This window comes from Xenopus laevis, chromosome 9_10L, assembly GCF_017654675.1.
Source record: "Xenopus laevis strain J_2021 chromosome 9_10L, Xenopus_laevis_v10.1, whole genome shotgun sequence".
Taxonomy (NCBI): domain Eukaryota; kingdom Metazoa; phylum Chordata; class Amphibia; order Anura; family Pipidae; genus Xenopus; species Xenopus laevis.
In genome coordinates this window covers 52,497,788-52,559,808 of record NC_054387.1, presented here as the reverse complement: position 1 = coordinate 52,559,808, position 62,021 = coordinate 52,497,788, and the positions used below count along the sequence as shown (strand labels likewise).

The following is a 62,021-nucleotide window of genomic DNA, read 5'->3' as shown; positions in this document are numbered from 1 at the left end:
GTATGTTATAGCATGGTCAATTCTCAGCAACTTTTCAATTGGCCTTCAATTATTTATTTTTTATACGTTTTTAATTATTTGCTTTCTTCTTATGACTCTTTCCAGCTTTCAAATAGGGGTCACTGACCCCATCTTAAACAATGTATTGTTATTGCTAGGGATGCACCGAATCCACTTTTTTGGATTCGGCCGAACCTCCGAATCCTTTGTGAAAGATTTGGCCCAATACTGAATCCTAATTTGCATATGCAAATTAGGGGTGGGAAGGGGAAAACATTTTTTACTTGTTTTGAGACAAAAAGTAATGCAATTTCCCTCCCTGCCCCTAATTTGCATATGCTAATTCAGATACGACTCCTGCTGAAAAAGGCTGAATCCCGAACCGAATCCTGGATTCAGTGCATCCCTAGTTATTGCTACTTTTTATTACTCCTCTTCCTTTTCAGGCCTCTCCTATTCAAAGTCCAGTCTCTTATTTGTATTAATGCGTGGTTGCTAGGGTAATTCAAACCTTAGCTGAAATTACAAACGGAAGTGCTGCTTAATAAAAAGCTAAATAACTTTAAAAAAAAAACACAAATAAAAATCAATTGCAAACTGTCTCAGAATATCTCTCTCCACATGATATAAAAAGTTAACAAAAAGGTGAACAATCCTTTTAAAGGGGCAGGGGCCACTGTGCCAAAATGTGAGTTTTCTTGGAGGGCAGAAAACGGCTTTGAATAACAGTAACTGCTAGATATGAGTTAAGTCAATGGCAGACAGACAGAAGGGTTTGGGTGGTGTCATTATCATTATTTAACCCAGTACAGGAAACAAAGGCAGCTTCTTCTAGGGGAGATTAACCTGCTTATTTGCTGCTTCTTTCCATACAATAAGCGACAGACTAGGCCATACACTGGCAGATTTAAGATGATGATTTGGTCCCTTCAGATTCAGTCAGCAGTTTATCTGCCAGTCTCCCACAGGCCTACCCAACCAAGATCTGGCAGGTTTGATTTTGCAGGTGCATCGAGGACTAGATCAATCCTCATCCTGATGGCCTGCATAGTGACAATTATGAACCAATCACTGGCCAGAGGCTCAAACAATTGGGTTAGCCCAATAGTGTCCATCCCAAGGATATTAAAGATACATCTGTTTAGTGACCTTTACATGTAGGGCCAGCTTTATACAGGGAACTCTTGGCATCACTCATGTATTATAAGGGATAATGTACCCCCTACTGTATATTATAAGGATATTAGAAGTCACTGAGTTCTGTGACCATATAAAGACACAAGGCTGCAGGCTGAGTTATACAGGGAACTTTGAGTATCACTCATGTATTATAAGGGATAATGTACCCCTACTGTAAATTATAATGATATTAGAAGTCACTGAGGGGTTCTGTGACCATATAAAGGTACAAGGCTGCAGGCTGAGTTATACAGGGAACTCTGAGTATCACTCATGTATTATAAGGGATGATGTACCCCTACTGTAAATTATAAGGATATTAGAAGTCACTGAGGGGTTCTGTGACCATATAAAGGCACAAGGCTGCAGGCTGAGTTATACAGGGAACTCTGAGTATCACTTATGTATTATAAGAGATAATGTACCCCCTACTGTAAATTATAAGGATATTAGAAGTCACTGGGGGTTCTATGACCATATAAAGACACAAGGCTGCAGGCTGAGTTATACAGGGAACTCTGAGTATCACTCGTGTTATAAGGGATAATTTAACCCCTACTGTAAATTATAAGGATATCAGAAGTCAATGAGGGGTTCTGTGACCATATAAAGGCACAAGGCTACAGGCTGAGTTATACAGGGAGCTCTGAGTATTACTCCTGTATTATAAGGGATAATGTACCCCCTACTGTCAACTTTACAGTGAGTGATATCCAGAGAAGATAAAGGATTGTATGGTGCTGGCAGACAGAGGAATAGGGGTATGAAGGAGGCTTTCATTTCAGTACAGCTGCTCTTTTCAAGGCTTTTCAGCTGCAGTCCTATCAACTCTCCTCCAGAGAATGGGCAGTAGATGTAGACGTCCAGTATCCTTCTCTATACAGGCAGCAATAGTCACAAAGCATTAAATATAAATAAAGCTGCAGTGTTTCTCCCCCTAAGCTGATAACTTCTTTGTCATGTGCTGGAGCCACTGCATCAGCCTGAGTGCAGACACATGGAGCGCATTTCAGCATCAGAAGCGCTTGTGGATGTGTTTTTGCTTTGAAATCTGCTGTTTGTGGGCCGATGCAGTGGCTCAAGCACACGACAAAGCAGTTAGGAGCAGATTTTTATTCACAGGCTGAGAATGTGACACTAGCGTAAGCCTTATCATTACACAATTTTGCCACCAGCTAAAAACTGCACCAGAAACATGACTGACACCTTGCAGTGAAACAAAACCCAAATCACTATTATACTCTATCCTTACACAAGATCCTATATTCAGTTCATACCTGACTTGATGGTATTCAGCCCTGCCCTCTAGTGGTCACATACTGTAATTACTCGTCTTTCCATCATTACTAATCGACCATGTCAATTCTTTTTTAAAGGGGTGCTTCACCTTTAAGTTAACTTTTATTATTTTATAAAATGCAACTTTTCAGTAGTCGTCTTTTTTTTTTCGTTTTTGAATTATTTCCCTTTTTCTGACTCTTTCAAGCTTCCAGTTGGGGGTCACTGACCCCATCTAAAAAACAAATGTAATGTAAGCCTGTTATTGCTACTTTTTATTACACCTCTTTCTAGTCAGGCCCCCTATTTATAATCTAGTCATTCCAATGTGTGGTTGCTAGGGTAAATTGGACCCTAGCAACCAGATTGCTGGAGAGCTGCTGAATAAAAATAAGCAATTGCAGATTGTCTCAGAATATCACACTCTACATCCTACTAAAAGTTAACTCAAAGGTGAACAACCCCTTTAAACACATTGCCTCCCTTTAGATTGTTGAGTAGAGACTAGGCTCAAGGCCCAGGCACCAGTCACACCACAGGTAGGTCAAAAGAAGGCAAATAATTCAAAAACTATTAAAAGAAAAAATGAAGACCAATTGAATTAGTCGCCAGGCGACAAAATCTCCCCGAATCTCCTCGTGTGGACTAGCCCCTAAAAGTTAACAGAAAGGGGAACCACCCCTTAAAGGTTATTTGCCTTTTTTCCCGACTCTTTGCCGCTTTCAAATGGGCGTCACTGACCCCATCTAAATAACAAATGCTCTGTAAGACTACAAATGTATTGTTATTGTTACTTTTTATTACTCATCTTTCTATTCAGTCCTCTCCTATTCATATTCCAGTCTCTTATTGAAATCAATGCATGGTTGCTAGGGTAATTTGGACCCTAGCCACCAGATTGCTTAAAATGCAAATTGAAGAGCTGCTGAATAAAAAGCGAAATAACTGAAAAACCTTAAATAATAAAAACCAATTGCGAATTGTGTCAGAATATCAGTCTCAACATCATACTAACAGTTATCTCAAAGGTGAACCACCCCTTATGTATGGTGCCCCTATGGTTAGCACTAGGGATGCATCGATTTCAGGAATCGGTTTGGAATCCGGCCTTTTTCAGCAGGATTCAGCCAAATCCTTGTGCCTGGCCAAACTGAATCATTGCATATGTAAATTGGGGGGAAGGAAGAGAAATCACATGACTTTTCGTCACAAAAGAATAATTTTTTAGAATTTTTCCTTTCCTAATTTTGCATATACAAGTTAGGATTCGGCCTACTCTTTCACCAAGGATTCAGGGAATCCCAAATAGTGGATAGTTAGCACTGCTGTTCACATACAGCCTTGCTGCAGACATTTTTGTACTGTCTATTAGTGATGTGCGGGCCGACCCGATACCCGCGGTTTTACCCGCGGGCGGGTTTGGGTCGACCTCACAGTGCTCGTCGCGGGTTGAGCTCTTCTCCTGCTCTCCCCGCCCGCCACCTTCAAATGCCGGCATCCAACTTCCAGATATCCTAATATCCTTATAATTTACAGTAGGGGGGTACATTATCCCTTATAATACATGAGTGATACTCAGAGTTCCCTGTATAACTCAGACTGCAGCCTTGTGTCTTTATATGGTCACAGAACCCCTCAGTGACTTCTGATATCCTCATACATGAAATTAAACCGTGACACCACATCCTGGAACACCAGCTAAGAGTGATGAGGACAATCCCTTTAATCCAGACACAGATATTTTCTGGCCGGCGCTGGTGACCGTTTACACTGAATGGGAGAAAAAGTTGCAGAAGTCCGGTTTGATTTTCATGACAAAACCCTTTTCCTAGGAGCTCGTCCGTCCCTCTGTCCTTCCCTTTGTGCGGCGCACAGCAGCTTCTTCCAATAAGACAGGCAGACCCCTGTGGTATTCTATAATGAATACGTTTATTGTCTTACAAAATTCTTTGTCTAGAAATATGGGCTATACAGAGGGGAGGGGCGGAGGCGGGTTTAGCAGAAAGGGAGGAGTCTGCAGCTGTTATGTGTTAAAATAAAAAATAATATATATGATAATGAATGCAGACAAATGCGCACACAGAGCTACTGTGATCTGCGCTGAACCCTGTGGGGCCACAAATGCTTACTAAAGGATTTAAGCTAAACAATGAACAATACAAATAAAGTGATATGTCCAGCACATGACTGAGGCTTCTGGGTAATACTGATTGATCTGTTCATATAATAACAAAGCGCAAAGGACGACTGGATTGGTCGGTGGCAGGAGGATATGTCATTTTTTTGAATGATCTCAGATTCTAAGTGTCTAAGGCACCATTTGTCTTATGTTTGAATATAAAAGGGTACAGAGTTTTTGGCTGACTCTGGGGGCAGGTTAAATGTATTATAACCTGGTTATTTCACACCCTGTGTATACAAGCCTGAGCCCAAGTGTCATATTCTCTAAATGCCAGCCTGAGGGTGTCACACCCTGCCAACACAGGCCAGGGTGTGGGTATAACATTCCACCAATAGAAGCCTGGGAATGAGTGCCCACCCCCCAAATACAGGCTGATGGGTGGAGTCACATTCTGCCTATCATTGGAGTCACATTCTGCCTTTTGTTTCTGGAACCAATGGCCCCCTTCTACCCTTCCAGAAAAGGAGGGGGGAGGAGCAATGAAAGGAAAGGGCTTCACAGTTGAGTTCTTCTGCTGTCAATAGAACAAGGGTGGGTGGGGGAATGTACCAGCTGCAAGAAGCAAGGGGTGAGAAATTAAATCACATACCCGCCACCCTCACCCCACGTGGGATGGGGCCACAGACGCAGTGTTCAGGTTCTTCGCATGATGCCAGAAGATGGAGAGAAAAGTCTAAATGGAGATCTGAAGAGCTGGGTGTGTAGCCCCTCGGGGGCAGATCTGGGGCTTTTGTGGGGAGTTCAGCAGAACAAGTTCAATGAATCTGTATTTTGGAATTAAAAAACAAAAACAAAGCACTTTTTGCCAGTGAGGGGGATCGGCCGCTTCAATGCTCAGGTTGTCCTGACTAAGAGCTGCGGGGCCCCTGGACCCGGAGCGTCTCACTCAGCTGCTACTGGGACATCGTTGACTTCCGGGTTTTTAGTTTCCATTTCATCATCGGAGATATCCAGGGACGCTCCCTCTATCTGCAGCTGCCGCCGGCCTGAGCGACTGGAGGAGGAAGAAAAGGACACTGGGCCGCCCCTTCTGTGGGAAAGAGGGGGAAAGTTTATTGGTACACCGGGAGGGCCCATACTTTACTAATACAGGGTCTTACTTTAGTGATGTTGTCTACTTATGATCTACATCCATAATATCACTGTTAGCATTCTGTTCCATGGAAAATATTACTTAAAGGAGTTCATGGGCGCCATCTTCTTCTCTTTGGAATGAAACCGGCGTGTTGGCACATACACAGTTGGAGCAACAACTGCGCATGTGCCGAAACTCATGAAAATTGCAGAAGCGCCGGTCTCATTATGAAGATTACTGAAGCAGCTGAAGATGGCGCCCGTGAACTCCCATGCCTGAATCGCCACTGAGGGGGTAAGTAAAACATTAGGGGCGTTTGGCTGGGGTAACACTTAGGCTGGGGGGGGGTCTATGTAAGGTAGGGTTTTTTTTTAAGTTTAGGGTTGTATTCTCCTTTAAATATTATATTGATTTTATTGAAGAGAATTTATATTACTGTATTTAAAAAAAACTACTATTTCTTATATAACCTTAAAGAGATACGGACACCAGAAAATAACCTTTTTTTTAATATCTATCATAACATTATCTTTGAATGCTATTTATATGATGCTTTTACATTACATCTCTTACCCCATGTTTCTCTATGAGTGGGCTGCCATATTAGTGCAGCGGTAGTCTGTGAGCGTAAGAAACTCTAACTGACAGGTTAAGAAGGGACCGTCAGGTTGGCAAAACAGTCAGGTTTAGGAACTTCAAGTGACAATTACTTACAAAAGCAGAACTATCAGTGAAAAAAACGATCAACATGACCTATAGATAACTTTTAATGTAGATTAATATTTTGAATAATAATTTTTTAGTGTCAGTATCACCTTAACATACTAAATATGTGAATGAAAAGAATAAAACAGGAGGGTGATTTAGTCAAGCTGCTTGTTGACTGTCTCTTGAGATCTACTGATCACCAGCTAAAGGTCTACTGGTAGATCCCGATCGACCTTTTGGGCACCCCTGTGATACATTAATATACAGTAGGCAGGGCAGTGAAGCAGTTGGGGGAATCATGTGACTTCTGATCTCACCTCAGCCTGTTCTTCAGGGTGGACACTTCCCGGCTCAGCACTTCATTGGCCTCTGTCGCATCATCAAGTTCCCGCTGGAGTTTGCGCCGTGATGCGTTGGCCCGAGTGGCTTCCTCTTCGGCCTCCTCCAGTTGTCTCTTCAGCTGTTTCATGCGGGTATTGGCCTTTTCCATCTGTCACAGGAATAGATGTTAATCGTACTGACCTTGGCACTGAGCCATTAGAGTCTTATCTGTGCCCCTTGGTACCTGCTCTTTGTACTGGTCCGCGTGCCTGCGCTCATCCTCCACTTGCATGAACACCTCTTTCAATTTCTTCTCAGTCCTGCGCACCAGTTTGTTAGAGGCAGCTCGTTCCCTAGGGGATAAACAGCAGTCTCTCGTTCATAATCAATTCCTCCACTAGAGGGAGCTGTCATATCCTAAATATGTACCATAATTCCTGCAGATGTGCTCCAGAGGGCAGTTTGCTTAAAGGGATTCTTATGGTTTCGTTTTAATCTCTAAATTACACAGTTTACACTGCAAATAATTCACTCTATCATATAAAATTTCATTCCTGAACCGTGTTTTTTTTTTTTTGCTGTAATATTGGTGTGTAGGCAGCCATTGCAGGTCATTTTGCCTGGTCATGTGCTTTCAGAAAGAGCCAGCACTTTAGGATGGAACTGCTTTCTGGCAGGCTGTTGTTTCTCCTACTCAATGCAACTGAAGGAGTTGCAGTGGGACTTGGATTTGTACTATTGAATACTATCATATCTACCAGGGAGCTGTTATCTGTTTAACCTCCCATTGTTCTGCTGATGGGCTGCTGGGGGGAAAGGGAGGGGGTGACAGTGTCGGACTCGCCCACCTGGATACCAGGAAAATTGACAGGGGGGGGCCAAGGTGTCAGTGGGCCTCTTGCTTCTAACCATTTGGCTGATTTCATGGTCATTCCCTATTTCTTTATGGGAACAAAGAGGTTTAATAATGGAAGAATAAAGTATAGTATGTAGAGAAAAGAGGTTGATGTGAGGAGAAGTTTGGAAAGTGGGCCCTTAGCCTAAGGTTTTCCCATGACAGTATCCCTTTAAGTGACTTGGAAGCAGGTCTGGACTGGGATTTAAAATAGGCCCTGACATTTCAAGTAGACAGAAACCCAAACAGTCCCCTAAAGCCCAACAAAAAGTGACTGTCTATGGCATCTTACAGCAGCCCCTTTGGCATTTGCCAGAATCCACAGATTGCCAGTCACATGAGGAGGTGGAACAATTTGCTCAATGTTATAACAGGCTTCCCTGACACAAAGAACTTACTTAGCCTCCTGTTCCAGCTGCTCTTCCAGTTGTGCAATCTTAGACTCTAGAGTGGCAATAGTGGCTTTAAATTTGGACTTGACTGAACCCTCCAGTTCCTGTAGTTTGGCCTTCAGTTCCTTGTTCTGCCGTTCCAGCTGCTGACGTGCATTCTCGCTTTTCTGAGCTGAACTGCGCTCTGCAGCTAACTCAGAGTTCAGAGTGTCCACCTAATGGGAGAAGATGTAAAGTTTGTGATGACTGCATGGATAAAATGCGGCGATACAGGGAGGAGGAGGAAGAGCTGGAAGAATAAGAGCGTGGATAAAGGAAAGAGAGGAGGAAGAAGAATGGGAGAGACATGGAGGTAAAACAGCAAGAGGAAGATATGACTCAAGAAAGACAAGAATGGAAGAAGACATACAGAAAGAAGAGAGTGAAGAAGCTGAGCTGGGTTGAAGGCAAATAAACTTATTCTGAACAAAGGACTATACTCACAGTAGTCAGTAGATCAGTATGTGAGAAGTGAGATAGGGAGGCACAAGATTTGTCTGCTTTACCTGCAGGGTGGTCTTTCGGAACCGATCATTGAGCAACTCCATGTTGCTTTGCTCTTCCTCCAGCTCTTCTTCCAACTGAGCGATCTTTGCCTCCAGGCGTCGCTTCTCGTCCAGCAGGGCCGACCTATCAATGAAATAAGCAGTCAGTGTAAAGTTCAGCAAGGTCAAAACAGGTCCCCATAGGACCTCAATGGTCAGCCCACGGCTTGAGCCCTGGCCAGTATAACCAACATGAACATGGCGGCCACTCACTTTCCAGATGTACTGTTGGAAATCTCGTCTGCGAGTTCGTCCCGTTCTTGCTCTGCATGGCGCCTTGACCGCTCTGAAGCTGCCAGTTCCTGAGGGGGACATGCACTTTAGTGTAAGTATAAGGAAGGGTCCCGACCCAGTAAGCTCCACTCCCTTTGGTTCCAATGTCCAGACCATGTCTCACCTCCTGCAGCTGAAGAATTTCAGCCTCTAGGCCCTTCAGCTTCTTCTCATTCTCCTTGGACTGAGCAAAGATGTCGTCTCGTGATGCCCGCGCCTCCTCCAATTCCCGCTGATAATCCTTCATCTGGGCCTAAAAACAGGGGAAAGTTATTAACCAGAAATACAGTTGCAAATAGCTAGAAAGATCATGTCATGCTTCCAGAAAAAAAGTCAAAATGGAGTCACTTAGGCTTTTATAAACAGGATGGGAAGATATCACACAATGAGAAGGCAACTGCAACCCAATTAAATCTACATTGCTCTAGTGGACTTGTGATGTGATGTCTGGGATCACTCCCAAAGACACACATATATGGACGTCCAACTCCTCGTACCTGAAGCTTGCGGAGCTGTTTGATTGCATCTTCCCTGCCTTTATTTGCTGCTTCGATCTGGGATTCCAAGTCCTTCATATCCATCTCCAGCTTCTTCTTGATGGCCACAGCCATAGCTCTCTGCTTGCGCTCATCCTCCAACTCAGCTTCCAGCTCCCGTACCTGGAAAACACAAAGAGGTGCTAATATTACTTAGGCCTTGTGCCATTACAGCCTGGAGAGGATGGATTAAAATCTGGGCTAACTATATATATATATATATATATATATATATATATATATATATATATATATATATATATATATATATATATATATATATATACACACACACACACACACTACACTCCTATTGCCAACACTGTGCTTCCCTAGGTTTCAATCTCCATATGCCCTACCAACACTGCTCACCTGTTTCACCAGTGCCCGTTTTTTCTCTTCGTTCTGCTCATCCCGGGTCTGCAGGTCCCGTTCAAACTGAGCTTTCATGGCCTGCATGTTCACTTCCAGTCGCAGCTTGGCATCCTCCGTGCCTTGCAGTTCATCCTCCAGCTCCTCCAGTTGAGTGCGCATCTCCTCCATCTGCTGCTCGAGCACACGTTTTGACTTCTCCAGCTCGTGCACCTGTCAGATACATAGAGGCTCATTCTCTCAGCTGTCAGCTGAAGGGCATGGTGGGAGGGCATTGGCAGGGAAAGAGGTACAAAAATTATGTATAATGACTAGAACTGCACAGTCGTAATCTGATCCTGCATGGAACTTGGAGATTATGGAGAGATGAGGAGACATTCTTCCTATTCTGATGGTGGAACTTACGTTCTTCCCCACATCATCCTTGGAACTCATTAGATCCTCCATCTCTGCTCGGAGCTGTTTGTTCAGCCTTTCAAACTCATCTCGAGCTTCCAGAGCTTCATCCAAGGCTCGGGCCAATGATAGGGCCTTGGTTTCCTTCTCACGGGCATCAGCCTCAGCTCGGTCACGCTCCTCTGCATGTCGAGCAGAGATGTTCTTCTCCTCTGCCAAGAGCTAATGATAATGTCAGATAAAAATAACATTAAATAATAATAATAATAAAGAGTGTGCCACCAGGCCTGTTGAAGTGTTATGGCTACTAACAACCTTCTCATTTCTTAGTCAAAATAAAGGGTCACCTGATCAAACTTCTTCTGCTTCTTCTCCAGGTTGGACACAATCTGCCTTTGATGATCCAGATCCACCATCAGATCATCTAATTCCTGCTGGAGCCGGTTTTTGGTTTTCTCTAGTTTCTCATTGGCAATGCATTTCTCTTCCAACCTCTGTCCCAGACCCTCCATGTCCTTCAGGAGCTTCTTCTTTACTTCCTCCAGGCCCTCGATGGTGCCAACATCATCATCCACTTTCTTTTTAGTCTCTGTCAGCTAGATATGGGGTGAGAGGTTGAAACCAGTCATTCATTTTGCAGTACAGATTATAGTGATGTTGTAACTGCCTCCCTATGCCAACTACCGACAACACCATTTACTTTCACTTGAGCAGAACATTATTGTTATTGCTACAGTTTCGATCACTCGAAACATATGCCCAATTCTCTCATTCATCACAAAGGAGCCATTTGCCATTCTTCTCTCTTCCAGTATATCTTTATTACTGCGTGCTCTTATCAGCCACTGCTGCAGGCTCATAGGCTGCCTACTGGCACAAATAACACACTATATGTGTAAAACTGTCAGTGCTATGTACCTGAGACTGCAGGCTGAGGATCTGTTTTTCGAGGGCTTTCCGAGCCTCCTCTTCCTCTTCTTGCTGTTCCTGCAGATTGTTCTTTTCCTCCTCTAGTTGTCTGATGCGGCTGCTCAGGTTTAACTTCTGCCGGGTTTCCTCTTGGAGCAATTCCTGCAAGGGGAGAGGAATTACAATTACAGGACACCAACCTAAAGGTGACCACTCTTTCTGCATTTCTCACATTGTATGCCTCCCAGCATGGACTCATTGACTCCTAAAATAGTTCACCTGTGTGTCCTGTAGCTGAGACTCCAGGCTTGCTGCATCCTTCGCCAGCTTGATCCCTTTCTTTTCGGCTTCTTCAAGCAGAGAGGAAACATTTTCCAGTTCGTTCTATGTAGAGAGAGAAGACATAGTCAATACAGTTATGCCACTCTGCCTCTCTGTCGCTCACAGGTTGTCTTACATGGTGGAAGTTCTACCTGCAGCTTGCTGCTCTTCTCCACCATATCTGCCCGCAGACGGTCTCCTTCCAACACCTTAACATGTAACTCCTGCACCTGCCCTTCCTGCTTCTTCCTCTTATATTCAGACTCAACCTTTATCTGTTGCAGAGATTTCACCTCGGTGGCCAGCTCTTTATTGTCCGACTCCAGGCTCTGCTTGTTCTTTTCTAGGTTTACCTTGAACTGCACAGAGCACAAAGAGCCGTGAGTTAATGCTTTGGAGCCTCTGGCTGAGACAGAGTGCAGTCAGCAAGCTAGAGAGTCCCCACTTACCCTCTTGGCCTGTTCCAGCTGCTCAGAGAGCTCCTCGAGGGCTGTCGTCTGCCTCTGCCTCATCTCCTGGATCTGAGCTTCATGGTTTCTTGTCTCCTCTTCAATACTCTTTTTCAGTTCTGCCACTTCCTGCTCTCTTTTAGTCCTTAAGACACATGAATGGGTGAGAATTAGGCAGGGGGTGGGATAGAGACTGGAGAGCATTAATGACAAATACTGTTTGTTATAGGTACCTAAGTTCTTGCTGGGCTGCAGTGGTGTCTAGTGTATCCTCTAACTCGGTCTTTAGAGCCTCCAGCTCCTCACTCAGGTCTCTCTTTTGCTTCTCTGCTTTGTTGCGGGATGCCTTTTCTGATTCAAGGTCTTCTTGCAACTCAGCGATCTGTGCCTGCAATTCCCTCACCACCTTCAGCATATTGTTTTTCTGCAGAACCTCCTCATCTCCCCTAAAAATTGCAAAAGCAGAAGAAACTCAATACCATAAAAATTCCTGGAGCTTCATCACCAATCCCAGGTCAGTGTAGCCTTCTTTTTCTTCTATCCCACTAACTTGTGAGCACAGCATATAGCTTCCCTCACCTCCTTGCTCCTCCCATGAGGAGCACAGCCAGCACCTTGCATTACCATGTACCCTCTTACCGGGCAAGTGCAGCCTGTAGCTCCTCCTCTTTCTTGGCAAGCTGCAGCTTGAGCTCTTCAATTTGAGCCTGCAACTCAGCAATTTGGTCCTGGAGATCAGTAGTCTCCCCATCGAGCTTTCTCTTAGCTTTCTCCAGCTCCTGCCTCGTCTTCTCCTCCTTCTTTAGCCTCTCTGGAATACAGGCAAAGGAATATGAAGGAGTGATAACACAAAAGCAAGAAGGGGAGAAAAATGGGTGGGAACAGATTATTGGGGGTTCTCATTTTAAACTATTATATAATTTATTAAAATTAAGCTTGACACACCTTCAAGGTCTGTGATCATCATCTCTTGCTTGTTCTTCAGCTTGGCCAGATTTTTGGCTTTCTCTTCTTCCTCAGCCAGCTGAGATGTTGACTCTGCAATACGTTCCTCCAGTAGCTTCTTCTCCTAAGAAACCAGAGCAGGACAATACAATCAACACATTCAAATTCTGCTGGGTGTGGGATTAAGAACACTTTTCCTCCCTGTTGATTTGTTCCTTATACAGGTTTAACCATAAACATAAGCCTATGAGGGGGATCCTGACCTTGCTAATTGATGGCGAACCTTAAAAAATTGTTGGCAAAAGAGGGGACAGTTTATCCCAGAGCCATCACCCACCTTTATGAACTTAGAATTCTGGTCCTCAAGCACCAGGATATCTTCCTCCATCTTCTTGATCTTGGCTTCTGTGGTCACTTTTTCCAACTGCAGCTTCTGTCTGGCGGCTTCTTCCTCATCTAGCTGCTCCTCCAGGTCCTGCAAGGGATAGGGGAAGGGTCAGATATACAGCAGCAATTTACTTTACAAAGCCATTTGACCGCATGTCATGAGAGTATCCCTTTAAAAGGAGAGTGAACCTGTGCAGGGGGAACTAACCTGAACGTGTGTCTGCATCTTCTTCTTTTCGTTCTGCAACACCTGATTTCGCTCTTCCTCTTCCTCCATGCGGATCTCCAGATCTCTCAGAATCTCTTCCAGCTCCTGCTTCTTGATGGCCAGACGGGCTCGCATCTCCTCAGCTTCCGCAAACAGCTCCGTCTCTGCTTGAAGCTGCTCTGCAAGGATGTTCTTCTCTTCCACCAGCTGTGGGAATGACACAATAAGGGGGTTGGGCAGCAATGGTCTCCAGCAGGTCTGACTTCAAAAAGGATCTACAAAGCTCTGAGGGTCTTTAGGGTCAGAACAGAGGGAGAATGGGTCATGTCTAATAGCTTTCATGTCTCTTAAAAGAGGAGCGATTATTTCGTGTACCCAAACTATTGTGTGCAAACTTTTTTTTCCTTTCTCAAATGGACCGGATTATTTCTGGGAACCTGAATAAGATGTAATACAGATTTTCACCTGCTGTTGCTTTTGCTCCATTTCTACGAGTTCTCCTTCTACTTTGGACTGTTTTTCCTTGACCTTCAAAAGTTCTTCATCTTTGGAGAGCAGTTCTTCCTCCTGCCGAGTGACCTGGAGCAGCGGTTTCACCTGCAAAGAAAGACAACAGGAAATAAGTGCCATGCACTGTATATAACGTTATATGGGACAGCAGGAGAGACTAACACTTGTCTCTCTAAGTGTATTTCAAATACAATTGGAGGGATGCGCCCCACTGCACTTACCTTGGTGAAGAGGCGCCACCATTGCCAATGCCGCAGCTTAAGGTATGCAGCACAGTTTCTCTGCAGCACTTTTAGGGCGATTAGCTGCTGTTGTTTTTTGGCAAAGGCCCTGCAGGGAATTAGACAAGTTGAGGCGGGGCAGCACTGACCAACAAATGCAGCCAAAGTTTGTCAGTTCCAAAGTGTCAAAAAATGACCAAATGTTTACTTAAAGTAGGTGTTCTGTAGTGTAAATGAAACCTGCAATCTGGAACATATATAATCTACCTCAAAAGAGGTTGTACCAACAAAATCTAGGGCGAATGGCTTAATAATACTCTAAACATTGTCTCTCTTTCATGTGTACTACCAATGTTATGCATAAAATGTACAAAACGTGTCAAGTTATGATGCAAGATCTGCTCAATAAATTCTACCTGAATTTAAAAAAAAAAAAAAGTAGGTGTTCTGGTGTTTCATACCCAGGGCATTCACACCATAACCATACATTGCCCTATCATATGACTGATGTGCTGCAGAACCCAGGAGAATAATATAAACTCACTTGCGAGCTAGGTATCCCCTACAGACGGCCTGGAAGAGTATGATAATATCAGTGATCTTTAGGTCCCTTTCCTCCTCCAGATGAGCCAGGACACCAGCACGGAAGAAGATCTTACTCTGCCCAATCCTGTAAAGGTTTGGATCCAATTCCAGAGCCCGGATCTGTGGGTGGGAGGAATCAGGGTTTAATAAGGGGGCACTGTGGCCCAAGGCTCTCAAGTGAGTTTCCCACACCTCATGCCTACAAATTTCTCACACTATAAACATCCCATAACCCCCTGCTTACCATTCGCTCGCATGCCTGCTTCCCATCCATGAAGCCTTTAGGGATGGAGTTGGGTGTCAGGATCTCATATCTGGAATGGAATAACAATGCTAAGTTGCAGTTAATCAACATGCAGCAGTGAATTGGTCTCAGACACGGCATTACTAATATTCACCACTAGATGTCAGTGTGTTCCCATATGATGTTTACAGCCACACCAGATAGGCACTAAAATATTTTTCTTTATTCTTATATTAAACAGCTGATCATACTCAGTGTTGTATGCAGTTACCAAAGCAACACAAGTTGCCATAGAACTTACAATTTAAGTTATATGGCTGGAATATTTAATGACTGTGCAGGAGGCTCCTTCCTTCCTTTCATGGTTCTTAAACAGAGATGTAACTACATGGAAAGCAGACCCTATACTCCGAATGTACTAGGAGTCTGACGGGGCACGGATAAACATTTTCAGTAAACGTTTATGAAAAAGTGCTTTTTTTTTTTTTACTATGGACCTAAATTAATATTGCTGTGGGCCCACATCTCTGAAGAGAGCATTATATAAAGGTAAGAAGCTCCTCGAGCTTTATAGAATAGACTAATTGCTTGGTACCTTTGACGGAATTCCTGGAATACAATCCGGTTAGGGAATCCCTGCCGGCAGATTCGGATCCCTTCCAAGACACCATTACACCTCAGCTGGTCCAGCACTAAATGTGGGTCGAGTTTCCCTGCCTGTTAAATAAATGTGTGTTGTCAGCGCATTATTCAGAACATTTTTTCTTAAATGCATGCTCTTTAAGTTAAAAATGTTGTTTATTAGATCATATTAAAAAATCAAAAACACCCCACATGGAGCCTAACGTGTTTCATGCTTACCTAGCACTTAGTCAAAGGCAATAAATTAGATTATCAATTTTTTTTTTAATAATAATATGTTATACCTCGCTTTGTTCACTAGAGGTTTCTAGCATGCCAATAATGGTGATTTATTCTACTTATAGCTCTATAATACACATTTATATCATAAATGGTGACTTGCGATGTCATCAGTTATAAACGGTGAGTTCTGATGTCATTTCTGTCACACGACTCATTGAAATTTGTGTATTATAATAAATAAATTATGCAAAATATGAGGATATTAGAAGTTACCTCGGAGTTCCATGACCTGTATAAAAACACTCGGCTTCGGCCTCGTGCTTTTATTTGGTCATGAAACTCCTCGGTAATTTATAATATCCTTATAATTTAAAGAAGGGGGTACTTTATTCACTATATATCCTAGAATTTAGCTATAGTTATCTGCGCATTAGTCTTACAGAGTGCTCTGCAACTGCTAATGAACTGCAACAGATTTCAGCTGAGGATGCTTGGGGTTATAGTCTACCCTCCGCCCACATTTCATGAACAAGATGGTCTGTACCGGAAAAAGCACTTGGCCCACGATTCTCCTTAATGCTCACCCGCTTTTCATGATTGGGGATGATGCATCGCACAAAGTTGGGGTTGGTGTTGCGCAGAGTTGCCATCAGCTTTGTCAGGGACTCCTTGTACAGCTGCCCCACTGTGCGGAACATGCCCTTCTTGGTTTTGTATGCTGCTCCGAAAGCAGTCTCTGCCATTCCTGCTACCTGGTCTAAACCCACGATGCGATCCACTGTAGAGAAGGGGGGGCAGTTCTGTTAGAGTAGGCTTGAGAAGGCTTGATGGGTATACAAATATGGATGGCTACACCAAGCTAGGCATAGACAATAAGATCAGCTTGCTTGGCAAGTTGGCACACTAATGGGTCTTTATCCGACACACTGGGTCAAATCAGAATCATATCGTGGGCATAGTGAATCTACTCGCACAATCTAAATCTTCTTCTTGCTAGAGATTCACCTCCACATGCACAATCATAAAAAGAGACTTTCTGGTCTGTAGGTCTGGGCACAGGGTGTTCCAATATGGTACAGGTAAAGATTTTAAGGCAGTGGAATTACAGTAGGGACTCCGTGAGGGCACAATTCTGTGTAGGGATTAGTGACAATGCAATTGGGGAGTTTATCTGATTTTGCCCAAAGTGTCCCACCAGCCGCCAGACCCCTAGTCAGATGATGTTGGAAGGTGTCATTTTTAAAAAAAAAGAGCTGGAGGGCTAAAACTGGGCATTTTGAAAGAATAAGAAGTATTTGTGATTACTCCATACCATCTTTCCATAGCTCGCTCACAAACTTGTCAGAGGACTGATGAAGCAGCGTGGCAACATTGTCATTCAGAGGATCCATGTTCTTCATCAGCCATTCGTCTGCCTTATAATCCACCTGAGGAAGAAGACAGTCGAATCAGTGCTGGGGGCTCATGGATCAGTCTACATTTTTTTGCAGCAGAGAGAGTGGACCGAAGATCCTGTGGAGGTCCTGGCACTTACCCTTCCTGCGTAGTGGATGATGCAGAAATCCGCCTTGTCCTTGAGTTGGCGAGGCCTCTGGAACTTGGAGTGGGTTCCCTGCTCCTGAACTAGTTTGTCCACAAAGGATTTGTCTGTGGCTTTAGGGAACCAGCACTCTTCGTCCAGCAAAGCAAGGACCCCAGGGGGGTTGGCCTACGGAGACAACATATGGAATGGATTAGAACAGAAGGCAGTGACTTACAGAACCATGTCTCTTCTCAGATTTAATCATCTATCCAATCCCAGTGAAGTATGAGTGACGACTTACCGGCCTCTCAATGAGGTCAATACAGGGCTGCAAGTCAAGGCCAAAATCAATGAAATTCCATTCGATGCCCTCCCGCTGGTATTCCTCCTGCTCCAGTATGAACATAGTATGATTGAAGAGTTGCTGCAGCTTCTCATTGGTGTAGTTGATGCAGAGTTGCTCGAAGGAGTTCAACTGCAAAAAGTTAAATGTGAGAACTGTACTGTAATTAAATTGCAAGCTTTTAGGGCTACTTTTGGGAAAGGGTAACAGGGAAAAGGAGACACCAAACAGAAGAATGAGTTAGACTCTAATTCAAGATGAAACAAATGGAGATTCAATTTGACCCAGTGTCTAATGACAAACCTCGAAGATCTCAAATCCGGCGATGTCAAGAATTCCAATGAATGAAGCTCCTTGTCGCTTGGTGCGATCCAGTGCTTTATTGATCCGGTGGACCAGCCAGCGGAACAATCTCTCGTAGGTGGCCTTCGCCAGGGCTTCCACCGCAAAGTCAGCCTGAAACACAAACATACGGTGATGTGACCCTCTGCCCCATCCAACACGGCCGCTATCATATTCCATTTTCACAACATTCAGATCTGGCATAACATACATGAGCCCTCCTGCAACAGTCTTGTATATTTAAAAGCCACTTACCTGCTCTTTAGTCTGTGCCTTCTGCACATAGTCCCTGCCCACCTTGATGCGTGGAGTGAGTATGGCTCGGGTGAACTCCATGATGTTGAGGCCCAGCAGGTGGCAGAGTTTCTGTGCGGCTGCGAGAGTGAGGGAAATCATTATTTAGCTATACCCTCATACTGCACTAAGAGGGAAACAATATGGCACCTCCTTCTCAATACAAATATATAGAGAAGGAATGTTCTGGGCACACAATAAGCTGTACCCTCATACTGTACTGTCTAAGGGAAACAATTTGGCACCTCCTACCCATATATATATAAATACAAATATACAGAGAAGTAATGTTCTGGGCACAAAATAAGCTATACCCTCATACTGTACTGTCTAAGGGGAACAATATGACGGCTCTTACCCATATGTATAAATACAAATATACAGAGAAGGAATATTCTGGGCACAAAATAAGCTATACCCTCATACTGTACTGTCTAAGGAAAACAATATGGCTCCTCTTTCCCATGTGTAGAAATACAAATATATAGAGAAGGAATGTTCTGGGCACAAAATAAGCTATACCTTCAGGTGCCACACAGAGGTCTGTGTATATTGTATGTATATTTTGCAGGGAGCAGATCAGTTCTGAGGAGTCCTGGCAGCGCAGCCAGAGTGTGATGTGCATCTTGAAAGGCTCTGTCTCTGGGGGAATCTTGCATAGCACAGGAATGAAGTAACTGATATTAAATTACTGGCTAAACTAGCAAGAAATGAGGGGGGTGCAGACCTCGCAGATCCATTATGAAGGATAAGGACAGATTGTACCAAAAAAAGGAGAAAGCAGAGACAAACTTTATGGCACCATAACCCCCTATGAGCAAGTGCCCCAATAGGCACGAAACGCGTTAGGTATCATGTCCTAATACATTTTCTACTTTTTTACATTTGTTTTCGTATTTTTGGAGACCCTCACATTCCGTTTGGACACCATAACCCCCTTCCCCAAAGTTTAATCCTAGCAGTGATAGGGTTAAAATGGACTGAATCAAGTTTCATTCAGCAGTGTTCTGCATAGGAAGGCACCCTGATCAGATTCCCATTAGACCCTCACAGCCTCTCTGTACCCCTGGAACTATAGCAGGGTGACTGTTACCCCAATGTTTCTATATATCTGTAACCTTGTTATGAGCAAAGGGGGGCCCAGCCTGAAGGCCAGTTAGGGTGAAATTTAGGGTGAGTGTTTATTTGTGCCATGGGTACCCCTGGAACTATAGCAGGGGGACTGTTACCTTAATGTTTCTATATATCTGAAAGCTAAGGGAAGTCCTGACCAAATGATAGACCACGACGATTTAAACAAAAAATATAAGGGTGGGGCCCCACTGGCGCTGGAAATCTACATGATACAAAGCACACTCAGCAGGCGCAGGGTTAACCACAGAAATGTGTCTGATTGGGGAAACGGATCCCTTACAAAGTACAGAGTAGAGTCTTGGCGCAGACACATCCCTTGGGAGTTAAATATGTTTGGCTTTGAATTCTTGGCCTCCACTCGGCTCTCCACAGCCCGGACTCAATAAAAATAAACACGTTCCTAACGCGCTAAGCATATACGATATCCCCCCCACCCCCCGGCTCTGGGAGCCTAATTAGTAGCAAATAATGTGCAGTGACTGGGGGCCACACTCAGCGCTGACTTTGAGGTGCTTCTACTTGACATGAAACTGCAATTAGTGCAGAGACTGACTCCAACCAGTCCACTGGCTACATATGGTCATATTTGCTGGCAGTTTTAAGGTCAAAGTCTGTTGGAGTCTACATAGCCTGTTCCCCTTTCACTCTTGCTCAGTGACAACTCCCAGCATCCCTGCGCTACAGTAGCCTGAAGGTGGCACTGTAGGACTCACCTGTGTTCTCGGGCATGGAAGCCTGGTCTGTATTTCGCTCTTTCTTGAAAACAATGTTCCCAAATTGTAGCACAGCAGATACCACTTTGAGCATGGCTGAAGGGGGTAAAGATTGGACATATTTCAAGACAGTTTAATGGTCCTTGGCTGTATAACAGGCAAAAATGGATCAGTCTTGGGGTTAGATTCCCCTGCCTTCACCATACATAGATTCAGGCACTAAACTCTAGGGGTAATGAATAATTTCTGGCCCAGTTGGTGCCATTTCTAATGTAGCCCAGTACCCCAGTGACACGCAATGCTACTCACACAGTATCTCTTCATGTGAGAAGCCCATGATGTGCATGGCTTCCATTGTCTCCTGGAAGTTATCTTTGTCCTGTTGTCCTGGGATGGGGATGTAGCCATTGGAAACAAACCTGTAGTTGTTAAATCCATCTAGCAGCAAATCAGCTGTGCGGGAATGTAAAGGGGAACAGTAAGTTAGCACATCAGGTATATATGAACATTCAAATCAGCACCTCCTCCATTTGGCCACAGTGCCGTCTACAGCCTTAAAAAAATAAAAAAAAAAATAAAAAAAGCCACAGGGACAGAGCAAAATATCTGCAAAAACTCTCTCCAGCTAGTTCCCTAAAACAGCATCCCCTCTTGGCACATTTCTTTGCAGCAGCACCCTTTCCCAAGCTTGGTTCCCCACAATGATTTTCCCCACAATGATTTTCCTTACAATCAGAACCCCCTGCCAATTGGTTCCCTTGCAGACTTTATATTCCATTATTTGTGGGATAAAGCTCTTACATTTGAGGTGTTCCCCAGAGCCAGCAAGCAGCTGATAAAAGATATGAAAGGTCCTTTCATCCTTGGCTTGGCGTACAGCACGAGACTTTTCCAGCAGATCTGAAGGCTTCCGTTAAGGGTCTTGCATTGTACTAGGACAAGGATAGCCCACCCATAATACAGGCATACGTGTTGCCCCGGGGTAAATGAGTCTTTCCTAGCATTATGGGATATCCTGCTGATGTGTCACTCACAGAACAGGGCATGCTGGTACCCACAGTATAATAAGGAGTTATTAGAAACCGGTGCAGAACCTGTGTGTGTTTCTAATTACAGATATCTGTGTTTCATCTCCACGTCGGTGCGACTGGAATGCAAAGTATGAGATTCAATTTCCCCACCGTTTTCACAGAAAATCCCCAGATCAGGCTGGAGACATATAGGAAGCATATAGCAGTCTGTGACTAATAAGGGCCCTCCGCAACAATGGCTGCCATTACGATTACCCCTATACAACATTCTTCAATGCCGCCCCACCCCAGTTTAGCCAGAGAGAGAGAGAGAGGCCAGGATGCTGGGAAACGTCTGTCTTGTGCAGTCCTGGAATATTCTACCAGTCTGCAAACCACAGGATTCTTACTGGACGCCAGGGTGTCCTAAAATATCTGCCCTGGGAAGGGAGGGCGGTGGAACTGAAATCCAATCCACGAGGCGGCCATAATGCCACTTACTGCCTGCCAGGGAGATTACAGAATAAATAAGACATTTCTACACCGTTAGCATATAGTCTTCTCCCAATTCTCTAATTTTGCATAGGGTGGTAATTAGCACAGGGGGTGCACACAAGGATACAGGTCTCTATATTGGCCCCGACAATATAACCAGTCACATCAAAATTGATTCGGATGAATTTGCCCTAAAAGATAGGAAGAAACGGAAAAACCATGAGCATATGAGTGGTGGAAATGGTGAGAGGCAAATGAATACACATATACAATGCAATATCTGGCTTTTATGGAAGCTCATTTCTACCAAGCTGGCACTGCATATTGGCATACTTAGTCTCGTTACCACCGGTAACTGCCAACAATTGGGCACTCTGGCTCTGAGAAATGCCAGCCTTAGACAGATAGGGCCAATTGGGCCCTGCAACAGGGCAACACTGATAAGCATTCCCACAGTCACACAAGCTTTTCTCTTCATCTTCATTGTGAAATCTACTTTCCTCCTCATTGCCCTCATGGCTGTGCTATAAACCCCTAAGAACCTTGTCTCTTGGGGAGGTTTCAAATAGGTAAAAATTATGGTTGATGTTATTAATAGGGAAAAAAGATAAACATATTGGTATTTTTTTCCAGAAAAGGTGGCAACCCTAGTTCCAAATGTTAGTGGTGCCAACCAGGGCAGCCATCAGGGGGGAGAGTTGTAGGGGGCCCCCGAGGGTAAGGGGGGCCCTGCCACACTACACTTACTTGATTAGCCGGGCCCCCCATCTTTCTGAGAGTTGCTGACTTTGGGAAGGCATGGACGTTTAAGGGGCCCTGGCCACCAATTTTTTTAATGGGGGGCCCTGGCCACAAATTTTTTGGCCCTCACCACCAATATCTTTTTATTTTTCATTAACATGTGGGAATCCTAGCCACCAATATTTTTTTGTTTTTTTACTGTGTGGTGGGGGGTGAACCTGTGGGGTGGGGAGGGAGGACCTGTAGGTGGGGGAGCGGTGGGCGCAGCCCAGGGGGCCCAGGAAATTTTGTTGTATGGGGCCCTGTGATTTCTGATGGCGGTCCTGGTGCCAACACCCACTGCCTCTCATTGTATACAATGTACATGTACATTGGCTTTCACTGTATATAATGTGCTCACACTGTAAAAAATGTTTGGTGTGTCAGTGCCCAGTGCTTGGGGGCCACATTGTGCCATGAAATGCTGGGGGCCAAGGGAACAATAGATTGAGTTGAAAAGGCAGGTTACATCAGTAGTCACATGGAGAGGGGAAGAGGAAGGCACTATTGTGAATGTTCCAGAAAGCAACACTCCATCTAGAGGGCCCAGCAGTGGATAAGACCAGCCCTAAATTCCAGTAGGTGCCACAGCATATTAGCTCACGCATTCAGCCATCCCAGAGAACTATCATACCCCCATGCAATGCTAGTGAACCACACAAAACCTCAGGCACACTCATACAACCCAGCCTGCATTCACAGAACACAAGATCAACACAATGCTGCCTTCTTACACTCGTACACCCATTGTATTTAAACCCTTCAGCAGAGGCAGTTCTTTACCCTGACTGTCCAAGTGGTATCTTCTGATCTTATGGTAGGGGCACACACATACCATCCATAGCTGCTATTTCGGGCCTGGAATTCAGGAGCCCATTTATCTAATCAGGGGATGTCAGGACACGCCAATCAGACTGTGCAGAGAGGATTACCTGAAATAAACCAGCTGCCTCTGACCTCAATAGGAAAGCACAGATTTACAGACACTGGGGGGCAGTGCCAATGACAATATAGAAGGACTGGCTCAGTGAGAAAAACATTTGCCTGGAATTCTGGCAACCAATCAGCAGTGAGGACACTAAAATCACTCATCTTATTGGGTTACTTACAAAGCGAGAGGAGTTGTCATTTTTTACAGTCTTGGCATTTCCAAAGGACTCCAGGATGGGGTTGGCTTGGAGCAGTTGGCGCTCTAGTTCGCCCTGGAAGGAAGATACAAAACACAGAAATGCAAGATTGGAGATGCCCCCTGAAGGTAGGGCACAAGAGACAGAAGAGGGGCAGGCAGGCTTGGAAATGAGGTTTAAAAAGTAGAAGATCTGAGCCCTGGGTCCCCTACTCACCCAAAGCTTTGGGCATTCCTTGGAATAACTCAGTCATAAAGTTCCATCGAGTGACTTGATTACTCTACAGGCAAGTACCAACATAAAGGAGACACTGCCACAATGTGCCTTAAAGCACTGCCCGCCAAACAGCACCCAGTCTGCCAGCCACCCAAAGAGAACAGTCATTATCAAGGTTGAAGAGTATGTAATTAGCCCACTAATGTCATTTAATAGGATATTAACTACTTAAAGGAACACCAAAAAAGAAAACTGTTTTAAAGTAATTAAAATTGAATGTACTGTTGCTCTGCACTAGTAAAACGGAAGTGTTTGCTTTAGAAGGCCTACAATAGTTTAGAAAAACAAGCTGCTGTGTAGCTATGGGGACAGCCATTTAAAGGACCAGTAACATAAAAATATTTTTTAAATAAAGTTTCTTTCTAACGAAAAAAAAACACCAAGACAGCGCTCCTCTTCAGAAACGGCAACGATCCATCGTGCGGCCGCACAATGGATCCTAGCCCTGTCGCCGTTTCTGAAGAGGAGCACATGCAGAGAATCGGAAAGTAGTTTCTTAATAAAAGCTTTGCAATTTAAAAGTTAAAACTGTCTTGGTGTTTTTTTTTCTCGTAAAAAAGAAACACATTTTTTAAAAAAAAATGTTTATGTTACTGGTCCTTTAAGCTGAGAAAAGGCACAGGAAACCCTGCCCTGCCCCTTTTGTACTGTCATCGTCAGCGTGGATCTATAAAAGGAACTCAGAAGTCAGATGCCGGCGGGCGGGGGTTGTAGGAGGGTCTAGGTCACAACACTATAGTGCAGGTCGACAGTACATTATATTTTTATTACTTTTATACACTTTAATTTTTTGGTCTTACTGCTCCTTTAATTAACAAGATAACCTCACATTTGCAGCAGCCCCTTCTATATACACCTTATATTCCAGTGTTTCCTTTATATTGGGAGTCACTTGTAGATGCCAGCACAAGCAAGCGACCATCTTGGGCTAATGGACTCGTATTAATTGCCCAAAGGAGAAGGGGGGGGGTGTTAAGGATTGTTGTTTGGCTCCTAGTGAATAATAATATAAATACTGCTCATGAGCCAGAATTAGCCACATACAGGCCCAAGGACTGCCAATAATCTTAAAGTCTGAAGCAAAAAATGTCTAACTATCGAAATCTTTCCGTTTATAAATGGGGGACAAAACGATGTTGAGAGAATTCCAGGAATATTAATCTTAGATAAATCTCAACACCAGCAATGAAAAAAGTAAACTCTGCAAAATCCTGTTTAACTCCAAGATAAACACAAAAACTGCCTTGTGTTAACATTATGGGCAGGGTATAAAATTAAAGGGGAACACTGCTTTTTTTCCCTCAACTACTAACCAGCAGCGCTTGCATCATTTGACTTCTGGTTACCGCCAGGAAAGAGAATCTGCAGAGGATTATGGGTAACCATGGCCTGGTAGTACAGCTGTAAATGGGGCATGAGCAAAAGACAGCACAGGGTGCATTAATAGGGATAATGTCTATATATGTTATTAGGAGCACTATTTAGCAAACAAGGCCCTGCCCCACAAGCCCTAATTATTTGCGGTCGGAGGAAAGCAAGAGACTGATTGCATGAAGAGGCGGGAGGGAGCATGCAAAGGCGCAACAGATGGGGTTCACGTTTCCAACATGGAGGGACACAGGTGAGGCATGTGCGTGGTAAAGCAGGCGTGAAAAAGACAAAATTAAACCAGGAGGTGGGTGGGGTGCACTTGTAAGGTGGGGGGGCTGTATACTACTCACATACAACAACGATCCACTCTGTAAATTACAAAATGACAGTGGGGGAAAAGAAAAATAAGTTAATGGTCATGAAATACTTGGCACACTCCACAACAAATTCTACATCCCGTGGCCAAAGGGACAGGTAAACTCCGCGCCCCAAAAAAAACATATCTTGCTTAATTAAAAGGAAACTAATTCTAATTCCAATGCCCATTCATTGCACATTTTCACTGGATTTATGTGGAAATGGAATTACTAATTTAAAGTGGTGTCTGCCTTTCCCTCTCTGGGTCTGAAACAGTTACGTTCTTGTTTGCTAATCAGCTGACTTCTGCAACATTCAAGAGTCAGAGCCAGCAGTGTTTTCAAAATGTTTTATGAATGTATACTGGAAAACTGCTTATAATGCTTGCGACTAATCGCCTCTTCTTCTGGGCGACAATCTCCCCAAACTGCCTTTGCGTGTCTTCCCATAATGAAAAGTCGCCTGCGCTTAATTTTCTGAAGTCGCCCAAAGTTTCCTCGTGTGTGCTTTAGCGCAGGCAACTTTTCATTATAGCGGATGGGAAGACACGCAAAGGCAGTCTGGGGAGATTGTCGCCCAGAAGAAGAGGCGATTAGTTGCCAGACGACTAAATTCCCCCGAATCTCCTCGTGTGAACTAACCCTAAAGTGATACATATTAGATATGGAACAACTGAAGGATCGGCCCCTAACCAATGACTAGCCTATATACATGAATGGGTTAACGGAACTGGGGTAATTTTACAGTGTGTGTGACCTTATGAACAAAGCACCAAACCAGGTGCTTCCCCAAAGATAATGGAAAGGGGTCTGAGAATAAAGCAGAGGGGGAAAGGAACAATAAAGCTGCTTTCTTTGGTTTATTCTGTATAACTGTACTGAGAGACAAAAGTACGGAATAGGGAGAAGTGTAAGAAATCCACTTGCCTGGTGCTTCACGGCCTTAGGAGATTCAGTCTGTTTGCAGCAAACAAATAAACAGGCGTTAGTAGGATGCAGTTAGCAAACACCAGGAGACTGAGCACAGACGGGCAGATTTCCTTCTGCCCATGTGTACGCAGCCAACACTAACAGTTACCATCTCCAGGATTAGACTTGTATTAATGGCAAAACCAAGTCAGCTACAGCGGGGGTGTATGGGCAGGTGGAGGACCCTAGTGTCAAGTTTAATACTCTACTACTAGTTTCATCCAAATGAATATTATAGTACTGTAGATAAATGTGTACAGGGTAGGGTAGGTGTCATTAACCCTAGATCAGTATCACAGGGGCATATTGTGGATGCGGGAAAAAATAAAAAACACAAATTATCTTACATATATTCAGTGCATACATCTGGGATGACAGCCATATGCTTCCAGAAGTTGTAGTTCAACTACAGCTGTTGGGCAGTAAGCTGGAACTCTCAGATTAATACAGGTGTTTATACCGGATTTTGCCATAAAATGTAGAAACTTACGGGAATAGTGTGGTCCTTTTTCCCCTTATGGGAGGATGCGACATGAGCCAAATACTGAATGACCTTCTTCGTGTTTTCGGTCTTCCCGGCTCCAGATTCACCTCTGGGAGAAAAAGAAAGAGGTTTACTTAGTACATGGGCTGTGTGCCCATGAATGGAGTTGATTGAGAATATGCTACCACTTTTTTTTTAAATGATATTTCCTTTAATATATTACTTTGATCCAAACATTGAACGTATATCTATTAAAGGAATTGTTCAGTGTCAAAATAAAAACTGGGTAAATAGATAGGCTGTGCCAAATAAAAAAAATGTGACTAATATAGTTAGTTAGTCAAAAATGTAATGTATAAAGGCTGGAGTGACTGGATGTCTAACATAATAGCCAGAACACTATTTCCTGCTTTGCAGCTCTCTTGGTTTCCATTGATTGGTTACCAGGCAGTAACCAATCAGAGACTTGAGGGGGGCACATGGGTCATATCTGTTGCTTTTGAATCTGAGCTGAATGCAGAGGATCAATTGTAAACTCACTGAACAGATATGTACCATGTGGCCTGCCTTCAAGTTGCTGACTAACTCAGAGTTAGAGAGCTGCAAAGCAGGAAGTAGAGTTCTGGCTATTATGTTACACATCCAGTCACTCCAGTCTTTATACATTACATTTTCAGCCAACTAACTATATTAGAAATATTTTTTATTATTCACAGCCTATCTATTTACGCAGTTTTTATTTTCACACTGAACTGTTCCTTTAAAATAAATAGGTTCTGTATTCTGCCACTAGGGGGAGCATCGTTGGAAAATGGCACTGCTGCAAAAGCTCCAGAAAACTGAAATAAGCTCTTCTATTATTCCTTTCCCTTTCCTCTACATTAACTACAATACCTTGGAGGAGATCATCTCCACGCACTTTCTAAGGTCAGAATCAGACTCAAAGTAGTATATGGCATGAGAATGCTGAAAAAAAATACCTAAGTTCTGAAATTACAAATAGGCTTCTGCAAGGCAAGGACCAAACTCCCAAGCATATGGAGGAAGTAAGCAAGGAATGTGGATTACATCAAGGGTATTGGATGCTGCTGTATCTAAAGGCACAGAGATGTTGGCTACACCAACCGAATAAGGGATGCAAAGGGGTACAGGCCCCATTGCAGGAGGTCCAGAGATGTAAAATCTTGATTTTCAGGTTGCAAAAGGGCTGGGGCCTGCACTGGAGTGGGTGGCATTGGGTGGACTGTGAGTGCCATTTTGGCCGGAAAAAATCAGGGGTGTGACCTTCCATGTGTCGGCCAATATTTTTTATCGGAGTCCCGTTCAGTTGTTGGCAGGGTCCACAAAACTAGGGGCCCAGGTGACCTAATGGGCTAATAACTGGGGCTCCCTGGAGAGAGGGCCTTCTAGCTTAGTAGTATGGGAGCCTATATAACCGATAGCAGTCGTCAATAGGTGTCAAAAAGTTTTTTGGCTGGGTGAGTTGCCTGTTAAGTGCCATGCCTTCTTAGTGCCACGACTGGGACATCATTTTTTGTGGGGTACAAAATACCTTTTACGGTATGAAGAATAGGCACAAGCATAGAGAAACATCTCAAAGCAAATAAAACTGGCATGTGCAAATGCCTAAAATATTCTGTGTACATTCCACTCAATTCCAGATTTATTCTCTGCAATTGCAGGCACCAGTCTATTCTACTGAGCCCGTGCCCACAGTGTGCCAGGACGAGGGCGAGACGGACAATCCTATCCTTTTATGGCCAGAGTGAGCTTAACCCTGTCTATGGCTTTTAGATCTAAGATTCCTATCAAGCAAGAGGTCTGTAGAGAGACATTCCTCTTTAACCATTGACAGCGCTTCAATGAAATAATAGGAAATAATTTAAATAAGACTGAAATATGACACTTTATACTACTCATTGTTTTTTTTCTTTTCCTTCCTTCTACTTACCCCACCAACCCAACCCCCACCACCTACCCAGTCCAAGTTCTCCTCCAAACTTCCTATATAAAATGACTCAGTAAGCATATCATACTGATGGTCAATTGTATGTAAACCTAAAATGTTTCTCACTAAAAACTGTAAGTCACAAGAAAAGAAAAAAAAGAAATAGGATTGCCGTTGTACTCATTTGAGGTCAAAGACTGAAACAAAGTGGGCACGGCCAAAAAGCACCCTATCTATACTTTGTCTAAATAAAACTAGGGTAACTATAGTTAAAAATGAATTTCCGTTATCTGGCATGTGCAGACACTAAGGCTAAAAGTCAACCATGAACATAACTTGGTTTTGGGGCTGGTAAAAGGCTAAGTGCAACTTACGTGCAAAGAATTGATTGGTCCTCGCGATCTGAAAGATAAAAAGAAAATGCAATAATTTATTAAATTATTCCTGTAATGCTGATAATCCACACCAAGGATGGATATCTGAGAGTTGTAGTTAAAACAAACAGAGGACCAAATATTACAGTGCCCTGAATTATATGGTCTAATTATCAAGAGGCCCAACACCCCAGGTCCATGCTGGTTTCTGCTACACTGCTTTAGGAGTCAGAACCAGCAGTGCTGTCAGACTGCTGCTTCTTTCAGTAGCAATTACATTCACAAAAAAAATTAAAATGGTGACTGGCCAAAAAAAAAAAAAAAACCCCCTCCCTACAAGTGAAATAATTAAAAAGAGAGATGGAGCAAAGACAGATGGTGGGGCCCTCCCACGTTAGCCAGAGGCGTTGATGTACCAATTTGTCACGTTATTTATCTGCCCTATTAATGACAGTGAGAATGATAAAGGGCTCTGGCTTGTGTTAAACAAAGGCATTATTATTATGAGCAGACACCTGAAATCCTAAGGCAGGAATGTTTCTATCCCTATTAATCGCCCGGCAATGGGCCAATGTCACTGCTACTGCACATACCCCCCTGCACACGGGCCAAACCTCTAACCAGAGCCTATATTATAAGTAAACGCCAATGATAATAAACAGCTGCTAATTTATCTTCCGGAGATTTCGCCAATCTACAACCCCTTAATAAAGATAGTCCCAGAGTAACCCCTTCATGGCCACCAGACTTTTACCCAATTTATTCTGCTCCTGCCTGGGGGGGGTACACTAAACCCTGTACACTTGAAGTGGTGGGTACACAACCTTTTATGTCTTATGGCACAAACATAAAGCGACAGTGCAGCTAAATCTGGTGTGATTTGAGGGACGCTCAACCCCAAGGGTTACAAAGCTGAAAGGGGTCAGTTCCACAGGGGCCATTACAACTTGCCCTTTCCAGAATATTCTCTATAAAGGAAACGCTGTGGAATTTGTTTTGCTACCGAATAATGCAAAATGTAAATATATCTCAAGTGTTTTTCCATTTACAGATTCAACAAACTGAAGGGGCATATTAATAATATACGGGTCAGTCGGCAGGAATGCTGAAATTACTGAAATAAACTCACGCCAAACAGTGGGATTTATTAACCCCCTTCCTGCGGTAACACATTTTTCTTTAGGAAGCGCATGGTGAAACTACCCTGGTGTGGGACCCCGAAAGGGTTATGGGGGCTGGAATGTTGCGCTATGACAGAGGTCACATTTGTGCCTGATGAATGGCCGCTGTCCCCTATACTGGTGGAGAAGGGAGGTGAGCAGCTGTTTGAGCTCTGGCATCCGAGTGGGAGGCTGTCTGGCGTTTTGCAGCTGTTTCCCAGAAGTTGGCAACGTTCAAAATCCAAGGTATCTGCACATTCTGACCTGTCCCTCTGTGTGGGAGCCAAAAAAATAAAAATGTTGCCTACCCGAAATAAAGCCTCCGTAATAACAAACATGAAACAAATGTTTTATCACAGTGCACAAAGACTATCCACCTGCAAGCAGGGCTCGCAGGAAGCTCTGGTCCTGTTTTTCCAACACAGACATGTGGGTCTTCCTTTGTTCAAAGGGAAAGAATAGCAGGATATACACAGTGTGCAAAAATAAACCTGATGTCATAAGTACCACAGCATGTACATATGGTGCAGTCACCCTGGTTATATATGGGGCAGTACCAGCCCAGCAACATGGCACCTCTGTTGTTAAAGGGATACTGTCATGGGGAAAAAAATTTTTTCAAAATGAACCAGTTAATAGTGCTGCTCCAGTAGAATTCTGCACTGAAATCCATTTCTCAAAAGAGCAAACAGATTTTTTTTATATTCAATTTTGAAATCTGACATGGGGCTAAACATATTGTCAATTTCCCAGCTGCCCCAAGTCATCTGACTTGTGCTCTGATAAACTTCAATCACTCTTTACTGCTGTACTGCAAGTTGGAGTGATATCACCCCCTCCCTTTTCTCCCCCCCAGCAGCCAAACAAAAGAACAATGGGAAGGTAACCAGATAGCAGCTCCCCAACACAAGATAACAGCTGCCTGGTAGATTTAAGAACAACACTCAATAGTAAAAACCCATGTCCCACTGAGACACATTCAGTTACATTGAGAAGGAAAAACAGCAGCCTGCCAAAAAGCATTTCTCTCCTAAAGTGCAGGCACAAGTCACATGACCAGGGGCAGCTGGGAAATTGACAAAATGTCTAGCCCCATGTCAGATTTCAAAATTGAATATAAAAAAATCTGTTTGCTCTTTTGAGAAATGGATTTCAGTGCAGAATTCTGCTGGAGTAGCACTATTAACTGATGTGTTTTGAAAAAAACATGTTTTCCCATGACAGGATCACTTTAAAGTGCAAAGTTATACCTTATACTGTACATCTATGGGAAACAGTACGGCTCTACCATATGTATTAATACAAATATACAGAGAAGGAAGGTTCTGGGCACATAAGTAGCTCAGACAGTAAACAGCTAAATAGAGACCCTTCTCTGCAGGCGACTGCAGCTTCCTGGTCAGGAAGAAAAGGAAGTTCAATATAATAATGCTCCCTTGGGCAATATAAATATTGATTTCCATTCATTTCCTCTAAAAGGACAAAGACATCAGAGGTCAAGGGGTCCTGCTGGACTGTTCAGAAAGCTGTTGGAGAATGAGACTAGAGCTGAAGGGTCAAATTTGCAGCCCTGGACTTCTGGGATGCCCAAAATGCTTTTTGCAGGTTCCAACAAGAGAGTTTCCATTTGCGCTCACACTACAAGCTGCAGGTAGTTGTGTGCCCTTCAGTGAGCAAAACCAGTCTATTGCCACCAGAGTGTACTGTAAAGCTGTGCAGCACTTAAACAACACCCCTAGGAGGCACTTTAATGTGATTATTAGGTTACAGTGTCTCTGTAGGCCAGGGTTTTTTTTATCTGTGAGCCATATTCATATGTAAAAAGAGCTGGAGAGCAACATAAGCATGAAAAATGTCCCACGGGATGCCAAATAAGGGTTCTGATTGGATATTTTGTAGGCCCTATGAGGATTGGACTACAGAAGGCTCTGTTTGGCAGTACACTTGGTTTTTATGCAACTAAATCCTCCAAGCCTGGAATTAAAAATAAGCACTGGGAGCGCCATCCAAGGGGTTAGAGAGCAACATGTTGCTCACGAGCCACTGGTTGGGGATCACTGTGCTGTAGGCGATACTTGGCCTCTATCAGTTATTCCATTGCATTTTATGGTTGCGGCAAATTAACATACATAATGTTAACACCAGCAGACCTGTGAATAACTAGTTGCAGCAAAACTTCAGTTCCAGCAGCCTCTGAGTTGTGTTGCTGTAGGCAGCTGGATATTGTATGGGGAGGCAAGTCCTGTAGGCACATGGGGTACAGTCAGGCATGCAGTTTTACGCACAAATCTGGGTAAAAAAAAAAGCTTACAATCCAATTAGCCATGAAGTCACCCAAGCAAACTTTCAAGGCCTACAGGTTATAGAATAATTTGAGATTGCAGTAATGCCTGAAGTGAGTCTCACAAAACTGCTGCACAAATATCCCATATCTCCCTATAGATAAACACAGAGGTGGGCCCTTTGCTCCTCTAGAGGCCCTAACATGGACTAGGCCACCCTATATAAAATCTTTCTCATTACCATTTAAGCCCCTGCTGATGAGTGCCAGCTTTTTGCAATCAGTGGGGATCGTTTAAAAATCCATCAATTCATTTGGCGGAAATTCTCTGTGCATTTCTAGGCAGAAAATGATTGGGCACCTCTCCAAAAGCAACAGTGGGTACTTAGGGGAGTGGGCTTTACACTTCCCCGGGCTGGGAATGCTAGGAAGTTATTAGCGCTTATCATTAAACGCAGGGTACAAAACACCCGAGCAGGGGTAGCCATACGGCTCTGCCACTGGCTTGCACACTCACAATAGAAGGGCAGAATGTTAAAAGAATTTATCCTTATTTCTTAGAAAAATGATTTTATCGGCAGAATAAAAGGAAAAGTCTCCCTGCTGCGTCCGGCTTTCCTAGCACTGCGTGGATTCCATAGTCTGCCACATGCACCCCACCCTGTTACCGTTTACTTCCTGACTTAATATGCCTACAGCTGCTGGCTCTGAGACAAGGCACGGTGCCCCTATTCACTAGCAATAATGACTGTATATCTAGCTTTGCCTTTATTTGTCCTTTAATGCATTCTGTGCAGACTAAAGTAACTCCCATCATCACCTTTGAAAGGGTTTCTGGGAGTTGCAGTAAGTCTTCACCCCGGTGGCTCTATCATGTTGAGGAGCTGCACTCACATAAATGCAGCCGCGTTAGTTGAAGGAAAGTGAAATTGCCCTGGTCCCTGAGGAGCCATTAATCTCACCCACTTATGTTTAAAATAAATTGCACTAAGAGCTTTGCTCTGCGTCTTGTCATGATGGCTTTATGGGCTGCTGGCTACATTCCATGGCCTTCCTCTCTGGGAGATTTCCCAAGCTCTGCCTCAGACGCACTTAAACACAAGTAGCAGCAGATTATACATCTGTCATGCAGCCGTCTCTCCCACAGAGCTGACAATTAAATCTGAACGCAAATATTGCCTCAAAAAACTGCAGAGCGTACGCTCTTGTTTTATTTGCTTTCAGAGAAGCAAGGGTAAGTCACTCATCCAAGGACACAGAGGCTTTCATTTTGCAGGGCAGAGTCCTGGGACTGAACAAGCAATAAAAGAATCTGTACTAACCACTTGCTGCAGAACAGTGACATAACTGCTAGATAAAAGGGTTATTAGGCTCCTGTATATGTCCTTGGTATGAAGAAAACATGCCTGAAAGGGGTTCACCTTTAAGTTAGCTTTTAGTATGTTATAGAATGGTCAATTCTAAGCAACATTTCAATTGGTCTTCATTATTTATTTTTTTATAGTTTTTAGTTCTTCTTCTGACTCTTTCCAGCTTTCAAATAGGGGTCCCTGACCCTGTCTAAAAACAAATGGCCTCCAAGGCTACAAATTATTATCGTTACTTTTTATGCCTCATCTTTCAATTCATTCCTCTTCTATTCATTTTCCAGTCGCTTATTCAAATCAGTGCACGGTTGCTATGGCAATTTGGACCCTAGCAACCAGATTGCTGAAATTGCAAACTGGAGAGCTGATGAATAAAAAAAAGCTTAATAACTCAAAAAAACACAAATAATAAAAACAGAAAACCAATTGCAGATTATCTCAGAATATCACTCTCTACATCATACTGACTGACTGTGTGTGGCTCCAGACTAAAGCACAGAACTAGGACATCAGTCCTTGGAGGAAAATGATTATGATATATGTATCAGTCCAAAGATTCCAAAGATTGGAGATGTGAGTAGCTTCACCCTTAAGCACAGAGTTATGACAGCAGTCATTGTGAGAAAAATAAAATGATATAGTGAATAAAGTACCCCCTCTTGTAAAATATAAGGATATTATAAGTTACCGAGGAGTTTCATGACCATATAAAAATGACATCAGAACTCACCGTTTATAAATGATGACATCAGAACTCACCTTTTATAAGGATATATTTACAAGATATTCATGGCTGTTGTGTATTATATATGTATCTACCCATGAGAGAGGAGAATTGTTGAGCAGCACCCCAAAGAACAGAATTATGGAATCACTGTAAGCAAAGAGTTGTTTTTGTTGCAAGCATACCAGCAACTATATCAGGAGATGCTACACATAGCCATCTGCTACTTAAAGGTGCTGTTCACCTTTTAATTAACTTTAGTATGATGTAGAGTGATATTCTTAGACAATTTGCAATTGTTTTTCATTTTTCATTATTTAAGGATTTGGAGTTATTTAGCTTTTTATTCAGCAGTTCTCCAGTTTGCAGTTTCAGTAATCTGGTTGCTAAGGTCCAAACTTCCCTAGCAACCATGCACTGATTTGAATAAGAGACTGGCGTATAAATAGGAGAGGCTCTGAATAGAAAGATGAGGCATAAAAAGTAGCAATGTTGATAAATTTGTAGCCTTTCAGAGCATTTGCTTTTTAGATGGGGTCAGCGACGCCCATTAGAAAGCTGCATAGAGTCAGAAGAAAAAAACTAAACTTTTAAAAATAAATAAATAATGAAGACCAACTGAAAAGTTGCTCAGAATTGGCCATCTTACTAAAAGTCAACGTAAAGGTGAACCACCCCTTCTGTCTGAGAATGATGGGAGTAGTAGTTTGATCACAGGGGGAGGTGTAGGAGCTTGATATGGCTGCTCAATGCCACACTAAGTCCTTGTACCAAAGGATCCTTATTCCACACCTGTTCTGCCCTGTTTGTTGGGTACGAAAAGCTGTGTAACAAGTTTAACTCCATGCTGATTGATGGGGAGAAAGCTGTTCCTGGCAGCTGGAGCACAGAGGAGCACCAATCACAAAGGGGGATATTTCTCCCAGGCAGACTAGGGACTCGGCTTAATCCGTGATCTCCTAAGAAACAGCAATAGCCCCAGGTTAGGAAGAGAGAAAGCACAAAGGGTTAATGTAACAAGTGGAGGGGAAATTTGTAGAGCTGAACACAGGGAGTTTTCTATTCGCCATGGGGGGGGGGGGGGGTATACTTAAACCCAGACACTTTCACTTTTGCAGAAAATCCTGGCCGGTTTACTCCACAAATTAGTTCACACAAACACACACATGCATGAATGCACGCACACACAAGATGGGTCATTAATTCTACCCACCCTTCCCATACATACTGACATCACATAAACATCCTATAGATTTCCTTTCCTGGGAAGCTTAATGGGAGACTCATTTCAGGATAAAAAAAAAAATTAAAAAAAGGCAAAGGGTGGATCAATTATATTCTATTTAAACTAAGGGGCAGATTAATTAAAGGGGTTGTTCACCTTCAAACACCTAGTTATTTTCAGATTTTTTCCGATAACAACTTTTTCCAATTACTTTCTATTTTCTATGTGTGGCCGTTTTTTCTAATATTCAAGTGTCATATTTCACCTCCTAAACATGCTCTGGGAAGGGGAGGGTCGCAGACCCTGTAAACTGTTCTAAATTGATACATTTAGTGGATACATTTCTTATCTTTGTCCCTGCTGAGCAGAATCTCTGGGTTTCATTACAGGCAGCTGTTAGAATTGATACAATAGTCGCTAATACTCCAGAGATGCTGCTAAGAAATGTATCAACTAAATGTTGCAAAATTGTAACAGTTTAGGGTAAGGGCACACTCTAAGATTCGGGAAGATTTAGCCTCACGGGGCAAATTCGGAAAAAGAAGCGCTCCGAGTGCCATCCCGCCGGCAATTTAGATTTTTGCCGGCAGGAAGGCTTTTTGGGGAGATTAGTCGCCCGAAGAAGAGGCGATTTGTCGTCGGGCAACTAAATCCCCCCAAATCTTAGCATGTGCCCTTACCCTTAGAATCTGCACCTGAATTACTGAGCTGCCAGACTGAAACACCAGAAACAGAAACCCTAAATTCTGAACTTAGATATTGAAAAAACGGTAAAAAATAAAAAATGGAAAGTATTTGAAAAAAGTCTTTATTTCTGGGGAACAATCTGAAAACAACTGAACTGAATTTGAATTTTTGGCAGGTGAACAAACCCAATTCAAATTTTCACTTTTTTTTATGGTCAAAACTGTCAAATTCGACTAGGGAATTATCCAAACTTGATTCGAGTTGTTCAAAAAAAATTAGAATTCGATTTTCGAGATTTATCATACTCTGGCCCTTTAAGAATTCAAATTCGACTATTCACCACCTAAAACCTGCTGAATTCATGTACAAGTCAATGGGAGAGGTCCAGTGACCAATTTGGAGATGTTTGTAACTTTCATGACATCTGAGTTTTTTTCGGAGAAAAAACTCAAGAGTTTGGTCAAATTTGATTCAAGTTTTCAGGTCTGTAAAATTTGTTTTTGAGTTTTACATATTCAATTTTTTTTTTATTAAAGGGATACTGTCATCGGAATTCTTTTCCCCCAAAATGAATCAGTTAATAGTGCTGCTCCAGCAGAATTCTGCACTGAAATCCATTTCTCAAAAGAGCAAACAGATTTTTTTATATTAAATTTTGAAATCTGACATGGGGCTAGACATTTTGTCAATTTCCCAGCTGCCCCTGGTCATGTGACTTGTGCCTGCACTTTAGGAGAGAAATGCTTTCTGGCAGGCTGCTGTTTTTCCTTCTCAATGTAACTGAATGTGTCTCAGTGGGACATGGGTTTTTACTATTGAGTGCTGTTCTTAGATCTACCAGGCAGCTGTTATCTTGTGTTAGGGAGCTGCTATCTGGTTACCTTCCCATTGTTCTTTTGTTTGGCTGCTGGGGGGGGGGGAAGGGAGGGAGGTGATATCATTCCAACTTGCAGTACAGCAGTAAAGAGTGATTGAAGTTTATCAGAGCACAAGTCACATGACTTGGGGCAGCTGGGAAATTGACAAAATGTCTAGCCCCATGTCAGATTTCAAAATTGAATATAAAAAAATCTGTTTGCTCTTTTGAGAAACGGATTTCAGTGCAGAATTCTACTGGAGCAGCACTATTAACTGATTCATTTTGAAAAAAAATGTTTTTCCCATGACAGTATCCCTTTAAATAACCCCCCCAGTCAAATTTAGAGTATATTAGAATTTGAGGGAGTTTTAAAAAACTCACATGAATTCGAAATTCGACCCTTGATAAATGTGCCTCTAAATATTCACAAATACATAAGGACAGGATATCTAGTGCTTGTTGCTGTACTACAGCTCCCAAGATTCTAAGCAAGTGTGCAATTGACTGTTCTTCTAGCAACCCCATTTCAGTTACCAACCCTAGCAGACACCTATATCCATGGTGTGAAGTCAATGGGACAGATACAAGACATGTCACTTTGCAAGGCTGCTTATTAGTGATGTGCGGGATGGGCCGGCTACTGCTTATATACCCCGGCCTTCATCCTCCCAACCACCCACTCACTGACCCAAAGCACTAACATGTGGAACAAGAAAATGGCAGATTCATAACAGATGGACTTTGTAGATTGTTCCTGGATACAACATCATCAAAATACTGTCCAGCTGGGCAGAATACAGTTGTTTCCTCTGATATAGCAACACATTTGTCTCACATGCAGGCGATTTCCCTTTTACATACTGGTTTCAACACACAACATCACCACAAACAAGGCCCTGAAGCGGATGGGGAGCCAGCTGGATAACACAACACGCTTTATTGGGATCAACAATCATGTTATATTGCTCTCAGAAACACCATAAAAGTCTCCAGCAATGAGAACTTTCAATTTCTTAGGAGACCACAGGGTTGCCATTAGATAATCAACAGAATTCTGCAGGAATCAGAAAAGCCACAGTTTTAACCCTAACTCATTGCTGGAAACAATGCTCTTAGCCAGAATCTTTGGTTGGGCACTGAAGTTCAAGTCAAGTCAGAAGGTCTGATGTTCTCAACTTGACACCAGTTCGATGCCAGAATCTTTACTTGGGTTATAAAGTTCAAGTCAGAAGATCTGATTTTCTCAACTGGACACCAGTTGTATGCCAGTCTATTTACTTGGGTTATAAAGTTCAAGTTAGAAGGTCTGATGTTCTCAACTCGACACCAGTGATATGCCAGACTCTTTACTTGGGTTATAAAGTTCAAGTTAGAAGGTCTGATGTTCTCAACTCGACACCAGTGATATGCCAGACTCTTTACTTGGGTTATAAAGTTCAAGTTAGAAAGTCTGATGTTCTCAACTCGACACCAGTTTTATGCCAGACTCTTTACTTGGGTTATAAAGTTCAAGTCAGAAGGTCTGATGTTCTCAACTCGACACCAGTTCTATGCCAGAATCTTTACTTGGGTTATAAAGTTCAAGTCAGAAGGTCTGATATTCTCAACTCGACACCAGTTCTATGCCAGAATCTTTACTTGGGTTATAAAGTTTAAGTCAGAAGGTCTAATGTTCTCATCTTGAACCCAGTTCTATGCCAGAACATTTGGTTGAGTCTCTTGAGGTTCAAGAAGAACAGAAGTCAATAGTTCCTTATGTAACAGTACAGAGATTAGAAAGGTAAACTAGTTTGTGATGGACTTTAGCATCCAAATCTCAGCCCAGTTCCTGGACTATTTTAGCTTACAAAACTCAATAAAAATGAAGTCTGAGACATAACAAGCTCGTCATAATATACACTTCAGCTAAACATATAGCTTCCTTTACGCTCATGTTTCAAAACAATCTTCCAAACATCACTATCTTTTCAACAGAACAATACAGAGCTTATCTGTTATCTGCTGTGTATCCTGTTTCTTTTCTCCTTTTTCAGCTTGAATGGCTGTCCCCATGGCTACACAGCAACTTGTGTATATAAACTATAGTAGTGTTTCTGAAGCAAACACATCAAATATATAATGGCAGGGCATCAGAACATTAATTTTTTTGGTGTTACTGTTCCGTTAAATTATAAGCTTTTCTCTTGGATGTATCATGTTGCCTATGAGAACAGTTCATCCTTCTCCAAAACTGTAGATGAAAGTCACGTGCCATATACATGTAAAGCTATTTGCGGGTAACTTTGTATCAGTCGATGGAAATAAAGCTCATAGCACTCAGTTTTGCTACCTTTCACATAAAATATAGAGCATGAGTGATTGGTTAAAGGAAGATTGTAATATTCTCCTTTTTGCTCTAACTAATGAGCCATAAAGTGAATGCCAGACAGGCCAGTCTGCTTTTGCTGTACAATAACACAGCTTGATAATGTCTATATCACATTGTCTCCATGGATAAAAATAAAACATCATAAAGGCAAAGCAGACGAGTAATATATCAGACTGAAAAAAACGTTTTTGCTTCAGTCTGGAATGTTATCGTTTAGCTGAGATATTGACTTCAAAAAAAGGGCCGTTAGGAAAGGCTTGTGTTTGGAAAGCTGCTTTGAGTCAGTATAAGCTGCTTATTGGACACTGACCAAGAAAATATAATGGCAAATACTGCAACATTTGGTTCTCATTCAATGGACTTCATTTTATTTTCAAATTCCTTGCTCACCTAAAGCTCACTAATGGTGCCGTGCTTCCGGCTATTCCTCAAAAATGTCTTTGTCTCCAAATCCATGGCATTTCCACCATCAAGCCACGTGGACCTCTACAGCTCCTGCACATAACTAGCAGGGCAGACAGCCTCACGTCTTTATGGTGCAGCAATGAAGGACCTGGAACCATTTCTACAGCAGCAATTGAACCCAAAATGTAATAATTCAAAACAAAAAATGGTATGGAGTTCATGGTTCCTTCAAGATATCTCCCCAACAGGTGAATGAAACCTGCTAAACCTCCACTGTCATGGAACCAGAAACGAGCCCTGATGTTGTATTGCGGCTCTGCACGTAAGCACAGTGAATCCATGAGATTACAGGGCTGTACATCACTCTCGTTGCACTTAAGATGAGGCTGCAGGAAATAGTAGCACTAAGCATTAAATGTCAGAGCTCAAGGTGGCTAGTAAAGAGGACTGAACTTGGGGATTAAGTACGGGGCACATTCCATAGAGGCACTGCAAGCTCGGGAGAGACTAGGATTCCCTAGAAGAAAGTGCTTGTTTTACAGGAACAATAAAAAAAAAGTTTCACGTCCTCCAAATCAATATCTGATCAGAATTATGGCCATTTATATTAGCCGGAGAGGGGCATCAGACGGGCACAAAACCTCAACCAGATGAAGCAGCTGTGATTACAGCTTAATGAATGTGCCACACTATGTTTGCCAACAATACCCTTGTTCTGCCAAGTGCCCTACGCGGACAGGTTTCACAACAATAGTCCGGATTGTTATGGGGGTGGAAGCACAGACCTGGAATAAGCAGCTGAACAAAAATGGCCCAAGTCCAGTGCAGGCAGACACAGAGGTAGGGAGGGCTGAGCCAGACCCAAACAATCAGTATGGGTAGGGGATGTTAAAAGTATAGTGGCCTTTTACAATACCTTACACGTTATTTATTCAAAGGATCATCCCATGGGCTCATTTTAGGATTCCGAAAATGCCATGCACATGCCCACTTTGCTACTATCCTTACTCACATACCAAGCTGCCAATCCATATCTGTAGGTGTATGGTCACCTTATACCAACCCACATTCAAACTTCCTTTATTTCATGATCACTAGCACACAATCACAGCCATACGGGTAATCCCTGGAAAACAACATCCCTCCGGCTTCTACCCGTTTAAAGAATGGAAGAAGGATACGTTCTAAAAGCTAATGGGTACACAAAGGAGGGGATAGTCTATAAGTAATAGGACACATGATTTGTTACACAGCAATTTCAATATCAACAGCCATAAATAAAGTGAGTAGGAAGGATAATGAACTGCAGGCATGTAAGAGAGGAGGCTGAACACAATGGCCGCCCTGCTCCCAGGCTAAGACAGACATTACATAGAGCTGGGGGCGTCTGGGAATTAAGAGGAAGAAGGGGGGGTTGCTGCATGTCTGACCCTTGGTGACCCCAACTCTGCCTCCCTGAAAGCGAATTATCAGCATGGATGTCCTTGGTGGTAAAGGGGCCCGGGAATAAATATCTTGTTAACTGGGTGTTAATATTAGAACCCTGATTTTAGTTACATCCCCTACCTTGACACAATCACTATACAAAGTATTTCCGCAGATACTGTTGCTATTCTCTTACACCACCACGGCAACAAAACACTCTAAACTCCCTCATGTGCCTCTACCCTTAAGAATTCAGCATAAGCCAGTAAGCGTTCCGACTGAAGTGTGTGGGAAAAGGGACAAACTCCCCGGGGAGAGACATGAAAGCTTGTGTACAACTTGTGATATGTGCACTTTCACTCCAGTCTGCTTATAGGTTCACACTCCTAACATACGGAGTCATTTAAGCAGCACCCAGAGCTGCTCAGGAGTCTGACCCGACAGTTATACTAACAAACATCAGCTCTGACCTTCCTGCTGAGAAATGACAAAAACTATAATGAAAAGTCATTAAGCATTAGCCCTTGTAGCATGTCAACCTCCAGACTGTTGTTATTACTGTGTCTGGCCAGTAAAGCTTCAGCTGTTCATCAGGCCCACATACCATACAGGAAAGTCTGGGGTTATAATATGGCAGCTCCATATGTATAAAGAAAATATGCAGAAAAGGAAGGTAAAAGCTATACCTTAAAGCAGTGACCAGTGGCTCATGAGCAACATGTTGCTCCCCAACCCATTGGATGTTGCTCACAGTGGCCTCAAAACAGGTGCTTGTTTCTAATTTCTGGTTTGGAGACAAGTTTTCTTTGCAATAAATAGAGGTGTACTGCCAAACAGAGCCTCCTGTAGGCTGACAGTCCACCTAGGGCCTACAAAATAGCCAAAAAATAGAGGTGTACTGCCAAACAGAGCCTCCTGTAGGCTGACAGTCCACCTAGGGCCTACAAAATAGCCAATTGCAGCCCTTATTTGGCACCCCATTAACTTTCATACTTATGTTGCTCCCTAACTATTTTTACATTTGAACATGGCTCACTGGTATGAAAGTCAATAGTATTGAAATGGTTACACCGCACACCTGGAATTTTACTCACTTTATCTGCTTTAGGGCTCTTACACACGGCCGTTCCGACCTGCGCTCCCCTGCGTTCCGTTTGTTGGCGTTCAGCCGCAGGGGAGCGCAGGAATAGACGCAAGTAATAATTTGAAATGGGGCTGTACTCACTCAGGCGCGTGTAGGCGCCGAACGCAGGTTCAGACGCAACATGCTGCATTTTTCCTGCGTTCGGCGCCTACACGCGCCTGAGTGAGTACAGCCCCATTTCAAATTATTACTTGCGTCTATTCCTGCGCTCCCCTGCGGCTGAACGCCAACAAACGGAACGCAGGGGAGCGCAGGTCGGAACGGCCGTGTGTAAGAGCCCTTAGTGGTGCTGGTTATATCCTGACGAAGGGAGGTTGTACCCCCCGAAACGTTGATATTGGTGGTGAATATAAATAAAAGAAAAACTGCAGAAAATTGGTGTGTGCGGATCCATAATTGAAACTGCTGTCACTGGTATGAAATGCATATTCCTTATATACAGGAAGCTGCCCCTGGCTTGTATTACAAAAAAAAAACAACAACAGCTATTTTATTGGCAGAGGAACACCTGCTAAGCCAATCAAATGAAAGCAGGTTCTCCCATTCATATCATAAATTATGAAAGAGATTAGATCCAAAACAAAGGAATCCTGGTCTACCAGGTTCCCTCAGCTATCACCCAATTACCATTAACCCCCACATTCTCACCTTGCAGCATGCAGCGGTAGGCAGACTCAGATATGGCGTATATGTGCGGTGGCACCTCATGGCGTTTCTTTCCCCTGTACATCTCGATGATGTTCTCTGAATAGATAGGTAGGTTCTTGTAGGGGTTAATCACCACACAGAAGAGCCCGGAGTACGTCTAGACAGAGAGGAGAGAAATAACCATGATCAGATTAGCTCTCTCAGGGAAATCACTATTATTATCCCCTTGCATGACATGACAGCCCCAATAGAACTCGCTATTTACATCCTTAAACGGGTAACTGGGACGCATGGTATTAAGAGATTTTGATGATAGAAATTAAACTTTTTTTTTTATACGTCAATAATAACATTGCCTTTGTGTTCTTTTAATAGTTGTGCCATAAAAGTATTTTCCCTATGCTTTTACATTACCGATCTGATCCACCAGGTTTCTTTATGAGAGGGTTGCCATATTTGTGCAGCAGTAGTCCGATAGCATTAGGGACAGTCAGATTGGAAAAACAGTCAGATTTAGGAACTTAAAGTAACAATTACTTACAAAAGCAACCCTATCGGCGAAAAATGATCAACAAGACCTATTGGTACCTTTTCATTTACATTTTAAATGTTTTTAAATGTTTTTTGTGTGTCCGTATAACTTTCTTATAATCCTTTCCCTGTATCACTTGGCAGTGTTACTCGTGATTCTCTATTGCAGAATACAGCGGGATAGAACATTCTATCCTTTTTAGCTCTAGAACCAGCACTGAAAGTTGAATTGCTAATGTGATGTTCTCTATCATAACTCCATAACAAGCCCAGACAGCCAACTCCCTAAACCCCCAATCCCCGAGACTCTAATACACGTATTATATCACAAAGATATTCCTGACCAGGATTTCAGATAGGGCTAGACAATCGTGATTTAAATAAAAATAGCACACGCACTTATTCCAGGTAGGACGATGATTGCGTCTTTGCTTGCATGCACACTTACTCAAGGGAAACCTTATTAGGTTTTAATCTTAATAAAGTAACGATCTGGAACTTTATTTTAGAGAGTCATTCTCAAATACATATATTTCAGTAGACCTTTTTCTTTTCACAGATTTTTGGATAACTGGCCGCTCAGTAAATACACTTGTTATTCTATTTGAATTAATATTATCTTCAACCGTAAGCATGGATTGGTGTTTAGTATTGTTTTATTTTAGCTCTAAAACATGCCCAGAGAGGAAAGCACTAGAATTTGTTTCTAGCAATGGCACATTTCCTTGGCTCTAGAACCACCAGAGACTTTTCAATAGAGTGCCGGATCGTTAAACTGTTTCATAAGGCTGGACTCCTGTAGTTATATAACTTTCATAGGGGTAAATTTATCAAAGAGTGAAGTTACAAATCTCCACAGTCTGCTAGATTGAAATTCCACCACTCTCGATGCATTTCTATGAGATTTTTAAAAGAGTATTTATCAATGGGTGAAAGTTAACATTCACCCTTTGATAAATTTGCCTTTCAAAACCCCATAAAAATAAATGGACAGTGGCGGAATTTCACTCTAGTGGACTGTTGTAATCTCTAACTTCACTCTTTGATAAATATACCCCATAGAAAGATGAGCGATACAGAACTAGAATATATTGCTAGACAGACTTGTTTTCTCTTTGTTCTAAAACGAATACAGAAAGTTAGATTGCTAGACTCTAATTCTCAAGGTTGGACTCCCAGAGAGATATATCACTATGATCAGTTTCTAGAGATGGGTCATTCTATCGAGTCTAGAGCCACAGCAGAGAGCTAGAGTGTTTTTCTAGAGGTGGGAAACTTTCAGCGCCAGATATAGAATGGAGCATTACTCAGACTTAGATTGACAGCTATAACTATACACTTGAACGCTAGACCAAAAAAAACTTACTGATGAGTGATTGCTATTGGTTACAAAACAGTTACATACTTTATCCATGTTAATGTGTGTGTGTTAGATGTCCAGCCAGCTGGAGCTGTTCCTGACTTTCACAGCATCCTACAAATGACTAAGGATTCTGGGAACCGTAGTTCAACAACAGAAAAAGGCCCAGCGTATTCTAAAGTGGCTGCAATCATTCCATAGAATATCCATTGCTGTTTGGGTAACTCATTTACCTGATGGCCTTACATGTTGAAGTGTAACTGAAGTGTCACATGTGGCTACAGAGAACATACACAGAAGACGACTACATGTGCCAGGACTGTTAGTAAATCCCCTACAGCAGTGCTGTCCAATTTACTACATCAGTGAGCTGATTATTTCTAACACAGCATGCTCGAGGGCCAGATTATATTAAGTGGAGCCCTAGGGCAAACTGGGGTTCATAAAGGTTCTTTGGAGGGCCACATCCAGCCAGATGGGACAGTCCTGCCCTACAGGAACAGAATGGGTCACAGGCTGGAGGGAGACAATGGGAATCACCATTAAAGAGATGGATCAGTTTAAGCCATTAATAATAACTAGAGAGGCCGGAATTCTTTGACAAAGCCCAGCCGTTCCTCTCCTGTAACTAAATCTTCCCAGGGTTCTAAGGTCCATTCAATTTAGAGTTAACCCCGGATTTATAACACGGGAACGAAGTGAGAATTTTGTCATGTTTATACAGAAAATTCCTTGTGTATCATGAGGCCCAGGAAGTCGGTTTCGGAAAAGTGTGGGAAAGTCCAGCTTGGTCCTCTGATCCTCTACTGCAGCCAAACTGTGTGTTTTGGCTTTAATTCTTTGGCTCCTTACTAGCTCCCCTATGTACAAAGAGCTAAGCACTTCTAGGGCTATACCATGCCAAACACAGGGGGCTAAAGTGTGCTTCGTGGAGGGAAAGAAAATCCATGGTATCTTTGTACAGGCTATGAGCAAGCTTAGGGGGCTGTTTCTGCTAAAGTGTGCTTATTACAGAGCAATACCAATGCTACTTTAAAGGGGACCAGTCACCCTAAAAAATTATTCCCAGTCCTATTTTATCACATTAGCCAATACACTATTGGTCGTTTGGCGAGATTGCAAACAAGTGGATGTTTCCCCGATATGCCCACCTAATGTAGACTATATCGGGCTTCAAAGGGATGGTTCTCCTTTAATATAACTTTTAGTATGTTATAGAATAGCTAATTCTAAGCAAACTATCGATTGGCCTTCATTTTTTTCTTTTTTTATAGTTTTTAAATGATTTGCTTTCTTTTCCAATTTTCAAATGGGGGTCACTGACCCCATCTAAAAAAAACAAATGCTCTGTAAGGCTACAAATGTGTGTTTCTATTCAAGCCCTCGAATATTCATATTCCAGTCTCTCATTCAAATCAATGCATGGTTGCTAGAGTCATTTGGACCCTAGCAACTAGAATTCTGAAATCTCAAACTGGAGAGCTGGAGAGCTGCTGAAAGTAAGTAACTGAAACACCTGAAAATTAAAAGGTGAAACAAGTTTAATTAAATTGCTGGCCCTATGGCCTTTTTTTGTACAGTATCCTATGAAGCATAGTTTTATGGTATCTCTCTGAGCTGTTCCTGCTGCCTTTTGCTTAGTACACTTACTGACAAGTGGGTATGTATTGAAACCAGAGCTGTGGGTATTTAGAGTCGCCAAAAATGTACCGACTTTAAATACAAGCACTGAAAATAATCAAATCAAATTTTAGAGCTTCTATGAAGGAGGATTTGGCAGAAGCAATTCTGTTTTTAAGAACAATACTTTAGTTAATTTTGGATTGCATTTAACAGCTATTCTACAGCAATGTGCCAGGTTCAATCAGTTGTTTTAGTTTTTCCAAATTGTTTTTGGTTTAACTTTGATTTAGAATAACCAAAGGATGTGGCTTATATTTTTAAGCTTTGGCAGTGATAAAATAGCTTGAATGTCGAGTACTTAAAATGGAAAATACGCTAGTTTATTAAAGGAACAGTAAAACCAAAAAAGTGAAACTGTATTAAAGTAATTAATATAGAATATACTGTTAGCATACACTGGTAAAAGCTGTGTTTGCACAGGTTACATAACAAATAACAGATAAAGCACCATTGTATTGGACAGGGCTTATCTGTAACCTTTGCCTTTTCTCCATTTTTCCAGCTTGAAGAGCTGCCGCCACGGCTACACAGCAGCTTGTTTATCAATTATAGTTATGTTTCTGAAGCAAACAAGCTAGTTTTACCAGCGCATGGCAGTTATTATATTTGAACTACTTTGATACATTTTCAGTTTTTGGTGTTAAGCTGGCCATACACAGGCCGATAAAAGCTGCCAACAGACCGAGTCGGCATCTTATTGGCACGTGTGTGGGGCCCTCCGACGGGCTTCCCCGATCGACATCTGGCCAAGAGTCGGCCAGATGTCGATTGAGCAGGGGTAAAAATCCTGTCAAATCGCACACCGCATCTCTTTGTTGATGCGTCCCCGCAATCCAACTGCCCATATTGCTTCATTATGATCCGATCGTTGGGCACTAAGGCCCACAATCGGATTAGCCTGCTATCGCCCACCTTGAATCCCCAAACGAGTGGATCTCTATGTGTATGGCCACCTTAAGGCTTCCTTTAAAATCAGAGGAGTCGGAGGTACCATAAAATGAGGAGTATGGGTCGAGGGATTTATGAACCAACTCCACAGCCCTGTTGATAACACTACTAGAGGTGTATGGGATTTGATAATCAAAGAGCTGGCTGGGCACTGGAGATAATTTTATCGAGGCTGAATCTGCAGCTACAGACGTGCTAATCTCGCCATTTTAGCACAGTTCTTAAGCGTTCCCTTGCTGGCTGTTAGAGAAATGACTCATGTTCAGGAGCACTGCCATCATGTGAAAAATAATTAGTATCCTGGAACCCAATTCTCTATTATAAACCCAGAGCTCCTCGTAAAGGAGTCGCCTGCTGGTGTCTTATGACATAACATACAGCCATCTGTGCGCTGAAAGTGTTTCTGCCATCACTTATGTAAAGACTGGTTTCTAATAATTCCATATCATTTCTCACATAAACCATATCAGAAAAGTTATTTTCTGTCAATCTCATAGTTTGTTGGTTTTGTTTTCTCTACCCAAGCTGGCTTGATATATTAAATCCTTATCCATATCCGTAAGATATGGCTGTTTTGTCAGAAAGGAAGTAGCAAGAGGCAAGAGCACCAGGAAATATATTCCCCCATGAAAGCATGAAAAAGAAGTGTTGTTCTACTAAACAAAAAGGAAATTATTTGTTTCCCCAAACATTTCACTTGATATGTTTATCCAAGGTGGCAATGGGACAGTAACAGACACTTACGAATACTTCCCAACTGTCCCGTTTTTAGAGGGACAGTCTCTCTTTAGATAGCTCAACCCGCAGTCCCTCCTTTGTACTGGAAAGTCCCCTTTTTCTCTGCACTGAACAGCCAGAAAAAGAAACATAGTTTCTAACTTAATTGGCTTTTGGCAGAGAGCACAGAACAGCCACTGCTGCAGATAAGATACTTTTGCAACAATTTCAAGATAAGTAATTGTAACAATATGAGATAACAGGTCCCTTGGGAGAAGTTAAGACTCACAGCTTAAAGGGCAATTCGCCTTCATTAGCAAAACTGTTATAACTGAAAAAAAAACACAGAAATATGTTCAAAGTTTCATAACCTGCCAAATTTTGTAAAATGAACATGGTAATTAGGGGCCATACAATTGGGCATGGTCTAAAATCCACACGCGGCAACTTTTTTGTCCCTCTTTTTATTTCCAAAATGTTGGGAGGTATGACTTACTTGTCCCCCAGTTGTGGGGGTAGCTGGAGTAGGTTCTGTTGAAAGAAAAGGGATGAGACAAAAAGAAGGATAGGTGCACTACCACTTAGACCCCACATCATTCCCCAACTGGGTTCCCTTCCCAGCCAAGCTACAGAGCCAAAATTGTGCAATTTCTTTCCATTTATGATGCAACAATCTGACAATCTGGATTTATAGAGAACAAAGAGCCAGTGCAGGTGCCAGGAATGTGCAGAAAGCCCCTGTTGTCTAAGTGACTCTTCCAGCCCTCAGCACTGATGGCTCCGATCCATACAGATCCTGGCCTAACTCCCAGACCCTTCATACAGGCTGAACTAAATATGCCAATCTCAGCCATTTGTACCAGCACAGCCCTCTATATCGCCAGAGAATTGGTTGATTGCACGCTCTATGGCAGACTGTTTGGGGTAATTACCTGCAAATATCAATCACAGCCATTAGTACCAGTATAGAATTTGATGATTTCAAGCTCTGTGGCATAGACTGGGATTTGCATATTAGTATATTGTACAAAGATGAAAAATTCATGTGATGTCTACAAAAACAGGCACTTTCCCACCATTCTCCTTGTCTGTGTCAAGTGGTATAAATGAATCAGGTGAGGCAAAACCCATCTATTGGGCAAACTCAGTGATACAGGAGGTATAATCTGTGAATAGATGGGTATTTCAAAAAGTGTAATTCTCTTCTAAGAGACACAAATCACATGTGACAGACCAAATAAGCAGGGAGTTTTCTAAGCGGTTGAAGGACTATACTACAAATCCCAGAATCCTCCACAGCTCCCATGCTTCCACCACTACCTAAATAGAACAATGGGACCAGCCAGAGGGGCTGGGAGGCGCCATACTGGTGATGAAGTGGGGGGGGGGAAGCAGTTTATCAGGGTAAAGAATGTTGGAATGTGCTATACTTTGGCTCCCATCCAATAACAACCACGTCACAAAGGGGCTCGCCCACCCAGGGCCACAATAGTCTCATTTAGACTGGCCGGATCTCATTCTGATTATTGCCATGTGCTCCGTGCTGCATTATGGCCACTGGAAGCACCCCCCCCACACACACACACAACTGGCTGTGCTACAGTGGTGTCAAATTAACCACTTGAAGGCCAAAGGGCTCTGCAAGTGAGGAACAGATGGTTTTCTGATCAGCCATGTATCTGTGCTCAAGGGAGAAGGCTAACGGCTTGTGGCAAGTTCATTAGTGAGGGGCTCTCTTTATCAGGGAATTCCTTTCAGCTCCCAGTCAATCATTTCACTGCATTGTAACCACCACTCAGCCAGTGCTATAGGATTTAGACCAAGCTCATCCATGTTCTCATGATTCTGCAATCATGGCCCTAGGAGGGACTGACCCATAAACATGTCACTGACATTAGTACACTTTGGCCCTAGGAGGGACTGACCCATAAACATGTCACTGACATTAGTACACTTTGGGCCTAGGAAGGACTGACCCATAAACATGTCACTGACAAGTAGAGGCATTCGCTCATTATGCGCATGTGCGTGCCCCAACATGGCTGCTCGTACCAGGAGCTCCCTCCAGGGGGCAATTTTTTTTAAAAAGAATCTATGATTACGCCCAATTGGAGTGCGGGTTCTATTAGCCTACCCCTTTGGTTGGGGATAATATTTTTGTCCAACAGGGGCCCTTTGAGCCTGGACAGATATTTTGCAGTTATGGGTGATTAGACACAAGCCTATGATTAAGTGTTTGGAACACGAAACGCGTCAGGCTGTTTTGACACAATAAACTTTTTCACTTTTGGAACATCTGCCTGGTGGAAGTTTTTGCCCTTGAGTGCCTGCTTCTATTCGAGATTTCGGTTTATCCGCCCCTTGTGCTGAGTGCCCAGGGCGGTGCACCTGGGCCACTTCCTTGATGTGGTGAGTAACCATTGTACTACTAAGAGACCCTACTATATAGAAGATTTTGTTATGATTAGACACAAGGGCAATCTCAGCAGAGAAGAAGTGAGAAACCCAAAGCAACCAAACTGCAGCCAAAGAGGAAGGAACTTAGTTGTGGGCAGAGATGGGTCAACATAATCTGCTGACACCAACTATTAACCCACTGCTGCAAGATATGCTAGCAGTTCCATGCTGAGATGTGAGTTCTCTTCCCTCTCTGTTGGGCACTTTGTAACTAGCCACACTTGGGTCTCACATACCTACAGGTTATTTGAAAAGAACAGAATATCCCCCTGCCCCACCAGACAAAAGTCATATGATGTTCTGCCTGAACAAACAACTCGCATGTGACCATTTGGGTTTTAGTGGAGGCCTAGGCTACTCTGCCTGTAAACACAGGTGATACTGTTCATTTTCCAAAAGGCCTTTTACTGTAGTTGTGCCTATTAGACTGTAAGCTCTACAGAGCAGGACTCTGGGGTCAAACAGAATGCAGAATTTAAACAGATTATTCAGTACAGTTTGGGTACAGCTGTGACATGCACCCTTTAAGAATCCAATTCAAACTGAACCAAAGATATCAACCTTTCCTGTATGCCTGCTTAATTTTAACTCTCTCCTCTATGTTGCCTAACTTTTCCTGCTGTCTGATCTAACATTTAATTCTGTTGTTGGAGGGATTTGCCATATAAACCATGACCATTTATCCCAGTGCAACCACCTTATTATCATTTGCAGTGGGAGATACACAAAAAAACCAAGAGATTAGCAGCCATTTAGCATTTAACCCATGCTTTACCAGTGTTGTGTTATTTCTGAGGTTCAGATTGCACCTTTTTATAAAGATTACTGTTGCTTCATTTAAAGGGGAACTATGGCAAATATGAAAACGTAATATACGCTTCCTCTTACTGAAGTAAGAAACTTTCCAAATACAAGCAATTAAAAATTCTGCATTATTTCTGAATTAATAAAGTTTATATTCCTCTCGCATCATCTGTTTCTCTTCATTCCGTCTTCATGCAGCAGTAGGATGTCAGATGAATGATCCAATATATCTTTCAGGGGGCTCCCTTTCCTAGAAGATGTATTAGAGATCACTCAAATAACTGATTCCGGTACAAACAAAATCTGACAAAATAACTGCATTTGGCACAAATTCTGCATGTAGAGAGATCTGGTGTCTGGTGATTTTAAGAGTGAGCTCTAATACATCTTCTAAGCAAAAGGAGCCCCCTAGAACATATATTGGATAATTCAGCTGAAATGCAACTCCTGCATGAAGACAGAATGAAGAGAAACAGATGCTGAAGAGGAATAGAGAAGATAAACTTGATTATTTCAGAAACGGTAGAACATTTTTAGAACATTTTTAATTGATTGTATTAAGAAAGTTTCTTATTTCGGTATGCTGAAGCTAATAAATGATTTATTTTTCATTTGCGTGGCTTTGCTCGCCGGCAGTGCTGTAAGATTAAATATATGAGACATCTGCTGTGAGTGCATATCTACAATCCCAGCCATAAAGAATTCCAGGCAATAAGTCAATATTGACATAATGAGGAGCTGACATAGAATATGGGGCAAGTACTTGGGAAGTCCTGCCTGCAGAGGCTGAGGCCCATTACTCTAGGTGAGTAACACTAACTGAAATAGAATGATGATCACAGCATATCTAATCTCTGTGACCTGCAGCCTGGCACGGCATCACCATCGGACACATTCCCTTATATAAAAGGCGGGCCCCAGGCCAGGGGTATTAAGTCAATATTGGGCTTTGCAGAGGAACAAGCCAAAGTTACAGAGCCAATCAGAGTCTGAGGCCAGTGTGCAGAAAGCTGGGGGGCACAGCAGGTGCTAATGTTCTTTATTAAGTAGAGCCGTGCCTGTCACTAGTGATTCAGCCTGACTGAGCTGCTGACTGGCCGCTAGGCACGCAAGCTATCAGGGGGCTAATGGGGGATTAGTGAGCACAGCTGGCACCAGGTGATGATGGCACACAAAAACCTCTATTCTACTGCCAATTAGTCCATTTTTAACTTTTACCCTGCCAAAGAGCTTTCCTACATCCCACACAGCACGTCCAGCTTTTATTATGGTTTCCGATCCAAAGTGCTGACAATCTACAGCAGGGAGGGGGACACCTGCATAAGTCAGCATAAATAAGTCAAATCAACTGGACTTGCTGTGAACACATTTCACCAGTCATTCGACTGGCTTTCTCTATTCAAAATTCTGAATTGAGAAAGCCAATCGGGTGACCGGTGAAACATCTTCAAGAAAAAAAACACAGCAAGGCCAATTAATTTGACTTATTTCTACAGATACAGTATACCATGACCTGGATGAATGAGAATCTTCACAAACCCTTGCATAAGCTTTGTATAGGAACTGCTGAAGTATATTCCCTCTTGTAACTACAAGTTGTAAATACATCCAAAAGACAATGAGAACAGAACAAAATATAATTCTAAGCAACTTTTCAATACATAATAATTACATATTTTCACAGCGTCGGTCTGGCTGTTTAAAATCTGTGAACTTCTGGCTCTGACTCATGAAACTATGTAGCAGAAACCATCTGATTAACACACCTGGAGCAGAACTGACTTTTGATACATTGTTTCAAGAGCACAGTATAAGAGGAATCAAAGCAGAGAGCACAAAGAGGCAAGCGAAGGAGGTCACCACAACAAAAACTCAAAATCTATGTGCTTTCAATACATAGATAACGGATATAGCAACCAAATGGCATCCCTTCAAAGAAAAATCACCAAGTTGAGTACTCACATAGATGAGGCCAGAGTAGTATCTGTCCTTCAGATTGTGCAGCACCGATGCCTCGTTCAGACAAGTGAGTTCCGCCATGTCCTCTACCTTGGAGAACTTGGGTGGATTCATCTTCTGGATATCATCCTTATTTACCATAGCCTTCTTGCCATTCTCTGCCAGCTCCACCACCACTTCATCCCCCCGCTCTTCCTTTATACTTGCTGCCTCAAAGCCATGTCTTTCTGACGGCACCCATACCAGCTTCTTTGCCGTCCAGTCGGCCTGCGTGGTGGGGTTGTACACCACATCGCGGTCCACAAAGAGGTAACGCTCGGGGTCATCCTGCCCTGGTCTCTGTGACATTTTGCCTCAGAGGAGTCACTGGGAATCACCTGGATGGAAGGACAAGACAGAATCACATTATAAGTCTGCCTCTCACCTCCTTATTTACCAGTGCACCATGCTGCTTAAAAATATATTTGTCAAGGTGAACTTCCCCTTTAATTTTCATAGTTCTAAGACAGAATCACATTATAAGTCCCCATCCCACCTCCTCATTTACCAGTGCACCATGCTGCTTAAAAATAGATTTGTCAAGGTGAACTTCCACTTTAATTTTCATAGTTCTAATATTGGGTAGTGTATTTAATGGTATACATGACGGTCTCTATGGAAGCTATGTCCTGCCTTAAAGGAGTGGTTCACCTCTAAGTTTACTTTTAGAATGTTATAGAATATAACTTTTCAACTGGTCTTCATCATTTATTTATTTTTTTCCATAGTTTTTTAAGTTATTCTGACTCTTTCCAGCTTTCAAATGGGGGTCACTGATTCCATCTAAAAAGTGAATGCTCAGTAAGGCTACAAATATATTATTATTGCTACTTTTTATTATTCATCTTTCTACTCAGGCCCTCCCCTGTTCATATTCCAGTCTCTTATTCAAATCAGTACTTGGTTGCTAGAATAATTTGGACCCCACCAGATTCCTGAAATGGTAAACTGGAGAGCTGCTGGATAAAAATTTGTAAATTGTCTCAGAATATCGCTCTCTCCATCATACTAAAAGTTAATTTAAAGGTGAACAACCCCTTTAAACCAGGCATTCTACCTACATATACATATGACAGGGTTGCACTGCTGCCTAGAAATGCCTGTGACCCAATTAGATAGGGGAGTGCAAAGAGAAAAGGATGAGGCAGAGTGAATTATGGGATGGCCTACAGGACAAATGATTGATGAATTTCAAGAAAAGAATGCACAGATGAAGGGGATCATGGAGTGTATTTGGGAATTCTCGGGAAGTGCACGGCAGCTGGACATTCCTAGGATCCCCTTGTACCTATAACTCTTGGTGTAGAACTGGGGAAATCACGTGTACCCTCAGCTGGCTAGGGATGCTAGTTGTTGCAGGATCTAACACAGTGATCCCCAACCAGTAGCTCGCGAGCAACATGTTGCTCCCCAACCCCTTGGATGTTGCTCTCAGTGGCCTCAAATCAGGTGCTTATTTTTTAATTCCAGGCTTGGAGGCAAGTTTTGGTTGCATGAAAACCAGATGTACTGCCAACCAGAACCTCTTGTAGGCTGCCAGTCCACATAGAGGCTACCAATAGCCAATCACAGCCCTTATTTGGCACCACCCAGGAACATTTTTCATGTTTGTGTTGCTCCCCAACACTTTTTACATCTGAATGTTGCTCACGGGTGAAAAAGGTTGGGGACCCCTGATCTAACAGATGTAAGGGTAGACTAGAGTGCTCTATTTTTCATGCTGAACCACAACTTCCTACAGTGTCAGACTGGCCCACTGGGATACCAGAAAAACTCCTGGTGGGCCCAGGGGTCAGTGGGCCTCTTGCTTCTAACCATTTGGCCTATTTAATGGTTTGAGAACAAAGAGGCTTAATAATGGAAGAATAAAGTATAGTATGTAGAGAAAAGAGACTAAGAGAAGAAAGAGGTTGAGTGAGGGGAGGAGGTATAGTAGTTTGGAAAGTGGGCCCTCAGCCTAAGGTTTTTGGTGGGCCCCTGGCATCCCAGTCCGACACTGACTTCCTATATTCTGGGGTAGGGCACAGACTGGATCCAACTGGCAGATAATGGCAGTAATGGATCATTATATGCTGCTCAGAACTAATGGGGATTGTGTGTGGCTCAGGGAAAGCAGATCTGCAGCTGGGGTAGGTGGGGGGGGGTTAATATAACAGAAATAATTCCAAGAGCAGACAGTAACACAACCAGGAGAGAATGCAGCAGTGGATAGAGTAGCGTCTGCGGTTTTATAGGTGATAGAGAAGCAGACTTTGGTGAGGTGAGAGGGATGCATTGTGTCTCTGATTTATTATATGTAAGCTCATCGGTGCACAAGGAATTGCCACCTGGTTCCTATTTACACAGATCTCCAGGAAAACTACCCTTGTTAATCTCTATGAGGATATGAGCAATTCTAATACAGCAAGTCATATATATTGATATATAAAGAAGGAGCTGCCACATGGATTTGACTGATGAATTCTGCATCAACTGTTTTAGTGCAGGAGCCCCTAGTGCTCACACAATTAGCTGAGGTGCCATACTACATAAAAAGATTTGCTTAGCCAAGACAAGTTATATCGTACAGTACTTACTTCTTATACGGACACATATATATACAATGTACGTAAAATAAGCTATACTCCCAGAATGTATTTAAACAATATGGCTATATATATATATATATATATATATATATATATATATATATAAACAGATCCGGCCTGGTGCACTCCCAACCAACTTGGTCCAATGCCTGGGTGCAGGCTTCCACAAAATTATATATACAAATATTAACAAACCGCACTCCAGGGTCTTTGTCCTCTGTGCAAAAAGGTGAGACTTTATTTCAACGTTTCGGCTCCATAATTCGGGCCGTCATCAGGAAGTCATTCCTGATTACGGCCCGAATTATGGAGCCGAAACGTTGAAATAAAGTCTCACCTTTTTGCACAGAGGACAAAGACCCTGGAGTGCGGTTTGTTAATATTTGTGTATATATATATATATATATATATATATATATATATATATATATATATATATATATATATATATATATATATATATATATATATAATTTATATATACATACTCAGACACAAAAAAACAGAGAAGGAATGCTCTGGATACACAATAAGCTATACCCTCATACTGTACTGTCTAAGGGAAACAATATGGCACCTCCTACCAATATATATAAATATACAGATACAGGCAGACAATAATAGGTATATGTATGTATATTTGAACCAAGTGAAAGGCAAATTTAAAATATCACGGATAAATTAAAGTTTTCCAGCAGGTAAGAGAAAGGCAACAGGCTGCCCTTGCGGAGGGGGGCTTGGCTTTCTTCCTCTTCTCTGTTTTCAGAGGGGGGCTTAGAAGGAGGCGGGCAGAATACTGAGCGCATGGGAGCTGCCAGCCTGATGCAGACAAGTCCTTTGTTCCCTGAAAGGACAGGACCGGGGGCTGCTGCAATGAGAGAGATCTGAGAAGCCGCCCATTCAGCCTTAAATGTATTCACACTCCTCTCTGTTAACTTCTCACGTTCCCCCCTTCTGCAGCCCCATGCGCCTTCCCCCCGAATAGAAAACAGCAATTGGGTGGCGAATCTGGCACAAATGATTAACTAGAAATGTAACAAAACACGCATAAATCTAATTGCAGCACTCACAGATCCTAAGGGCCGATGATGCCCACCATGCTGTGAGTCGCAGAAGCCACGAGATCCGTGCAGGAAAAAGAGGGTGGAGCAGAGACCTAAGCACAGCACCAATTAGCCTACCTGCATGCAGCACCAGCTGCTGAACACATGACTCTCAGGGCTAGACACAGGTGACTGGCACTGCTCAGAGCTGTACATTCAGACACATTAGAAGTTGGTACAGCAAGAGATCCCACTGTGTTCCTGCAAGCATTGGGTTAAACTGGCAGTGGGCAAGAAGGCTATTGCAGCTGACCCTGCATAGAATGTAGGGTTACAGAGGGGGCAAGTGCAGGATAAGGGAACTATTTGGGAGGGAATATTATCACTGGCATCGGCTGGATTTTGTGCTGTGTATTGTAGCTAAGGTGTTTATAAACTATAACTTTCACCATCACACTGTTAGGAGCTGCCCTTCAACATTCAACGGCCAATGGCCACAACAGTCAATCCCTGGATTAGGTAAAGCAATCAGTCTAGGTCAGGGATGCCAAACCTGTAGTCTTGCTGCCACATCCTGCACTACAACTCCCAGTATGCTCCGGCATCCTGATCTGAGTCTCACTCTAATGTGTCGCTGTATGAATCTCAAGATTCATAATCCAAAATGAATGCGTTCATAACCCCAAATTACTCAGATAGCAGCAATTACTGCACTGAACTACAACATTGGCTGTTATGAAATTCTGGGATGTGTAGTTCAGAGAGCTGATCTACATCCTGGGTGCCCCCAGAGCAAAGGTACAGGAAGAACCCTGCCAAATTCTAAACCTATTAGGTATTTTAGGGACTATCCAGCAATTAGTGTGTGAGGGTATATATACGCAAGTTTAAAGCAGGCAGAGCTTCTAAGGGGGGATTTTCTTTACAGAGCTGCCTCCCAAAGTACCCCAAACTCAATGTGCCGGTGTATTGCCCTTTGGGAGATGTCAACAGTTGTCTAGGCACAGACAGTGGAAGTCTCACTAATCCCAAATCTAAAACCTATAAGCACTATTGGGGATAGACTGTTAGGGGTAATGACCATACAATAAGAATAAAGGAGGCTACAATTATGAAAATCCTGGGTTTCATATTTAATTACCCACCTTGTAGAGCAGTGATCCCCAACCAGTAGCTCATGAACAACATGTTGCTATCCAACCCCTTGGATGTTGCTTTCAGTGGCCTCAAAGCAGGTGCTTATTTTTGAATTCCAGGCTTGGAGACAAGTTTTGGTTGTATAAAAACCAGTTGCACTGCCAAAGAGAGCCTCAATGTAGGTTGACAATCCACATAGGGACTACCAGATGGCCAATCACAGCCCTTATTTGGCACCCCAAGAACATTTTTCATGCTAGTGTTGCTCCCCAACTCCTTTTACTTCTGAATGTTGCTCACGGGTTCTAAAGATTGGGGATCCCTGGGCATTGCATAGGAAGGAACTGCCACCAGCTGGGCACCCAGTAAAAGAATGATACAAACTGGCTTATGACCCTCTTGCTGCCAACTTGGGGTATTTGCACTTTCACCCCCAGTAAATAACTTACTCCCTCGGGATTCTGTTGGCACCTGCTGCCCCTCCCCCGGGGATTTATCTTGGCACTGCCATCCATGTAGGATTCTGTTGGTACATTCTGTCCTCCCTATGGCATTTATATAGTTACTGCGAGCCATGGGGTATTCTGTTGGTACATTCTACTCCCTGTGGCATTTATATAGTTACTGCGAGCCATGGGGTATTCTGCTGGTACATGCCAACCCTGGGGTATGTGATGACACGGTCCTTCCCTCGTACGGTATTTATTCAGCTCCTGGCAGCCCGTGATACTCTATCAGCATATGCGCCCCCCCCCCTGCATTTACCATGGTACTGTCACCCTCGGGGTATTCTATGGACACATGCTGCCCCCGGGGTATGTATCTTGGTACCGCCACCTCTGGGCTATTCTTCGGGCACAAGTTGCCCCCTCATCGTATTCATCTTAGCGCTGCCTCACCTGGTGTATTCTATTGACACGTTCCTCCCCCACCCCGGGCAATAAATATATATATATATATATATATATATATATATATGCTTTGCCGCCCCTAATAGACACAATAACACGTATAACTTACCGGCGGTGCGTGGGCTCCTCTGTCCGTGTCGCCTCACCGCCTCCCGGTACCCGCCGGCCCCTCCAGTCGGTCACCTCACACTCCCCGCCCCCTAAAAGTGGAGGTGTCCTGCCCGTTCCATTCTCCATTCCCATTGGTCCATTTCTCCACTCTGCTTCTCCTATCCCAACTATCATTGGCCAATCCACGCGCCAATATATTCCTAAACCGTTACTTGGCAGCTTCCATTCCCTCTCCTTCATTCTTTTCCCTTTATCCACCTCCCCGCCTTACCCATTGGCTTCTGAAGCCTGTCGATCATTAGTATCGCACTCTTATTGGCCATAGACGCGGTTTCCATGGATTCTCGTCCGGGAGGTGGGGTTTGCGGGCCGGGTTGCGCAAGATGACTAGCGGCATTGTGCGCCCCACGTGGGACACATTTGCGGATTACAAGTGTCAAGCAAGACGTATGGAGCTTGAAAAGTCCTACCTTTTTATCCCCATCAAGTACATTGATCACTTTGCTGAGTTAACCCTTTGTGTGTCTCAAAGCCTTTGCTACCGCCCCAACCCAGAGGGAATGGCAAATGAGAACAGACTGCAGCACTGATATGTGGGCACAGCGAGCAGCATTGCAAGCTGGATATCCATTTTTTCGTGGTTTTATATAACCACTAAAATCAGAATCTTGCAATTTTGCTTTTTGATGGAGTCGCACCCACTGCTGTAATCTAATTCCATGGGTGCTGGAACCTTGCCTGTCCCCTCCACTATAAATAATGTGGGGTAGGGGAGGGAATGGAGACTGTGGGGTGTTGGATAGTAGTTGTACCCCTGTAAGGGCATTTTATATTCATGAGATGCTGAGAATTGTAGTTGTGCAACGGCTGCAGGTTGGAAATGATTCATTTATGTAAATCAACTCCTTGTGGGGGTCCCAGCTATCTTGTATTCTCAGGTGCCCCTTTTTTCTAGCTCTGGACCTGTTATTCTTCTTAAAACTTTAGACCTTCATGGAGCTCCCCCCGTGTTGATATACGTCATATAGCAGAGTATTGTGGCTGAACTGAACTATTTGCACCCATGGATTCCTAGGGTTGCCACCTTTTCTGGAAAAAAATACCGGCGTTCCTATATATTTATCTTTTCTCCCTATTAATAACATTGGGATCAACCATAATTTTTACCGGCCAAGCCAGTAAAATACAGGCCAGGTGGCAACCCTATGGATTTCCCTTCAGATCTCAGGGCCCAATTGTGGTTGCAATTCTTGTGGCTACATTCGTAGGCTAACTTTCAACCAAGGTGCACTAATGACGGGCTGTTTCAGATATTAGAGCTCATGCCACCAGAGGGAGCCACCCCTATTGCTACACCACTGATGCCTGAATATATTTGGCTAAGATACCTATTAAATGTTCATTCTGTTCGACTAAATTCATAATCAGTGATGTGGCAAGTGGACATACACTGCATATGTTTCTAAACATGGGAATGTTAAACTTGCCCAGAAGTTTTTGGAAGCCTTGTCGCCCCTGTTGTGTCATATTGCACGTCATTTAAACCATTCATTCCAAGAAAATATGAATTATTTCCAGAGAAGCTCATTGCTGCTCTAATACTCAAGGGAGACAAGGATAGAAGATGAGTGATTAGTTGTGATCATGCTGCCTGTTTTGTAATTGAAACTCACCTTGTTTACATATCTCCAGAGTGATCCACAGGGGTACAGGCAGAATCTAGCGCATTACCCTGGGGGGGGGGGGGACTTAGCACCAGCCTGGGCATCAGTTCTGAATTCCTGATCATAAAAGGTTCAGTGAGTTATCAGTGACTCATAAACAGAAAATCACCTCCTATTTATTTCTCCATTGCCTGCTCTCAGCTGTCTGACCCTAGAGTTTGCAGTTATTTGTACATGCAATTGCTATTGAAAGCCGTTTGCACTGCTGGTTCTGACTCCTGAAACTGTAGCAGAAGCCAGAACTGACTGACCGGTAGCATGTGGATATAATAAGCGTCAGCTGCTGAGTAGCAACCTTTTCTTCATCAAGCGGGGCTTTTATTTAGCTATTAATGTAATGGTAT

At 43.0% G+C, this 62,021-nt stretch overlaps 1 protein-coding gene across 1 annotated transcript; it reads right to left on the bottom strand.

Moving 5' to 3' along the window:
• Positions 1–4,367: 4,367 nt before the first annotated feature.
• LOC108701185 (myosin-10-like) lies at positions 4,368–60,100 on the bottom strand. The gene is made up of 43 exons (XM_041576209.1): positions 59,952–60,100; positions 54,128–54,501; positions 43,666–43,822; positions 29,373–29,400; positions 27,057–27,159; positions 26,525–26,554; positions 25,592–25,609; positions 23,577–23,669; positions 21,815–21,878; positions 20,984–21,082; positions 20,492–20,635; positions 20,183–20,278; positions 18,297–18,415; positions 18,003–18,155; positions 17,658–17,831; positions 17,369–17,542; positions 17,147–17,261; positions 16,419–16,612; positions 15,566–15,687; positions 14,971–15,040; positions 14,686–14,846; positions 14,142–14,250; positions 13,876–14,007; positions 13,411–13,617; positions 13,153–13,290; positions 12,816–12,939; positions 12,510–12,681; positions 12,104–12,316; positions 11,871–12,015; positions 11,574–11,780; positions 11,380–11,484; positions 11,110–11,262; positions 10,539–10,787; positions 10,201–10,413; positions 9,796–10,008; positions 9,385–9,546; positions 9,012–9,140; positions 8,828–8,916; positions 8,576–8,699; positions 8,037–8,245; positions 6,988–7,096; positions 6,740–6,912; positions 4,368–5,669 (listed from the first exon to the last, which is right to left on the bottom strand). The coding sequence occupies exons 2-43, from the start codon at positions 54,470–54,472 to the stop codon at positions 5,522–5,524; spliced, it is 5,982 nt and encodes a 1,993-aa protein (XP_041432143.1). The 5' UTR covers positions 54,473–54,501; positions 59,952–60,100; the 3' UTR covers positions 4,368–5,521.
• Positions 60,101–62,021: the final 1,921 nt, after the last annotated feature.

Coding starts and splice junctions, on each gene's coding strand:
- LOC108701185 (XM_041576209.1), bottom strand. CDS start 54,472: ATGTCACAGAGACCAGGGCAGGATGACCCCGAGCGTTACCTCTTTGTG. Junction 15,688..16,418: donor TCCCCAATCATGAAAAGCGG/GTGAGCATTAAG, acceptor TTTATTTAACAG/GCAGGGAAACTCGACCCACA. Junction 8,246..8,575: donor TCCGAAAGACCACCCTGCAG/GTAAAGCAGACA, acceptor TTCTCCCATTAG/GTGGACACTCTGAACTCTGA.